The sequence below is a fragment of the Monodelphis domestica genome, chromosome 3 (assembly GCF_027887165.1).
Source record: "Monodelphis domestica isolate mMonDom1 chromosome 3, mMonDom1.pri, whole genome shotgun sequence".
In the NCBI taxonomy this organism is placed as follows: Eukaryota; Metazoa; Chordata; class Mammalia; order Didelphimorphia; family Didelphidae; genus Monodelphis; species Monodelphis domestica.
The window spans coordinates 1,369,889-1,421,721 of record NC_077229.1 but is presented as its reverse complement, the minus strand read 5'-3'; the positions used below and the strand labels follow the sequence as shown (position 1 = coordinate 1,421,721).

Below are 51,833 nucleotides of genomic sequence, written 5' to 3'. Positions count from 1 at the left end.
CCTTATATTCATGGAGGAAGGAAAAGAAAGTCCCAAACGGAAAGCAAAACAGAGAAGGAACTCAGAGGTTGTAGGAAGCAGCTCAAAGTCATTGCGGGTCCCAAGATGAGGTGGGAGAGACGATTGCTAAGCGTGGAATCAGGCGGGCCCGAGCCAGCACGTGGCAAATCAGGGCACAGTTGAGGGAGCACAGCCAGCGCTATGTGGAGAGAGTTACACGGGCTGAACTTTTCGCCTACGTGCTGGATGTCAATGACGTACGAGATGGGCACGGTGCGTTTGGTTTGCCTCATTGAACCTAGACAGTTTCCTACGGGCTGGTCAATCAGTGTGTCAGTGTGTGGCCATCCAGCCCAGATCCCCGAGAATGCTTCCCTCGGGGGCTCCTGCTTGGAACGTCCAGTTAGAGCAAAGGAGGAGGAGAGGGAGGGCTTGAAGGTTCTCTGAGGAGCGAGCTACGCGCCTGGCTTTAGCTGCACTAGGGCGACCCCAGAGTCTAGGCACGCAGAGGGCTCTTGGAGGCTTTCTAGAGCTTTGCTACATGGAGACCTCAGGCTGCCCTCACGTCTACATCTCATAGAGATGCAAGGAGAGTTTCAGACATGGAGATATCCAGTAGCGGTCCCATTTGGGATCCCCCCAAATCATGTGCCTGGCCAATAGCCTCACAGCGAAATTACCTTGGCCAAGCTCTCTTTGGAAAAATGTGTGTGCACGTGCGTGTGTGTGTGTGTGTGTGTGTGCACGTGCGTGTAAGTGTGTGTGCGCGCGTGTGCTTGCACGTGTGTGCATGTGTGCGTGTGTGTGCCTGTGCACGTGTGTGCGTGTGTGCATATGTGTGCATGTGTGTGCGTGTGTATGTGTGCCTGTGCACGTGTGTGCGTGCATGTGTGTGCGTGCATGTGTGTGCATGTGTGCATCTGTGTGTGCGTGTGTGTGTGTGTGCACTTAATTTCTACATAGTTTTCACATTAAATGTCCTCGCTCTTCGGATTTGAGGCTGCAGTGCTAAGACTCTAGGCTCTTCTTGGACTTCCTGGAGCTCTTCACACCCTGAACAGAGCCAAGACAGCTTCAGACCTCTCTGATGCCTCAAGACAGGGAGAGAAGAGACGGGCAGGCAGACCCAGAGCCAGGAGAGAGTCCTCCACTCTAGCTGAGAGGAAATGCGGTGGATGGAAAAGGACTATCAGCAGCAGGAGCCACGGATCAGCCAGCCAAAGGCTCCCTTCCCGCCCGCCCCTCCACACAGATTGGGGATGCTGGGCCCTCTGGGAGGCCCGGGCCGTGCGGGCCACTTACTTGTAATCCCTGCAGCTCTCTCCAGGTTTCCCCCCAAAGAGTGCTGCCCCTGTGGCGTCACTCACTGCCACTGAGTACACGGGGAGAAAAGCCCCCACCACAAGGTCCCCGGGTGTGACGAGGCTGGGGCTGATGTGGGGGAAGCCCAGTGGCTTCTCTGGCCCGTCCTTAGAGGCCGGGAGCTTCAGGAGCAGAGACAGGAGCAGGACGGCAAAGGACAGAGAAATCTTTCTCTGAATTGGAAGCAACATCTCCCTGAGCATGTAGGTCAAGCTCCAGACCAGGGCGGACCCAGGGGTGGCCAGAGGAGAGCAACAGGCAGTATTGAGCCTTGGTGTGCTGAGAAGAGTCCTGGGATGCGGGGTCCATTCAAGCTTTCCCTCCAGCCCTGAGGAAACACAAATAGAGCCAGCTGTGCCGCGTCAAGGACAAGGACAGCAATATAAGGCCAAGGGGCGATTAGGGGGCTTTCTGGACCCCTTACGCCGCGTTCTGTGTGTCTGTGACCGCGTGGTTAGTCGCTGCCAAATGTGTCCTCAGAGACATGCAGGCCCAGGAGGAGCTCTGGGGACTCTCCTGCCTCAAGCAGCCCCAGCTGGTCCCTCCGTCCAAGGCAAAAACACAAGAGAAAAACATGTTTGGGAATGTCTGTCCCTGGTCTCGACGGGGACAAGAACCCTCTTGGAGGTGTTTGTGTGTCTCTGGGTGACGCAGGGACGGCACAATCGTGCTGTTGCATCAGGCAGAGTTTGATGTGAACAAGCGAGATAGAAAACTTGTAGAAGGGAGGCGAAGTGAGAGTCTAAAGGACTCCTGGCAGGTCCTTGGACGTCCTTCGCTGAATCCACACGTCCAGGCTCTCACTAGGTTGCTAATCCCACAATCCCAGACTCAGGGAACCAGAAAGGCCGTCAGAAACTACCTTGTCCAGTTGGTGCCTCAATGGGACCATCCCCCATGATTCCGAGGTTCACCGAGCACCATAACCTCGTGCCCTGCCACACTGACGTGCTCTGCGAACGCCTAATCTCTCCAAAAGCCTAGAATCATGTAGTTTAGATTCAGAAGAGACCTCAAAAGTAAGTTAATGCAGCACGTGATTTTATGCTTTAGAAAGCTAAATTACAGGATTCGGCTACGGTCAACTAATACGTAGTTTAATTCACTAATAAAACTGGCTAGCATTTACACAGTGCCTCGAGGTTCTCAAGGCACTTTACAGACGTTGTTTTATGTGTGTGTTGAGCTTTATTCTCACAGCAATCCTGGGAGATGCCATAATTATTATCATTTGCCGATGAGCAAAGAAGCAAGAGAGGAGACCAGTGCTTTGCCTACAGTCTCATACTACGTGTGTGAAAAGGGATTAGAACTCAGGCCTTCCTGACCCCGAACATTACGTTTTCTACTATATCGTTGTTGCTTTTAGAGGAAATCGTGAGCATATTTCACTTCTCAAAATAGTTCCTCTTTGGACCACATGCATTCTTGTCTCTGTGTAACGGGGGAGGGGGAAATCCTTTGTTTAAAGCATGCAAGTTATCACTGGCTTATCAGAAAGGGAAATCTATCAGAAGAAACCGTCCCGGACGGGGGGCAATGACTTCGGGGACCTTGAAAGTCCGGCGGACCAGAACCAGGGCTAAAGCTAAAGCAAAGACTAAGCCTGCACGTAGAAGTCGGCAGCAAGAAGCAGGATGGCCTAGGGGGAAATCCAAGTCACTGCCCAGTGTCAACTTTGTCAGATACAGACCCACCAAAAGGCTTAGAAAGAGCACGGCTTCAAGTCATAGAATCTAACAGAAGATTACGATTCAGGTTCCAGAAATGCAAGCAAGCGAGTTGGGCAGCTCAGCCAGATGCTTCATGTCTGTGGATCTTTGGTACCATCTTTATGATGGGACTCAGAAGACTGGAAAGCACCAGAAGAAACGAAATGAGGACTATTTTATTTTATTTTTTTAAACCCTGACCTTCTATCTTGGAGTCAATACTGTGAATTGGCTTCAAGGCAGAAGAGTGGTTAGGGCTAGGCAATGGGGGTCAAGTGACTTGCCCAGGATCACACAGCTAGGAAGTGGCTGAGGCCAGATTTGAACCCAGGACCTCCTGTCTCTACGACTGGCTCTTAATCCACTGAGCTACCCAGCTGCCCCCTGGAGGATTATTTTAGAGAGAAGACATCATTGATCACTGATGTCAGTGAGATAAACCTCTTAGACCAGAGACAAAGGCCAGAATTGTATGAAAAGAAAGGACAAAATTGAAACAACTCAACTCGCTGTTGTTCTCGTCAGTCTTAGAAGGAGAATGATCCTTGGCCTGAAAAGATTGTGTAGTATAAGAAGAAAACAGCCCTTTGGAATCTGATATTTCATATGTACTCAAAGGGTTCCATAAGTCATGTAACAAAAAGCTGGAGGATGAGCCCTTTTCTCAGGTTTTCACAGCCTCTCAGACATCTCCAGAATAAGAATAATGGTCAAGAGGCAGAGCAATGTCAGCTGCCCTCAGGACTAAGACTAGGAAAAGTAAGAGGCACAAAGCAGAAAAAGGATCAAGAAATCGGGCTGATCCTGCCTCCCTAACATGCTTACTCAGCACCCCCTCCTTACCATTTCACATGTGGATATTGTAGGATCTAAAAGGGCTTGGCCAGAGTCTGGAGAAAAAGAGGGAAAGGGGGCAGGACAGGTGGCTGTGCTTTCAACAGAACTTAACTCCACTTTGCAACCTTCTCTTTCTCTGTTGCCTCTGAGATCCAAATTCCATAGCCTAGAAAGTTGCTGAGGTTTGGACAGCAGCTTGGGGCACATTGTTCTGCTACATCAGAGAACTGAGGAACCCCCCCCCCCCAAAAAAAAACAGGAAATGGGAATATGGATGGGTTTGTGGTTATGCCAAACCTGAGAGAACGTAACCACGTTTACCTGAGGCCAGTTCTGACTTCCCAGAAGTCATTGGGATTTCAATCTAGGCAGATAAAATTTAGACTTTCCATTAGAATAGGAAGGTTGAGACCCAGACCTCCATCACCCCATAGTGAAGTTATCTTAAAAAGGGGAAGTCAGAAAATGAACTGAGGAAAATAAGAGAAAATGGTTTAAATTGTCCAAGATGTCAGGAGGTTGAAAATTCAATTAAAGAATGTGAGAGCGTGCAGATTGGCAGAGATCATATTAATAGTAGAAGGAAAAATGGCCTAGATATGTCATGAGTATAGATATCAATTGATAAGAATTTAAAAGCAATGAGAAATTAGTTAACAAGCGATCAGGTCCGGGATACTGTGGATTGATCTGAGAATGTGACAGCTGCACGATGGTGTTGAACTATTTGGTCTAAAGGAGGGAATTGTCTACATTTCTTCAAAGGACACAGAGGTTGAGGCCAGTCCAAATGGTGCAAATTTTTTGATTGCCTAATATACAAAATTTGGATTCTGAATTCATTTTGCCTTTTAGAATCTTGGGATTTTTTTTCAGATGATTAAAATGGTGTCAAGATCCTGGAAAGCAACATTTGCAAAAGTTGCCCAAAAAATTAGAGAAATCCATCACATTGCCCATATAAATATTTTGGTCACCAAAACATGAATGAAAGTTTTATCAATTTATTACAAAAAATGAATACATTTATTTCTTCAAACTTATAATTAAAGACTTCAGTTCATTGGTTCAAAAGATAGATTGAAAAAAGCTGAGGCTCTCTGGCATCTTGAAAACTGGAAAACAATATGTCAGAAACTAGGTACAGACCAATTCCTCACATCATATACCAAGATGAGGTCAAAATAAGTGCATGATTTAAACACAAACAATGGTTAAAATTAGAGAAGCCTGGGATATTTAAGGTATCAGATTTAGAGATGGGGGGGGGGGATTTATAACCAGAGAAAATTTGGAGAGAAATATCAGAGGTAAACTGGATAATTTTTATGAAATTAATTTTAAAACGTTTTGCATAAACAAAACCAATGCAGCCAAGATCATAAGGAAAGTAGAAAACTGGGGCAAAAGATGACAGGATTTCTCTGATAAAGGCCTCATTTCTAAAATGTAATGGAGTCAAATTTATAAAAATATGAATCATTCCCCAGTTGATAAATAGTCAAAAGATATGAATAGTGTAGGAATGAAATAAGAAATACATTGATTAGGTTTGATATGATAAAGGAATTTTGGAAAGATGTCTCTCAAACTGCAGAGTGACTGAGGTAAGAGTTCTGTGCATGAGCTTGGAACTTTGAAGGAGGGAGCAGGAAGAGTTCTGGGAGCAGTTAGTTGGTCTTTAACTTCTGAGAAGACCAACCAATTCAGGGTTTGCTCTCTGGATCCAGCTCTGCTTTGATAGGAAAGAAAGGGAACTCTGAAACCATCTTGAGGGTTTTCCACTTTCCTAACTATGGAAATACATCAGGAAGAAGACCTGCTGGTTTGAGAACTGTTGTGAGAGGAGAAAGACCAAAGAGTTAAGGCATCCAGTTATTACTAATCCTTATTCTTTAATATATACTATAAATAAATAAATTTTTATAGAAAAATAACTCTCCAAGTTAGTTTGTGTGCACTGAGCCCCATGGGGAAGGTTCCCAATTTGAACCTATTAATTCATAATATAAATTTAATAGAAAATCCTAATGAATATAGATTAAGAGAAATTAATGAAGAGTATAATCTAAATAATAATAATGAAATTGTAAATGGGAACAATGATACTAAGATGGAGAATTTAAGGACCAATGAGAGTAATATAAAAGCTGATGATACAAAATCCTGGAAATGTCATTTAATTCATGCAGATGTAAGCTTGGATGGACAGGAAATGACTGAGCTTTGTACTGAGGTTACTGTGTTTGTACCCATTCTTGAAACCTTCCAACCTCCAAATACCACTGAACCCTATGTTTCTGTAACTATAGGGGATCAGATATATGATCTTTTGATGGATACTGGAGCCAGTAAATCAGTTTTGCAAAGTCTTCCTAAAGATTGTAAAGCTGTTGGTACTATGGAAGTGATTGGAACTACTGGAAAACCAGAGAGAGTAGCAAAATTACAACTTAAAAAGATAACTTTATGTCCTTTATTTTTGGAACATGCATTTATTTGTATGCCAGAATGTCCAGTGAACCTTCTTGGAAGGGATTTACTTTGTAAATTATGGGCAACGATTCAATGTACTGACACTGGGGATATATCATTACAACTCCCAGAAGAATCTCGGAAAGCTTTTCCATTGATGTTCTTAGATTCAGTCAGTAAAGAGAATGAGTTGGATTCCATCTATCTCATTCTTGAGGATATACCAGAAGATTTATGGTCAAACTCTTCCACAGATGTAGTAGTAGTAGTGGTAGTCTCTCAGTGACCAAGAATGACTATTGTCTTTGTGCAGTTTCATCTACGGTGTACCCTCATGTGGCTTTGGAGTCCAAAGACTGAGGCACAAAGTTTGTGGCACATGGGGCATGGAGCTCCAGTTGTTACGGGAGGTGCGGGTGTGGCCTGGTGTTGGCGTTCACACGCAGCGGCAAGATGTTGACATTGCTCATCTTCAAAGGTGGTGGCGGCATGGTTAATGTGGGTTCACCAGCTGCTTCTGTCAGAGGCAGCAAGTTCTAGTTGCTTTGGTGTGATGCCAGCCCATTTCAAGTTTGACTTTAGCTGATCCTTGAATCTTTTCTTTGGTCGGCCTTGTTTCCTGAATCCAGCTGACAGTTCACCATAGAATACCTGTCTTAGTATTCGCTGTGGGTCCATGTGGATGACGTGTCCAGACCATCGTAGCTGGGTTTTGAGGACCAGGACTTCGATGCTGGTGGAGTTGGCTCTGTGGAGGACTTCCTGATTGGTGATTCGGTCCTGCCATCAGATCCTCATGATTGAACAGAGAGAGCATTGGTGGAATTGCTCCAACTGCTTCATGTGCTTCCAGTACAGTGTGCATGTCTCACAACCGTACAGGAGCGAGCTGAGGACCACTGCGTTGTACACTCTGAGCTTCGTCGCAGTTCTTACACCTCTGGGTTGGAGGACTTTGCAGCGCAGCTGCCCAAGGGCCTGGCTGGCCTTTTGGATCCCGGCATTAATCTCGTGGTCTAGGGGCCCGTCGTTGGCAATGGTGCTGCCCAGGTACTTGAAAATGTTGATGTTAGAAAGCTGCATGCCTTTGATTGTAATGCACAGCTGGTTCATTGGCCTCCCTGGTGCAGGTTGGAACAGCACCTCTGTTTTGCTGAGGCTGATAGTCAGACCAAACAGTTTTGTTGTGGTGGAGAACCTGTCCAAAATGGTTTGAAGATGATTTTCTTGGTGGGCCATGAAAGCACAGTCATCTGCAAAGAGAGCTTCCAGGATGAGTCTCTCTGTTGTCTTTGTTTTTGCAGTCAGGCAGCAAAGGTCGAATAGTGAGCCATCCAGTCGGTATTTGATGTAGATGCCCAGGTCTAGATCCATCACAGCATGTTGTAATACTTGGGTGAAAAATAGGTTGAAGAGTACCGGAGCGAGGACACAGCCTTGTTTCATGCCATTGGAGATGATGAAGCGATCGGAAGTCTCTCCACAGATGTAAGCCCATTGAAATCAACTACTCCAGTAATGCTGTGGGGTGGGCCAGCCTCCCACAGGGAATAGGGCCTTGGGGGTGGGACAGTGTTGGCAGAATGATGGATGGGACATAGCTTTCACATTCAACCTGCAGCACAGTTTTCACAGGAGAAACTGTTCCACTTTGGCTGAGGCCTGGCTTTATTTTATACCTTCATGATCACACATCTACTTGGTACACAGTTTCATTCTCAACATACATGTTTCCATGGAACCTAACAACACACAGGAAGCCTAGGGGGATAGATAACAAAACATTGTTGCTAAGTGCAGGATCAGAGGGTAGAATCAACATGACCCATATATAGGTTAGGGAATTTAAAGCACAGATTTTCCAGAAGTTTTTATGCCTAGAAAAGAGGGTCCTATCTAAGTGGGTATATAAGAATCCTTAGGTTTAATTTAGTAAGTGGGATCTCCTGGTAATATCCTGGGGGGAAAGAGTGGGGCATCTGTATTAACCCTGCAAGCATGTGGCTCTCATCTATTTTTTCTGGGGCTACATAAGAATATTAACCATAGCAATTCCAATAATAAAGTAGTATTAATAAGAAAAGTCACTTAGGGAGGTTTCAGTGGGTGTTTCCATCCTTCCTGGGGGCTGTTTTGTGGTCCCTGGTTTCCACATAGACCATGTCAAACAGTGTGATCTTTGATGGCTCCTGGCACAGTAACAGTGAGAACCAAGGAAGGACCAGTTCCTTGTGTTCCTCAATATGCTTTGAGTAAAGAAGCTGTAGAAGATATAAGACCTATAATTGAGTCCCTAATTCAACAAGGGATCATAATACCATGCTTCTCAGAATATAATATGCCTAAACTTCCAATAAAAAAAGCCAAAGCTAGATCAAGATGGCAAAATCACCTATAGATTCATCCAGGATCTGAGAGCTGTAAACAATCATGTAATAAAGACACATTCTATAGTACCAAGCCCAGCTGCTATAATCTCACCCATCCCAGGTCAAGCAAGATATTTCACCACGGTAGATTTCTGTTCAGCATTTTTCTTGATTTCAATTCATGAGGATTCTCAAAAGATCTTTGCTTTTAAATAGGAGAAAACACAGTGGACTTGGACATGTCTTCCACAGGGATTCTGTGATTGCCTGAGTCAATTCTCACAAATTTTGAACTGAGACCTTAAAACAATAACATGCAAGGAAAGTAAAATAGTACATTTTGTTGATGATATCCTCCTAGCATCTCCATCTGCTAAAGCATGTTTAAGGGACAGCAATATTCTTTTGATTGAATTATATAAACGTGGACATAAAATCTCCAAGGCAAAACTTGCCTCACCTGTAATATCTTGACTTTATGTTATCAGAGGGTTCCAGAAGCATCACTCAGAAAAGAATAGGTGATATCCAGAAACTGAGTGCACCAAAGACTAAGAAGCAACTCAGAGCTGTTCTTGGAACAACTGGTTTCTGTAGGCAATGGGTATAGGGAAATTACTAAATGTTTAACAGATCTAACCAGTAATACAGAACCAGGAACTCTGAAACTCAAACCTGAACATCTGCAAGCCTTACATAAGCTTAAGGAAGTGATTTTATCTGCACCAGCTCTTGGAATCTCAGACTATACTAAACCTTTTCAATTATCTGTGAATGAGACCAAAGGAATTGCACCTTACACATGCCAATGGTGGCTCAAGCTTGGCTTAGGACAGCCCAGAGAGAGCAGTTAGTTGTTTCTGATTTGTCATTAGCTAGCACATGCCCGTGTAGTGTAGGTGTGCACATTCTTGGGTGCTAGACCAAGCAAGATGGAGGAAATTTAAAAATCACACAATGCCAAGCTAAGGAGGCCTGGTCCTGATTTATTATGCAACTGGCATGCATTGTAACCTGAGGAGCTTAAACCTTTGACGCACTTGGGAGCCTGAATCTTTGTTTCCTCAGTCATTTCAGATTTTACCCACCACAAATGCAAGAATCCTTTAAAACATTAAAGGAATTATTTAGAATTAGTTTCCAATGTTGGGATTAAATTATTTAGTCAAAATGTGGTAGCTTTTTTAATTAATTGGGGAATTTGGACAGACCCTTCAGTCTGTTGTGTTCATATCAATCTCAACTATTGATGGTTTCCCTTAATTTCTTTTTTAAGCCCTTATCCTCTTAGTATCAATTCTAAATAAAAGACTGGCAAGGGTTAGGCAATTGGGGTTAAGTGACTTGACTAGTATCACATCCTAAAAAGTGTCTAAGACCTGATTTGAACCCAGGTCATAGAAAAGCCTGTATTTTCTTAGGCATTCACCATGAATACCTCCCTTCTGTTCTCACTAGTTTACAAGCAAAATACCTTACTGCCTCTTTTCTTTTAACCAACAGCCAAACCCCCTTCCTCTCCTGACAAGAACAACTTCATATTACCTTTTCTCTTTGATATCAAATTTTTAACTTTAGATACCTGGTAGCAGCCAAAAAAGCATGCTTTCACAGGCTAAATGGATTAATAATAATAACAATAGGTAATATAGAATTATAGAACTAAACAGAAAATTATGATTTGTGAACTTTATATTACTCCACCCTACTTAGTCTACAGGAATGTCTACACCCATACTTAAGAATTAAGTATTTAGGAGGATGGCCTATGACAGACATGTGCTAGCAAATGACAAATCAGAAATAACTGACAGACCCCTGGGCTGTCCTAAGTCAAGCTTAAGCTACCATTGGTACATGTGAGATGCAGGAAAGTGATGTAAAACCGTCTATATATTTCAGGGCACTTCCTCTCTCCGGCCTCTTTGGCGGCAAAGAGGTCACTGACTGGCAGCATGCTGAGTATTTCAGTATCTTGGCATGGCGGCAGCTATTGTCCAGTTTGGAGGTGAGTTTTCCTTGATACTATACTGGGAGACACTGAGTAGGCTAATTCAGGTGAGACATCTTAACTGAGCTCTCTTGGAGTTTAGGCTGATTCCTTTTTCCTTTACCTTCCAAACACTATCCTCTTAAAAAGCCACTAATTTTCTTCATGGATTTTGTGGCAGAGGACTTGGAACTCCCCCTGGCACAGGCCAGGCAGGAGAAATTGTATACCCTCCTTCTCTCTTTTCTCCTTAATTTCTTTCCTCTATATTAATTAAAATCACCATAAATTTCTAACTGACTTGGGTATTTTATTTGGGATATTCCCTGTTGACCAAAATTAATTTAGATTAGGTTGCAACCCTAAAATTATCTTTACAGATTCAAGTTCCAGAAATTAAAGAAGCCAAATTTGGGGAGATAAATTAGATGCTTCATGTCTATGTATCATTGATACTACTTTCAGGATCAGAATCAGAGGAAGAATGAAAAGCACCAAAAGAAATGAAATGGATGATTATTTTATAGAGAAGATATATTGATAATTGATGTCAGTTAAATAAACTATTTAGACCAGAGATGAAGGTCAAAATTATATAAAAATAAAGAACAAAATTAAAACAACTCAACTCGTTTTGTTCTCTTCAGTCTTACAAAGAGAATGATCCTTGACCTCAAAATATTTTATAGTATAGAAAGAAAATAACAGTTTGGAATTTGATATTTAATATGTACTGAAAAGATTCCATAAGTCATGTAATAAAAAGCTGGAACATGAGTCATTTTCTTAGGTTTTCACAGGCTCTCAGACATCTCCAGAATAAGAATAATGTTCAAGAGATAGAGCAATGTGAGCTGCCCCATTGGATAAGAGTAGGAAAAATATAATGAGGCACCAAAGCAGAAAAAGGATAAAGAAGTAGGGCTAATCCGTCCTCCCTAACATGCTTACTCAGCACCCTCTCCTTACCATTTCACATGTGGATATTCTAAGATGCAAAGAAGCTTGGCCAGAGTCTGGAGAAAAAGAGGGAAAGGGGGCAGGACAGGTGGCTGTGCTTTCAACAGAATTAACTTCACATTGCAACTCTCTCTTTCTCTGTTGCCTCTGAGATCCAAATTCCATAGCCTAGAAAGTTGCTGACATTTGGACAGCAATTTGGGGGCACATTGTTCTGTTAGATCAGAGAACTGAGGAATCTAGAAAACAGGAAATGGGAATATGGATGGGTTTGTGGTTATGCCAAACCTCAGAGAAAGTGACCACCTTTACCTGAGGCCAGTTCTGACTTCCCAGAAATCATTGGAATTTCGATCTAGGCAGATAAAATTTAAATTTTACATTGTAATAGTAAGGTTGAGATCCAGACCTCCATGGACCCTCCATCCAAGAGGTAAGTAGGGAGTTTGGGGAAAGTGTCCAGATCCCAGGAGGCCTCAGATAGCCCCAGAGCAGGTCCTAGTGAGGGTAGAGTAGGTTTAAGCCATGATAGACCCCTTTCTGGGAACTGGGGCCTTGCAGCGACTGAACCTGGCTCTTGTGTCTTTGTTTAAGTCCTGGATGTGTTGTGGCCAAATTCTTAGTCTGAGTCTCCTGGTCTTAAATTTATGGTTGGACTGAATATTTAATTGTTTGCCAGGGATTTAATTTCGAAATCCCAAAAATGAATTTACTAGTCAGATGGAATTTATGGTCATTCATTTACAATGTAGGGAACATATTAAGGAAGAGAAAAGGAGAAGAAAGGAGAGAGAGAGAGAGAGAGAGAGAGAGAGAGAGAGAGAGAGAGAGAGAGAGAGAGAGAGAGAGAGAGAGAGAGAGAGAGAGAGAGCTCCAGCTTCCTCTGAACCAGATAGTGATTCTAAGGCCCCAACCAGGGGAAAGAGTCTCAAGACAATGGGCCCTTTCCTGGAGGCTGATGCCTCCAGAAAGGCCAAGGAAAGGAAGTCAGCCTTTACACTCATCCCCTGTCAGTTCTATCAGCAGATTCTGTATCAGCCTCAATTCCATCAGGCTCCACTCCAAGTGTGTCTCTTTATTAGCTCTTCCATGTCACATCTCAGGAACCAGTCATAGTTCCTTAATTTTTCTGGCACTGCTTAGGGGGGAAGTGCCTGTGGAATAAACTTCCTGTCTCTGAGGGTGTGAACTTCCTTATAGTCAATGCTAAAGGATCTTCAAGTTACTGACTGATTCCATTAAAAGGGAGGGGAATTCCAAGTCCTTGGTTGATTGTAAAAACAAATGGAGTGTTAATTCCCTTTTCACAATATGTTATGAGAGAAGTCCCTTCACCTAGCAGTCTTCCAATAGTATTTCTCCACCTTAATCAATAAATGTTAACTATCAACATCATGCTTAAAATGAGGCTGCCAATATTGAACACAAGACTTCAGATGTGGGAATCTCTCCCTCTTATTCACAGATTCTGATCCTCAAATTAATGTTGCCCCAAGGTTCCTTTAGCTTTCATGTCTCTGACTTCATGTTTCTGTACCATATTGATCCCAAAGATCATTTGAACATCCCAGAACAATTTCTTAGATATTTTAACCTGGATGTCCAGTAGACATTTTTAAAATCAATATATCCAATACATAACTCATGATCTTCTCCATAAACTCTGACATTCTTACCTTCCATATTACTGAAGATGGCAACATCATCCACCCAGTCCCTCAGGCTTGGAACCATGATTTTCACCACTTTTCAGTCCAATTCCTATATATTCAATACATGATTTCACATTTGCAACATCTCTAACATTTCTCACTCTCTTCTCTAAGTGCCACTATAATGGATGAAATCTGAGATTACTGTGGGGTGGGCCAGCCTCCCACAGGGGATGGGGTCTTGGAGGTGGGACAGTGTTGGCAGAATGATGGATGGGACACACCTTTCGCATTCAACCTGCAGCACAGGTTTCACAGAATAAACTGCTCCACCTTGACTGAGGCCTGGCTTTATTTTATACCTTCATGATCACACATCTACTTGGTACACAGTTTCATTCTCAACATACATGTTTCCATGGAACCTAACAACACACAGGAAGCCTAGGGGGATAGATAACAAAACATTGTTGCTAAGTGCAGGATCAGAGGGTAGAATCAACATGACCCATATATAGGTTAGGGAATTTAAAGCACAGATTTTCCAGAAGTTTTTATGCCTAGAAAAGAGGGTCCTATCTAAGTGGGTATATAAGAATCCTTAGGTTTAATTTTGTAAGTGGGCTCTCCTGGTAATATCCTTGGGGGACAGAGTGGGACATCTGTATTAACCCTACAAACATGTTCCTCTCATCTATTTTTCCTGGGGCTAAGTAAGAATAATAATCATGGCAATTCCAATAAGGTGATGTTAATTATGAAAGTCACTTAGTGGGGTTTCAGTGGGTGTTTCCATCTTTCCTGGGGACCGCTTTGCAGTCCCTGGTTTCCACGTGGACCATGTCAAACAGCGTGGTCTTTGATGGCTTCCGGCATGAGATAACCAAGGAAAGAAAAGCTCAAGCTTCCAAGTACATATATTTATTAAGCAATTCATGCTGACTGCTTACCAAATTGGAACCAGAGCTAATAAGTTTGGCACCAGACACATGGAGTGAAAGATTCTTACTCAGTAGAAGAAAGCATAACAGGATAGTAATCAGAATTCAAGAATAGGTAAACTGATATCTAATTGTAGAAAAGATAATGTATTTTTCAACTTGGCAGGGGGAAGAGGGAGTTTATATCAAATTGAGAGAGAACAATTGGGTTTCAAGGATTTTCTGTTCCCAGAATTTGGAGGTGTCAATTAATTATACCCACCTGAATTTAGAAAACAATAGATAAATTATATAATTTATCTTTCCATGAGTGATTTGTAAAAAAAAATGGGGGGTGGGGGTGGTAGAGGATAATACACATGGCAGGAAAAGATTCTCAATTAGATTGATTCTCTCAATTCTTAAACCACACCAACTCCATTTTTAATTTAACCTTCACTCTATTTCTTTACCAGCATCCTGCTGCAGGACCTCATACATGGACTCTTGGAATTGCCTACTGGTGATACTGCCTGACTTCAGTCTCTCTACACTCTAATCTACTCTCCTTTAAGAAACTAAAGCAAATTTCCTAAAACACAAATGTAAACATGGCATCCCTTTTACTCAACAAACTCATGTGGCTCACTATTACCCCCAGGATCAAATAAAAGTTTCTTTGTCATTCAAAGCCCTTCATAACTAAGCCTCTTCCTCCCTGTTCAGTTTTCTTACACCTTTGTGCCTCAGAACATACACTGATCCAGTGACACTGGCTTCTTCCCTGTTCTTTGAACACAACTCCAGGCATTTTCTCTGTGCTCTATATCTAGAATTCTCTCCCATCTCATCACCACCTACACTTTCTTTAAGCATGTCTATGTTCCTTTCTATACCCATTTCCCTTTTTCAATCATAATAATCTATTAGGTAAGATTTTCATTATTTTAATTACATGATATGGCTTTATTTTTATAAATTCACCTAGAATTGTATCAGTTTTTATTTTTGTTCTGTCCTGTCAATATATAGTTGTGCCAATGGCTTTAGGCTTCAGAATGACACATCAGTAATGACTCATTTAATTTCTAAGAAGTTCCAGTCACCCTGTGAGTACATGTGTGTGTGTGTGTGTGTGTGTGTGTGTGTGTGTGTGTGCTATTTAGTGCTCCTAATTCCTTACCCAGAGACTAAATGGTGTCACTTGTAGCTCTTGGATGTCCTTTCTTGTGCATTGCCTGTGAGGTTGTCCTCAGGACAAAGGACTGCAAAAGAACTTGGGAACTTACAAAATGGTGCACACCTTGCTTATTTCTAGGTAATTTCCATTTGCTTATGGAATCCATTAGGCTTCTCTCAGTTGCAATTCATGATGGAGATGAATGCAAAGAGTTAAACATCCTTTGGCAGATATAAAGAGAATCCAGGAAATTCTACCCAATTCTCCAAAGTGTAAGAGTTTAATTTTAGATTTTTTATTAAATTTGAGAGTTATACAGTGATATTGTGGTCACCAACTTAAAAATATTATAGCTTAAGTCAAAATTATTTTTAGCAGCTTTAATTTACAAAGAGGTGGAAAGAGTGAAAATGTTAATTGAATGTAATATAAGAACGAGGTAGAGAATTGTCTAGCCGAACAGCCTAAGTACTGTTCTGGTGTCAGGCTCAGCCCTGGAAGGACCTCCCCAAGACCAATCTCCACGTGGATTTCCCTGTAATCCTCAGCCAGAAGTCCTGGTGGTGTCTGCAGCCAGAGTTCCACCAGTGCAGCATCCTCTAAACACACTCCAAATGCAAGGAAGGGAATGAATCTCCAGAACCAATATTTCCAGAAGCCAGGAAAGGAACGAATCTGCAGCAGGCTGGTCTTTTCTTTTATGCTTCTTTTCCCAAATCACTTCCTGTCACTCCTCCTTCTTCACAGAAATCAGTGGCAATCTTTCAATTTGCCTAGCAGTGCCCAAGGGGTGGGCAGTTGCCTTTAGTAAGTCACTGTGAACTCTCATACTTAATGGTAAGTAGGGGTACTTTAAGTTCTTGATTTGATTAGCTCAAATATACAAGGGGAGAGTTAATCCTATCTTCACAGAAGAAATGTCTGTGGGGGCAGAGTGTCAAATGGTTAGAATGTTTGAAGGCCTGGACCTAGTCCAACTGGCATTATCTAGGACTTCATTTAAAAGTGATTTTAAAATATCTCTCCTCTCCTTCTCCCTCTCCATCTTGGCCCAGAGTAACTGGATTGTTTGAAGTTGTTGCTCATTTGGAGGAGGGAGATGCAACATTATGGAGTTAAATAGCCTTTGATTGAAGTGACTGAAACAAGATAATGAATGGACACCATATATGTGGAGAGGCCTAGGATGCAAAATGAACCGAGTTTAGCCCTTGGAGGCAGACCCCAGTTTGAATATTGCCTCAGACTCCTAATAAGCTGTGTGACCACAGGGAAGTCACTTAACTTCTCTGTGTCCCAGTTTCCTCATCTGTGAAATGGAGAAATAATAGAATATACTTCGCAAGGTTGTCATGATGAATGAACACACACACACACACACACACACACACACACACACACATATATATATATATATAGAGAGAGAGAGAGACAGAGAGTGAGAGAGAGAGAGGTAGGTAGGTAGGTAGATAGTGCTTTGCGAAATGTAAAGCACTATAGAAATGCTCACTACTAGTAGGTTTAGTAGGACTTATTGCTGGGTGGGTGCTGACCACGTGGAGGAATCAAGGAGGAAATGTGGGGTGCCATTACCCCCACTCCCCTCCTACTATCTCCATTTCTGGGAAGAGCAATTGGATTGGGTTCACAGTTTTACTGCTTCCTGGAGAGGCCAGCCTCAAGTCTCACATCCCCAAACCCCTTGGGCTCTCATCCTGGGCACCCTGGCTTCTCCAGGAGCCCTTTCATGCTGCGAGCACCCTCCTGTCAAGCCATTCCCTGAGTTTGACATGCCTTCTCCCCTTACCATGCCTTTTCTTGGGGAGGCTCCACATGTCTTGCCCTCACTCTGCATCTTGATAAATCCCTGGTTTCCTCCTTAGCTTTGAGGCTGCCTCTGCTCTGGCATTTTCAGGATCCTGCAGTGTCCAGCAGGCTTTCTCCTTCAATCTCTGCCCCCAGAGTACACTCTCTCCACAAAGCTCTTAGGATCTGCCCAATGGGGCAAAGCTTTCCTTTCCTTTACCTTCATAGCCCTCTGGCTTAGCCCTCAGGATTCAACATAGCAGAGGCTTATATTCGAAATAATGATGTGGAGGGCTTTGAGGCTTGCCAAGCATTTTAAACACATCTGATTTGTTACTTTTAATGGCCCTGTGAGCTCTCAGCCCTCCTCCATCCCATTTTATCAATAAGGGATCTAAGGCTCTGAGAGCTTCCCTCCATAGGGTAACACAGCTGCTAAGTGTCCAAGACAGGATTTGAACCCAGATCACTCTGACTTTGAAGCCCAGGGCTCCTTCCACTACTGCACTGCCTCTGGTATATAAATTTTTCCTTCTCAAGGAGTCTGAGGACAGTCCTGGTTCTGCATAGAAGCCTTGATAGAAAAACCTCTGGCCCATGACATGGGAGCCATCTGGTGTTCTCACACCATAGGACAGACCTTCCACTGAAAATCTTGAAATTTCTCAGACTTGTGAATGTTAAAAATTTCCGGAACAAATTCCCTACTGGAAACATTCCCCATTTTGATGTGAGAACTCACCAGGATCAGAAATGGAAGGACCTCTACTCCACCCGTACTTAAGACTACTTTAGGGGAAAAAACTCCTTGCTAAACAATGAAAGTACTTGGACCCATGCTTGTGATGAGGCAGGGAGTTCTTTGAGCCATGCCTGTTTTTAGAATTGATACAATGGGGTGCTAGGTACCTATAAAGGTCGGGCAGGTTTTCTCTTGATGGGATTAGTTGACTCAGCTGTGTTTTCTCTGGTTCAGACTTACTGAGGGGATTAGTCGACACAGCAGTGTCTTCTCTGGTTCAGACTTATTGAGGGGACTGGTCGACTTAGCTGAAATTCAGATGGGCTGTGTTTTAGAAAACATCTACGGTGATTGGTAGATGGAAGAACTTAGGGGAGGTGACATAGGAAAAAAAACCCTTATATAAGAAAAGGAATCTCTTGAGCAATAGATCCTTGGATCCTTGGAGATAGATCCTTGTGGAGGAGGCTTTGGAGAAGCTTTTGGAGGCTTTGAAGGAGATTCTTTTGGAGATCGCTTGAGAAGGAGTCCCTTGGGAGGCTGACTGGCTGGAACTCCCTCTGGGGAGACTCTGCTCCCCAGACATCCTTGCTTAAGCCAAATCTTGTGGTGAGTGATAACTGACTGGTTTCTCTCTTAAGGCTTAGGCCTGGGTTGGCCAGGCCTGCCATGGGCCGACCTATTCTTTTCTCATTAATTCCTTTTCTCTCTCCTTCTCCTTTTCTTTAATTCCTCATTGTATTATTAATTAAATTCTCTATAAAACCCAGTTGACTTGGGCATATTCATAATTTGGGAATATATTCCCTGGCGACCACCTTATATTTGATTTAAAAACCAAGACACTGTAGTGAAACATATTTTCTGTGGTCAAATTTACTCACCCTCTCTTATATCTATCACAATTTATATCTTCCACCATTTTAACTCTTACAGTTTAAGTCTTCCACTATTTTATTCACTACAGTTTGGAACCCCAACTCTTTTAACTGCCACAGTTTATGGCAAGACAACTATTTTAAATATAACAATTTAAGCCATATACTCTTTTAAATGTTACGCCACTCTGATAGGGCAGGGATCAAAAGAGAGTACAGGTCAGCCTCTCCAGAGGACTAGGCTAGCTGTTTCGATTGATAGTCAATTGGTGGTCATTCTTGAAGAACTCTTGAAGAAGCCTTTGATGGCTTCTAGATGGTGGAAGATTTGGGAGATAACCACTCAGGGGTGCCAACCCTAAGCCAGTGAACCAGGGCTGCTCTCCAGAGCTTGGATGGTAGCCAGAAATGTGGAGGTCTTCATTCCTTGGAGGTGCCAAACACTGGGAATTTCTTTGGAGAGTCATCATTGCCCTGTGTAAAGGGTGAATATTATGGTTGAGACTGAAAAAAATCTATATTTAAATGGTCGCCAAGGGAAATCCCAAATAATAAAATACCCAAGTCAGCTGCCAAATTTTTATGGTGTTTTAATTATAACAGGAGGAAGAAAAAATTAGAGGGGAAGAGTCAGAGAGAGAGAGACAGAGAGACAGAGAGAGAGAGAGGGAGGGAGAGGGAAAGAGAGAGGGAGGGAGAGAAGGAAAGAGGGAGAGAAGGAAAGAAGTTTGACTCAGAACCACTCTGGCTCAGGCTGAGCCAAAACTGGCATTAAGGCCTTAGAGAGTCAAGGCAGGGAAAGGGGTCAGTCCTTATCACTCACGTGACCAGTCTGAAGGACAACAGTCTGCAGGGCTCCTCCAACCTCAGGATCCAGGATCCAACTGACTCTAGCTGGTAAAAAACGGGGGTATTGGCCACATGGGCGGAGGGGAGAGACAAGATGGAAAGGAGAATTGGTAATTTTCCCTTAGGCTAAGCCTCCACATGGATAGGGGTATTGACCACGTGGGTAGATCATAGGAGGAGAGAGAGAAAAGGAAGAGGAGAAGAAACTTTTCCAAACAGGAACTTAAAAGCAATGGGCTATTTAAAATGATACCTTTTGACTGTTCTAGTGATTTCATTGATTTCACCTGTGTGCCAGAAGATTCAGCCCAAAGATTCAACTTTAACTTTGAAGTTGCAAATGGGTAGCTCAGCGAACTGAGAGTGAGGCCTAAAGATATTCAGTCCTGGGTTAAAATCTGGCCTCAGATACTCCCCAGCTGTGGGGCCCTGGATGGGTCCCTTAACCCCCATTGCTTACCCCTTATCAATTTGCCTTCTGACAATAGACATTTAAATGGATAAGAACCCAAGGAACTTTAAAGACTAGAGTCTATATTTTGAGGCATTTCAGACTCCAATGGTTATAGAAATCTCTATAGTCTATTGCATTTTCCTGATTGTTTTGTTTAAGATATAACTTTGTGATTTTAAGTTCATATATTACTGGATTCAATATTATGCTGTTATACTGTTCATTTAATATACTGAGTTTTAAAATTCTGTTGCTTTTTGAAAGCATTGAAAAGCATTTGAAAGATATTGAAAAAATATCATTGTAATTAAGTCCATATATGAAAAAACATTTCTATTTTTGCCTTTGTAAATTGTCACATAGAGGATAGATGGACTTCAGAACTGGTTACAATTGCTATAAAACCTTTGGAAAATTTACTGTGCTAAATATCTCAACTGATTTTAAGGGTTTTTAAAATAGGATTTTTGGATTTTTTTTTAACAACCTCTGGTCATTTTTGCCTGCCCCTACCATGAGGTAAGGCCAATTTTAGCTGAAGTGAAATACAATTATAACCCCCAACCTTCCTACATTTCTAAATATGTGAATGGAAGTTGGGACAGTTAATCTCAGGGCATTTGTATACCTAAAAAGCCTCCAAAAAAGGAGCACCCCTTATTTATATTCTTCAGCTCATTACTTTACTTCCCCCAGAATGATATTTCTTGATTATGTTCTAAACCCAAAATGAATTTTACTTTGTTTAAAAATATGTTTATACACCAAGGTTGAAAGATTGCTACGTTTGTAAAAAATTGTGACAAATATCCATCAATTCATAGGCTTTTAAAAAATGCCATACAGCAACTTATGTGAAATATGATTATGTGTGTGTTTGCTATTGTAATTAATTGGGCTATTGAGAATTTTGGGAATATTGATAACTACATATTTGTAATACTGTTCTTTAACAATGAAAAATGTTACCTTGTTCAATTCATTTGCTTATACTCACAGTGGAGCATGGCCAGATGAAGAGGAAATGGATCTCATTTTTGGTGAGAAAGCCTTGCATTCTATATTTTCTTAGCTGACACAGCCTGTCAATGATTATAAGCTACATTTTTGAATTTTTAAAACTCTTTTATTATATTTTTCTTGCATGTGCAATATACTATTTCAATTTTTTATTTTTCTCTCCTTTTTATATTTAAAGCACATGTCACCAGCATTAAGGTTTTCTTTAACTTTTTTATTTTTTCAGAACTCCAAGTTTAAAATACATTTGTCAATACATGCCCAAAAAGCTAGAGACTATAAAAATGATGCCACTAATTATTTAAAATAAATTATGGGACTTTGCTTAATGATTCTGTCTGATTCCAGGACAAGATATACACACAAGAGCCATTGCAAAGGGCCAAAGAAAACTCAATCCAGGATGGATTGGTGCACCTCTAGGCCAATACAAAGGTCTTGAACCTGGTGTGAAGACTCGAGGTTACTATGTTTAACATGTTGTTATGACATAGGCTTTCCTTGTGTCCACACTCACTCTGAAAATACTCACAGACGAGTATCCCCAAACTTGGCTCCCATAATCTGGTCCTCTTTTCTGCCTCTCATAGTGTGGTACCTTTCTGTAGTCCTGGCTATTGACTGGGTAAATGCATCATTGCTTTGATCATTTTGATTGGGCCCTGATTCAAGGACCTGTTATAGATTTATTTTTCTTTTTACTTAGAATTTTTACACATAAGACTTTGATAGTCTATATTTTCTTCCAGAAATTTTTCTTTTTTATTTGGATTTTTCTGACGTCTTTTTCATTTCTCTTACCAATTGATTCATATACCTCATATCTCAGCCATGCATCCCTAAGTGATCCTGTATTTTTCAATCACCCTCTTAACAGGGGAATGTAAAAAATATCATTATTTAAATTGCAAAGTTTAAATTCCTTTTGAGAAGAATTTTAGGTAAAGAAAGATGATACCCCTATGAACTGTTGGAGAAGCCACCATGAAGATGCCTCCAGATCACAAGCTGCACAAAAATGAACTCTGGGTGTGGTTGATTGAACATTTATTTGTGGGTATACTTTCATGCCAGAAAGGGGACTGCCCCCTATCTGGCTTTTTGTCAATGCGTCCAGCACTTATTGGTTTTGTTCTTCTCCTCATCCTCAAATAATTGTAATCTTTAAGTTGATTATGTTTTCATGATCCTTTTTGGGGAAACCGTTCCCAATAAGAATCAAATGGAGAAATGTAAAAATGGACTTGAATCCAGGACTTCAATCCCCAGAAATCCTTGCTCCATTTCCCCAAAATGCTTTGTAATCTCACTGAATTCTCACCTGGGCTGTGATTGAGAAGGGGTATTTAACCTGATTGGAAAGGCTTTTGCGATCTTTTTTCTTTTCCTGTTTCTGCTTGCAAGCAGACACGGCTCTTTTCATGATGTAGGTGAGGTTGTCTAGGCCAGAGGCCTAGACACGTGTTTTTCTTATTCTGTATTTTCTTTGATCCTTAACCTTTAATAAACTTCTAAAAATATAATACTCCTTGCAGAGAGAAACTAATTTCTACCTGCCTCAGTTTCCCTAAATTTTAATCTTTATAGTTGGAAGGTCTGCAAAGCAGACCCCAGAATGAGGGCCCCCTGATGATCCTCCTCTGTGACTTCTCTCCCCAAATTTTCCCCACTAATGAACTTGTTATGATTATTATTCTCTCTCCAATACAGGAGAAATAACATGAGAGCAACTACTTAGAGGATCAATAAATATAGACCCTACTTTAGGCCCCCTAGGTTAGTACCCCCAAAAGATTGCAATTACAGAATTAAAGTCCACAGATTACTGCCCACGGCCCCTCCTTTCTCAAGCACAAGACACGCTCCAAGGCCCTACAACGAACAAAAAAATCCAAGGCAAAAGCTTGAATACTATAATGAATCTTTTCCTACAGTCGCCACACTCGAATGAATTTGTTGGAACAGAAGCGGCATTGCTGGGCTCTTCAAAGTAGCCCAAGAATTGTCAATGGAGGAGAACTCCAACACGGGTCTGCCTCAAGTCCTCACACCCGGATACGAAGATGTTGGGCTGTTCGTCTCGCGAGCAAGTAGGACGGATAGCGAAAGCTGACCCAAAGCGCAGGGATCTCTCAGCAGGTCAAGGGGTAACCTACAGACGGCTTTATTCACACGAATCATCTCTGTCGCAGAGTGATGTAGAAACCTAGTCAATGATCCCAGAAGTCTTTGTCGAAGTAGCGTCACAAGAGTGCCGTGTAGGTGACTCGGTAACGCCAGTCAGACTGTAGAATGCCACCTACGTAGATTGACTGCGAGCCCAAAAACCTGTATCATAAATAAGCCACGGTACTACGGCAGAGCACTGTGTGTGGTCCCTGCCTACGCGGGTGCACGGTGTGTCTCATCTCCTTGTTCCGGCCATGACGTCACATCCGGGCAGAGGGATCTCGCGTCCCCAGAGGGGCTGCTGCCCGGACCCGACAGCTTCTCTTTACATCTGCCAAAGGACGTGTGACGTCCTTGTGTTCATCTCCGTCACGAATTGCAACGGAGGGAACCCTAACAGGTACCGTAAGCAAATGGAAACTACCCAGAAATGGGCAAGGCGGGCACCTTCCTGTGAAGCTCCAAGTTCCTCTGCAGTCCTTTGCCCTGAGGACAGCCTCGCAGGCGATGCACAAGAAAGGACATCCGAGGGCTACAAGCCACGCTGCATGTGGGATCCAGGGTCGCCAAAGCCCTCCCCAGAGGAGGCGGGAAAGATGTTCTGGTGACGTGCTGTGGAGAGGAGTCGGGATGACGGCGAGGTAGCTTAGGGCAGGGACGCTAGGGCAGATCCTCTGTTGGATGGGGCTCTCCGCACAAGGACTCTGCTGTGCGTGGGTGAGAGCGTTCCCATGAGCCCCTACCACTGAGGGAAGTGGCAACCGTACAGAGGAGAGGGTGTAGGAGGTTGGGACTGGAGGAGGGGAGAGATGAGATCTTGTAAGGTTCGCAGGACTGGAAGGGGAGAGAAGAGCTGTGTCCATCCAGGAAGAGGCATCCTGTCCACACAATCCCGTCCACTTCTGGAAGAGCACACGTGCCCCCTATAGGTAAGTCGAGGCCCAACATTTGGGGGGGGGTTCTGGGGTCCTGGAAGGGTCATGCCATTTCCTGACCCTCTTGGCAATGAATGGAAAAGGGGGATGGGATGGAGGATGGGAAGTCAGGAGCGTCATGGAGTCTGGTCTTTTCAAAGAACTAAGAAGCCCCTGCTTCGTGATTCCTTTCTTCCCCACATCCTGAGACCGGTTGGACCCCAGGCTTCACTGAGGACAAGGCAGCCTCTGCCTGTGGAAGTTGATGACCGTGCCAGGAGCAAAGAGGTGAGGCTGAGGGCAGCTCTAAGCCGCGGAGGAGCTGGGGCTTGGGCGGTCAATGGGAGAGTCTGGGCAGGAGGAGGGGGAAGGGCACGAGCCCTTCCAGGAGAACCAACTAATGGCGGCATTTCTTTCCCTTTGATCCATGAAGGTGATCGGCCTTCCCCGACAAATGCAGGCCCGCCGGCATTCTTGTAAGCCTCATCCGTGAGCCTCCCGATCTGTCGGGGCTCATTTTGGCCGGGACGATCAAAAAGGGGCCCTTCGACCCGGAGCAGAGGGCAGGCCCTTGAGTTGTGAGTGTGTAATGGACCATTTCCCGGGAGCCCGCTGACTTCCTGTCACACTGACTTCCTGTCACACGTACTTCCTGTTGACTGGGCAGACTACTGAGTGAGCGTCCTTCCTGCCTCTCTGGCCTACAGCAAGCTTGGTGGCTGTGGGGAGCTGAGCTCCGGGATTTTAATCTGCCGGATATGGTAGCCCCTCCCTCTGCTCCTTTACTTTCATGACCTCCTAAAAGACAATGATTTATTGTTGAGACTTCATTTTTCAGGAGACAATGGGCGCTCTCCCTCGTCTCTGGATAGCTTACATTATTCTAAGTTCTCCCCCTGCAGGACCCTGGACAAGTCACTTTACTCTGCTTGCCTCAGTTTCCTCCTCTGTCCTATGGGCTGCAGGAGGAGAGGGCAAAGCCGCCCAGCCTCTGCCCAGAAAGCCCCAAATGGGGGAGAGGCAGCCAGGCCTGAGCAGCCTGAGCCCAGCAGCCCTGCAGACAGACACACAGACACCCCCAGACTGTCCTCTGTCCATCAGGGCTCAGAGCCTGGGCTCAGTGGCTGCTGCTGTTGCCTTCTGTGGCCTCCCAAAGGGCAGGAGGGGGTTCCTGAGCCTCCCCCAGGCCTCTGGAGGGTCTTTGGGCCTTGTGGGCTGGGGGAGGTGCTGAGGGAGACCCTCCTCAGCCCACCCAGAGGCCCAGGAGACCCCAAGGAAGCGGCTTTGCTTCCGCCCAGACCTTCTCTGGACCAGCTTCCCCACAGCCCCGGGCTCAGGCTCTTAATGTCTGGATTACACAGTGGGGAAACTGAGGCAAAGGCTGGGGAGGGCTTTGGCCAGGCTCCCCCCCCACATTGGGCAGTGTCTGAGGCCATGTTTGAGCCCAGATCTTGGGGCTTCCAGGCAGGGGGGCAGCCCCAAGTCACTGGACTCCTCCACCTGGGGATGGGGTTGGCCCCTCCTTTGGGGGATCGCTGGCGTCCCCACAAAACAGAAGGAGCAGCAGGATGTTCAGGGAGAGCCCTGGAGGAGGGGAAGCTGGGAGGGGGGGCCTGGGCCTGGGGGTCAGCGGCTGCCTTCTGCCTCAGTTTCCTCCTCTGTCAGAAAGGGGATCCTAGAGCCACCTCCCCAGGCCCTGAAGAGCCTGGACTGATCAGTCAGTCAGTCAATCAATAGACTCTTATTAGGCACCTGCTGTATGTCAGGCCGCATCCTGAGGCAGCTCCCTGTCTAAGGAAGAAGCAGCGGGCGGGGCAGGAAGGGGAAATGGGGGGAGGGGAGAAGACTGCCGCCCCCCGGGGTGGGGAACAATTCCTAATTACCCCTCCCCCACCAGGCCTCTACCCCCAGGGGCCCAGGCGGGAGGACTCCATTTCCCAGAATGCCTGTGTCAGACATGCAAGTCTGGGCCGTCCGCTGTGCAGGACTCCATTTCCCAGAATGCCGTTTCCCTGATTCCGCCCCGGCCCCGGCTCCTCCCCTCGGTGGTGGTCTCCGGGCATGCTGGGAGTCTCCTCTGGGCCTCCTCAGCTCCCGGAAGCTGCACAGCTACGCTTCTGGGACCTTTGCTGGGTAAGAGGGGGAGGGGAGGGGTCCGTGGCCCAGGGAGGGGCGGCCCGGGCTCCCTGCTGTGTCGCTGAGACTTTCTGCTCCCTCGCTCCTGCGGGGGCGGGAAGACCCGGGTGGACCTTCTGGATTACTGAGCTTGTGCGCATGTGCAGCCAGAGAGGCGGGGCAGGAGCGCGGGGGGGGGGGGGGGGTGTGTGTAAATGCTGGCGGTGGTGCAGGGGCTGCCTCAGTGTCTGTTCCCCACTTTAAAGGACCCCGGAAAAGGGACAAACACGGAAGTGCCGGGCTCAGGCCGGGGCGGCTCCGTCTGGACCCCGAGCCACAGCGGGGCTTTGCCCTCCCCCAGGAGAGAGAAGGGGCTGCCAGCCCGGGAGCCGGGAGGCAGCTGGGGAGGGGCGCAGTCACAGGATGGGGGAGGGGCTGGTCCTGCCCTTCCCCCCAGGGGAACGTCCAGGGGAGAAGAAGCCCACGTGAACCCTGTCAGGGGGCAGCAGGGGGGGTGCCCGTGCCCACATGCCAGGGGAGGAGCCCCGATCTCGGGCACGGAGGAAATGCCAGCTCGCTCTCCCCGCCCCCACCTGGTGCCCCGCCCACCTTCCGTCTCCTCCCAGCAGCCTCCCTCCCTCCACCCTGTGCATCCTTGAATGGGATGAAGCCAAAGATGGTGGCAGAGGGGGCGGGGCTTCCTTCTGGCCAGTCCGAGGCCCTTCCCAGCTTGAGGCAGCCTGTTCACCTCTTTGGGGGGGAAGGGTCTCCCCTGAGGCCAGGGAAGGCCTGGGAGCCCCTCTGAGCCCTCCTCTCTTTTCCCCCAGGCACACACAGAAGAAGTCTCCCCCCTCGGGGCTGCCACCCCCCGAAGCACCCCAGGGTGGCCCCTCAGAGAGCCCGCAGCCAGAGGAATGGCCCCCGGGACCCCGAGGCCCCCCTTCCAGGTGAGTGCAGCCCCTCCCCCAGCCAGGCTGGGATCCCCCAGAACTCCGAGCTGGGTCTGTGCCAGGCCTCCAGGGGCGCCATCACTGCTTGTGCTCAGGGGGAGCTCCAGGGGCCGCCCTGGCTGCATCCACCATGTTCTGGGCTTTCCTGGCCTCATGAGTTTAGTCAAAGAATTGTTTTTGGAAAATTTCATTTAATTAATGATTTAGAACATTTCCCTGGTTACAAGAATCATGTTCTTCCCCTCCCCCGCCCTTCCCGTAGCCAACAGGCAGTTCCTCTGTGTATTACGTGTGTCCTTGATCAGAACCCGTTTCCATGTTGTTGGTGTTTGCACCAGGGTGATCATTCAGAGTCTCCATCCCCAGTCATAACCCCCTTGACCCATGTAGTCAAGCAGGTGTTTTTCTTTGTGTTTCTGCTCCCACAGTTCTTCCTCTGGATGTGGATACTTTCTTTCTCATAGATCCCTCCAATTTGTTCAGGGTCACTGCATTGCCACTAATGGAGAAGTCAGTTACATTTGATTATGCTACAATGTATCTGTCTCTGTGTACAATGTTCTCCTGGTCCTGCTCCTTTCACTCTGCATCATTTCCTGGAGGTCTTTCCAGTTCACATGGAATCCCTCCAGTAGTAAACAACAATTTTTAACCCTTAAATATCTCTTAGCCAAAACCACATTTTTTAATGAAGACTGCTTTATTGTTTGGTTTAAGATCTGGTACTGTTAGGCCACCATCCTTGACATTACTTTTCCTTAGTTACCTTGATATTCTTGATCTCTTGTTCTTCAGGTGAACTTTGTTATAATTTTTTCTAATTCTATAAGAAAGTTGTTTGGGAGTTTGATAGGTGTGGCGCTGAATAAGGAGATTAATTGGGGTAGGGTTGTCATTTTTATTATACTAGGTTGTCCTACCTGTTTTTCTTTCCTTTAGATTTGGAGGATGGCAAGTGACCACATTAAATATCAGTCAATAAATTATTTCAAATGAAGAAAATCTGCTTTTTGAGAATTCCAGTCATTACACGTGACTTTCTTTTGAATTAACTCAAATCGCCAAAATGTATTGTAAAAGAATGAACAACCCTCCTTTTCCTCCTCATATTCTTTCTGTGTAACTAAAGATAAAATGATCGGATATATTCCACTAACAAATAGCATTGATCATGATTCAAAGACAGAATGTTTAGGCTACAGCATGCTATACCCAGTGGTTCCCCAAACTCTCAGTTTAACACAAAACTGCTTCTTCACTAGGCTAGAATCAAGAATCCTGTTTATGCTTTCATCTAGATAAGCCTTTTAGGCAATTAAGAAGAGGATTCTTTTTTCTTTTTTTTCTCCTCATTGATCTCTGGTATAATAGTGACTAGAAAGGGGAGGAACCACTGAACAGCTGTTTGGGGATTTGATTCTATGTTGCACCTCCTGCCTTTCCCCCATTATGCTGAGCTTTTACTAATGGAGTCCGTCAGCCCAGACAAGAGGGTAAGTCAGATAGATATTCCCTGAGATCTTCTCTCCTGTATATCTTTTGGGGATTTGACCAAGGAAATCTTTTCAGGGCTAAACTCTTAAGTTCTCCCAAGGGAAAAGCAAGAGTCTTTATCCCAAAATTGGTTTAGTTGTGCACTGAGATGTTCACTCAGTTCAAGCAAAAGATTTGAGATTGGTATGTCTTCCACCCAGCTCCACTCAGAGTGCCGAATAAGAAGAAGAAGTTGGTGGGTCTATTTCTCTGACTGCTTTTGAACCTGGATGGAATTCCATCCCACCCCCGAGGTCTTGTGGAGTTCCATTTGCTCCCCTTCTGAGGCATCTCTTCACACTTCATATCTCTCTGCTCCTGGTCATTTCCTTGATTGCACTGGTCATATTTTCCCCTTAGAATGCACAGTCCATGCTGCCTTCTCAGAAACTTCAGGAAGTGTTCTTACCAGATCAACTCTGACTCGAGTGATGAGGAGGAATTTCAGATCACCTTGTCTCTTACTCCTCCCCAGAATCATATACTTCACTCAGAGAGCACTTCCCAATTGCCTGATGCCACAGGGAAAAGCACTTCAGACTAAGACACTTCTTCCAGTTTGACTCTCCACAAAAAGATTCTCACCTCAGACACAAAATGCCTTTGTTCGTATTCCATTGGGCTCTGAATGACTGGACTCCAGTGCTGGCTCTGACATGCTTCAGAGTTAGGAGTTTGGTGTAAATCCTTTCAGTTTCCTCCAGTCAGTGGATGAGGGGTGAACTAGATAAAATCTGAAGGTTCAGCTCTAAATCTTGTGACTTTTGCTATTTTAGGGGTTAATAACCTTCAAGGATGTGGCTGTGGACTTCACCCAGGAGGAGTGGTGCCTCTTGGACCATTCTCAGAAGGAGCTGTACCTGGAGGTGATGCTGGAGAATGTGCAGAATGTACTCTCTGTGGGTAAGGACCATTTCCTGTGTGAACTCTGAATCTGCCATTAAGGAAACATCTTTATTCTAATCAAATGTATGCGATTTTGAGTCTTTATTAATGATTAAAAAAGCAAAAGTGTGGAGCTCTGCCCAGGCTTCCCCTCCTTTCTGTTTTTCATTAGAAAAGTAATTGAATTATGTGATAGGAACCTGGGATGTTCCTCTTTTGCAACTGAAATTGTTTCTCCTCTGTTTCAGATAGCTTCAGGTGAAAGTTTAAACCATTGTTACAGATTTACATTCCTGAAGCCACTCTGAGAAGTCATCTAGTCCAGCCTCTAATTAGATCTGAAATTTGTGTTTAAATTCTTTGTTTATACCCAGGCAGCTGTTCCTTGAAGATGGGCATGGAAGGAAACCCTGTAGCTGCCAAGGCAGCCCCTTCCCTGTCGGGGCTGGGGCTGGTCTTTTGAAAGGATTTCTTGTGCTTACGTATTAATGGGGGAGGTGAAGCCAAGAAGGCAGCATAGCAGAAGGCAATGCTGGAACCACCCTGAGATCTCAAGGCAACCTTCAAGTGTGCTTTTGTAAAGATTAAAATTTAGGGGAGACTGAGGCAGGTAGAAATTAGTTTCTCTCTGCAAGGAGTATTACTTTTTTAGAGGTTTATTTAAGATTGAGAACCTAAGAATATACAAGTAAGAAAAGCACGTGTCTAGGCCAGAGAGAGGCCTAGACACAACCACTGACATCTTGCCTGCTAGGTGGAGAGCCGCGTGTGCTCCGAAGCGGAAGTAAAAAGAGCCAGAGCCTATTCACAACCAGGTTTAAATATCCCATCTCGCTCTCGGTCTAGGTGAGAATTCAGTGAGATTAGAGGGCATTCTGGGGAAGTGGAGCAAGGATTTCTGGGGTTAGAGTCCTGGATTCGAGTCTATTTTTATACTTTGAAATGCCTAGAGTCATAAAACAAACATGTAAGAGTGAGGTGGCTCTCCTGAGGAAAACAACTTGAAAGTTAGGGAGAAAGTCTAAGAGGCAGAAAGGGATGAGGGGGGAACTGGAAGTAAAATTGTGGGCAGAGGAGTGCAGACAATCCACCCCCCCCACACCCACTCCACCACCTGTTACTCTACATTACGAACCTGGGCAGAAGCCAACCTCCAGAACCAGGACCTTTTAATCCTACATTATTAACGCATCCCATGGCCACCTGGTGGAATACAAAGGCTTGGCACAAACCTGTAGTGAGTGAACTAAGTGAATTACTTCACCTATATAGATGTTAGTTGATCAAGGGCTGTTCTCTGTTGTTTTCAGACTGTAGCCTGGCCTAGTAGGCCTCAGACCGGATTCAGTGATATAATGCAGTCTGACTGCTATCTTTATAAATAAAATGGTTTATTTGAGTGTTTTCACACAGGGAAAGAAGGAGGGCCAAAGGAAGATTCCCTAATCTCTAAATCTCTAGTTCTCTTCCCACCAAGCCTAAAAGACTCTTGTGGATCTATTTTTCTGATTTTGAGGCTACTTACTGCTGTACTGACTATCTATTAACCCAAGAATCCCAATCTGGCTTTCCTGGCTATTGGCCTCTCCAGATATTGTAGGTAGACAAAATATGGTTTAGGTTGCTTTGATAGGGGGAAGGTGAATGGCAGGGTCACCCTCAAGGGTCCAGCCAAGTGGCTGCAGCTTTCCTTGATGACAGACAGATATTCTTTTCTCAGGTTGGCTCCTTCTCAGTAAATCAGATAACAAATGAGAATGTGGACTCAGGAACATGGTCAGTGGGACCAGATAGAACTCCAATGAATAAATCTCTATACAGAGACCAAATAGCTGTTGAGAGAACTCTCAGGTCTAGGGTCAAATGGCTTCCAACTGAAAGACCATTATTTTCCCCTGGCAGGAAGTGACTTCTCCAAGCTCCCTGAGGGACAGGAAACAAAAGGTTTCCTGCAGCAATCTGTTCCCCTTTATGTATATTCTTGACACTCCTTGGGGACTTTTGCCATGTGTTTGGTGCCTGAGACACTCTGGATTGCAAAGCCAAGCCTCTGACTTTTGCAAACCTTCTCCCTCCTTCTCTACTATTCTTATTTGAGGCACCAAATTGATTCAGCCAGTTCAAGGCTGTGATGAAGCCCAGAACCGCTGAACAAAGTAGCTCCCAGCTTTCTGATTCCTGCAAGCCATCAGCAGTCCCTGGAAGAGACTAAATCAGCAGCGTTCAGAGCCCCCAGCCCACAGGCCATGATACCACCTTGGAAGTAATGAAACTTGCCAAAAACCAGAACTAAAGCTGAGTACAGCCGGAAGGAAAAATTGAAATTTAAGCAAATTTCCCCCTACCCTGAGAACAGACGTAGATGTCAAAGTGGGGAAAAAAAATTGGGAAAATGAACAAACAGCAAAAGAAACATCTAAACATAGAAAATGTCTATAGAGTCAGAGAAAAGCAAGGCACAGACTCGGGTAGGGATTGGAATACAAACGATTCCACATTCAAAATTTCAAATAATAATGGGAATTGGTCTTGGATTCTTGAAGAGTTAAAAAATGAATTCAAAAGTGAAACGGGAGACGTGGAGGAAAAATGGGGAAAAGAAATGAAAGTAATGCAGAAAGAAAATAAGACCTAAAAAAGCCAAATTGGTCAAGTGGCAAAAGAAACAGAATAATCCAATGAAGAAAAAGAATTTTCCAAAAAGGAGAGTTGACTAAGTGGGAAAAGTGGGTAAAAAAATCTGATGTAGAAAAGAGTTCGAGGAAAATTAAAATGGCCCAAATGGAAAAGGAAGATCAAAGGCCATGGGAGAAAACCTTTTTTGTTTTTTAATTATAAATGGGCATATAGATACTAAGGACTTCATGAGACATCCAGAAAACATAAAACAAAATAAAAAAAGAATTTAAAAAGAGGAGAAAACATGTATCTGATTGAAAATAACAGGTGCCTTGGAAAATGAATCCAGGAAAGACCATATGAGATGTATTAGAGTAAAAAAAAAAAGCCTGGATGTCATATTACACAGAATTATCAAAGAAAAATTTTTTTTATTTAGTCAATTTAGAACATTATTCCTTTGTTACAATAATCACATTATTTCCCTCCCTCCCCTTCATCCACCCTTCCCATAGCCGACATGCAATTTCACTGGATATTACATGTGTCCTTGATCAGAACCTATTTCTATGTTGTTGGTATTTGCATTAGGATGTTCCTTCAGAGTCTACATCCCCAATCATATCCCCTTGACCCATTCAAGCAGTTGTTTTTCTTCTGGGTTTCTACTCCCACAGTTTTTCCTCTGAAGGTGGATTAGTTTTTTCTCATAAATTGCTCCAAGCTGTTTGGATCACTGCATTGCCACTAATGGAGAAGTCCATTACATTCGATTGTACCACAGTGTATCGGTCTCTGTACAATGTTCTCCTGGTTCTGCTCCTTTTGCTCAATTCTGGAGGTTGTTCCAGTTCCCATGGAATTCCTCCACTTTATTATTCCGTTGAGCATAATAGTATTCCATCACCAACATATACCACAATTTGTTCAGCCATTCCCCAATGGAAGGGCATCCCCTCATTTTCCAATTTTTTGCCACCACAAAGAGCGCAGCTATGAATATTGTACATATGATGTCTTTGGGGTACAAACCCAGCAGTGCTATGGCCAGGTCAAAGGGCAGACAGTCTTCTATCGCCCTTTGGGCATAGTTCCAAATTGCCCTCCAGAATGGTTGGATCCATTCACAACTCCACCAGCAATGCATTGATGTCCCAGCTTTGCCACATCCCCTCCAGCATTCATTACTTTCCTTTGCTGTCATGTTGGCCAATCTGCTAGGTGTGAGGTGAAACCTCAGAGTTAGTTTGATTTGCATCTCTGATTATAAGAGATATAGAACACTTTTTCATGTGCTTATTAATAGTTTTGATTTCTTTAGCTGAAAATTACCTATTCATGTCCCTTGTCCATCTATCAATTGGAGAATGGTTTGATTTTTTTCTTCAATTTGTTTAGTTCTTTATAAATTTGTGTAATTAGACCTTTATCAGAGGTTTTTGTTCTGAAGATTGTTTCCCTATTTGTTGCTTCCCTTTAATTTTGGATGCATTCTTTTTGTACAAAACCTTTCTAATTTGATGTAATCAAAATTATTGATTTTACATTTTGTGATTTTTTTTCTAGCTCTTGCTTTGTTTTAAAGTCTTTTTACTTTATAGTTTCCTTCTTCATGTTCAAGTCATTCACCCAATCTGAGTTTATCGTGGTGTAGAGAGAGAATGAGACATTGATCCAAACCTAATCTCTCCCACTGTCTTCCAATTTTCCCAGCAGTTTGTATCAAATAGTGGATTTTGGTCCCCAAAGCTGGGATCTTTGGGCTTATCATAGACTGTCTTGCTGAGGTCATTTATCCCAAGTTTATTCCACTGATCCTCCTTTCTGTCTTTTAGCCAGTACCAAATTGTTTTAATGACCAGTGCTTTATAGTATAGTTTGAGATCTGGGACTGCAAGTCCTCCTTCCTTCGAATTTTTTTCTCATGGTTTCCTTATATATTCTTGATCTTTTGTTCCAAATGAAATTTGTTAAGTTTTTTTCTAATTCCGTGAAGAAGTTTTTTGGTAGTTTAATGGGTATGGCACCAAGTAAGTACATTAATTTTGGTAGGATTCTCATTTTTATTATGTTAGCTCCTCCTACCCATGAACAGTCAATGTTTCTCCAATTGTTTAGATCTAGTTTTAATTGTGTGGAGAGTGTTTTGTAGTTGTGTTCATATAGTTCCTGTGTTTGTCTCGGCAGATAGATTCCTAAGTATTTTATATTGTCGGGTGATTTTAAATGGAATTTCTCTTTCTAATTCTTGCTGCTGAAATGGGTTGGAGATATATAGAAATGCTGATGACTTATGTGGATTTTTTTTATCCTGCAACTTTGCTAAAGTTGTTGATTATTTCCACTAGCTTTTTGGTTGATTATCTAGGATTCTTTAAGTAGACCATCATATCATCCGCAAAGAGTGATAGCTTGGTCTCCTCATAGCCTATTTTAATACCTTCAATTTCTTTTTCTTCTCTAATCACTACATCTAGTGTTTCTAGTACAATGTTAAATAATAGAGGTGATAATGGACATCCTTGTTTCACTCCTGATCTTATTGGGAAGGCTTCTAGTTTATCCCCATTGCAGATGATATTTGCTGATGGTTTTAGATATATACTGTTTATTATTTTTAGGAAAGGACCTTCTATTCCTATACTTTATAGTGTTTTCAATAGGAATGAGTGTTGTATTTTGTCAAAGGCTTTTTCTTCATCTATTGAGATAATCATGTGATTTTTGTTGATTTGATTGTTAATATGGTCAGTTATGTTATGTGGATGGTTTTCCTAATATTGAACCATCCTTGCATTCCAGGTACGAATCCTACCTGGTCATAGTGAATAACCCTTGTGATGACTTGCTGGAGTCTTTTTGCTAGTATCCTATTTAAGATTTTTACATCTATATTCATTAAGGAGATTGGTCTATAGTTTTCTTTCTCTGTTTTTGACCTGCCTGGCTTTGGGATCAGTACCATGGTTGTGTTGTAAAATGAATTTGGTAGAACTCCTTCTTTGCTTATTCTGTCAAGTAGTTTGTATAATATCAAGATTAGTTGTTCTTTGAATGTTTAATAGAATTCATTTGTGAATCCATCGGACCTGGGGATTTTTTCTTAGGGAGTTCTTTGAAGGCATGTTGAATTTCTTTTTCTGATATGGGGTTGTTTAAGTAATCTATTTCTTCCTCTGTTAGTCTAGGCAATTTATATTTTTGTCAATATTCATCCATATCACCTAGAGTGCCATATTTGTTGCCATATAGTTGGGCATATAATTTTTAATGATTGCCTTAATTTCCTCTTCATTAGAGGTGAGGTCTCCCTTTTCATCTTGGATACTGTTAATTTGGTTTTCTTCTTTCCTTTTTTTAATTAGATTGACCAGTAATTTGTCTATTTCATTTGTTTTTTCAAAGTACTAGCTTCTAGTCTCATTTATTAAATCAATAGTTTTTTGGCTTTCAATTTTATTAATTTCTCCTTTGATTTTTAGGATCTCTAATTTAGTGTTCATCTGAGGATTTTTAATTTGTTCACTTTCTAGTTTTTTTATTTGGATGCCCAATTCATTGACCTTTGCCCTCTCTAGTTTATTAATGTATGAACTCAAGGATATAAATTTCCCCCTGAGTACTGCTTTGGCTGCATCCCATAGGTTTTGAAAGGATGTCTCATCATTGTCATTTTCTTCAATGAAATTATTCATTGTTTTTATGATATGTTCTTTGACGAACTAGTTTTGGAAAATCATATTGTTGAATTTCCAATTAATTTGTGATTTACCTTTCTATGCACCCTTAATGATTATTATTTTCTTTGCATTGTGATCTGAGAAGGTTGCATTTATTATTTCTGGTCTTTTGCACTTGTTTGCAATGTTTTTATGCTCTAATACATGATCAGTTTTTGTGAATGTACCATGTGCTGCTGAAAAGAAGGTATATTTCCTTTTGTCCGTATTTTCCGGAATATCATATTCCATGCCTTTCTTTTTTTCAGTATAGATGCAGCCAGATCCTATGTTATCCTCACTGTGGTTCCGTGGTATCTGAATGATTTCTTGGCAGTTTGTAATATTTTTCCTTGGTTTGATAGTTCTTGAATTTGGCAATAATATTCCTGGGTGTTGTCAGTTGGGGATTAAGTACAGGAGGTGATCTGTGGATTCTTTCAATTTCCACTTTTCCCTACAGTTCTAGAATATCGGGGCAGTTTTCTTGGATAATTTCCTGTTGTATGACGTCCATGCTTTTTCTTTTGTCATGTACTTCTGGTAGACCAATGATTCTTAAGTTGTCTCTCCTGGAATAATTTTATAAATCTTCTGTTTTTTGAATGAGATGCTTAATATTTTCCTCAATTTTTTCATTCTTTTGGTTTTGCCTTGTGAAGTCACTTGATTCTAGTGGTATTCTGGTTCTTAAAGACTGGATTTCATCCCTGGCTCTTTGGTCATCCTTTTCCTTCTGGTCTGATTTTCTTTGGAGGTCATATTTCATTCTCTTTACCTCATCTCCTTTGCCTCATTTTTCATCTTCTTTACTTCATTTCTCATCTCCTTTGCCTCATCTTTCATCCTCTTTACCTCATCTTTCATCTCCTTTGCCTCATTTTTAATCTTTTTTTTTGTCTCATTTATCTCATTTCAAGACACTATTTTCTGTTTCCAGATGACTTATCTTAGTTTTTAAGTTCTTTTCCCAATTGTCTTTAGGCTTTCTTAATTGTTTTGAATTGTATTTTGAGTTCTTCTAAAGCCTGTATACAATTCACTGGAATTTCTGTTTTATTGCTTGATGTTCCCTCCATCTCTGTTCTGTTTGTTCTTTGTTCATTGCCTGTGTATAGAAGCTGTTGATTGTAATTTCTTTTTTCTTTTTCTGCTGTTTCCTCATATTTACCCCCTTACTTCCTGCAGTAGTCTGTGATCTTGCTCCTCTCAATTTTTTTTTTTTTTGGTTTGGGGTTTTCTGTCAGTCTCCCCTCTTGGAGCTTTGTCAGGAAATCTCTCAGTACAGTCCATGGGGAGGGGTGTTGGAGTTTGAGCTTCCCTGGATGAAAGTACAGCAGTCTGTGGGGGGAGGGGTGTTGGAGCTTGAGGTTCCCTGACCTCTGAAGACTTTTGATGGGATTATGTCTAGCTGGGTTGGACTGGATATGCCCTGAGGCCAAAACCTACTGGACAGCTGCAGCAATATGGAGGGTCTGTGACCAGGCTGCCCATTCTGCTCGCTCTCTCCAGCTCCTTCCTCACTGCCTATGTTCGACACTCTGCGCCTGGCACAGCCCTGCCCGCCAGGTACTCCCTCCAGACCAGCTCCTTTGCCCAGAGGTTCCCACTGCCCTGGAGACTTAGTGCTCTAGGTTGGTAGAGAGGGGTCCTGGGACCATCCTTCTCCTTTCCCTTAAACCTGAGTATTCTAGAATTCTGGCTTTTGGGGGCTGAACCTTTTGAGTTGAGTACAGCAGGAGGGTTCCTTGTCTCTGTCTTGTTGTTAGGTTTGATTTTCAGTCCCCTAGGAGCATTTGGTTTGTAATTGGTAAGGAAGGGTTTTCAGAGGTCTGAACTTTTGCTGCCTCTTTGCTGCCATCTTGACTCCACCTCTGCCTTCATATTCTTGAATCAGCTTAAAAGAGAAATGGAAAGAATCCACAGATCACCTCCTGTAATAAATCCCCAAATGACAACTCATAGGAATATTATAGATGCTAAGGAGAAATAACTTAGCTAAGCCACTAAGAAACAATTCGAATATCATGCAGCCCCAGTGTTGATTATACAGAATCTGGGAGTTTCTGGATCAAAATGGCTTATAATATGATATTCTGGAAGAAAAGGAAACTAATTTTACAACCATGAATTAGCCACCGATCAAGACTGAGTATATACATTCAGGGAGGAAAATGGTTATTTAATAAAAGGGATATCCAAGCATTCCTGATGAAAAGAACAGACCAAAACAAAACAGCTGATGGCCCAATTCAAAATTCAGGAGAAGCATAGAAGGGTAATAAAGAGAATATTTGTAGGACTCAAGAAGGTCCTATTGTTTATATGCCTAGTGGAGCAATGATATTTGTAACTCTTAAAATTGCTCTCCATATCATAGTATCACAATAATTATTTGAAATATATTTAGAGGGTGTGGTACTAAAATGTTTAGGAAGATAAGCCAAAAAAAAATGAAGGAGTAAAAAAGAGGATACCACTGAGAGAAAAAGAAGAGAAGGAACATGGGGTAAATTTGATCAAATAAAGAGGCATAACAAGAAAAACTATTACAGTGGAGAGGATGATGAGAATAGTGCCATAACTTATTCTCATAGGGAATAATAGCCAGACTCATTGGGGTATTGAAATTTATCTTATTCTATAGAGGAATAGAAGTTGAATAGAAAAGGGCGTGGAGAGAGGGGAATAATATCAGGGAGGTAGAATAGTGTAGTTAAGAGGCCCTATAGAGAAGGAAGAGAAGAATAAGCATGGAGGTAATGAGGGGAAATAGAGGAAGTGATTAAAAGGGAAGCATATGGACAGATAGTGAAAGGAGAAATATAGGATTAAAAAGATGAAAACAAGATGAAGAGAAAGACAAAGATGGTAATCATAATTGTGATTTGTAAAGATTAAAATTTAGGAATATGGGGAGACTGCGGCAGGTAGAAATTAGTTTCTCTCTGCAAGGAGTATTATATTTTTTTAGAGGTTTATTAAGGATTAAGGATTAAAGAATATACAAGTAAGAAACATGTGCCTAGGCCAGAGGCCTAGACAAAATAACCTCATATCACGGAAGAGACGCGTCTGCTCCAAAAAGGAAGTCCAAAAAAAAGACCCAAAAACCTTTGCCACCAGCTTAAATCCTTCCTCGATCTTGGCCCACCTCAGAATTCCCGTGAGATTACAAAGCATTTTGGGGAAGTGGAGCAAAGGCTTGTGGGGATTGTAGTCCCGTATTCGAGTCTATTTTTTACATTCCACCATTTGATCGTTTGCAAAAAAATTAATTTTTTTTCCAAAGGATCATGAAAATATAATCAATTTAAAGATTACAATAATTTGATGATAAGAGAAAAAAAACCCCAATAATTGCTGAACGCATTGACAAAAAGCCAGTTAGGGGGCAGTCCCCTTTGGCATGAAAGTACAGATACAAATAAATGTTCAATCAACCACACCCAAAGTTCAATTTTGTGCAACTTGTGGTCTGGAGGCTTCTTCATGGTGGCTTCTCCAACAGTTCAGTTCTGGATTCAGAGAGGTAGCATTTTCTTTACCTAAAATTCTTCTCAAAAGGAATTTAAACTTTGCAATTTAAATAATGATATTTTTTTACATTCCCCTGTTAAGAGGGTGATTTAAAAAAAAAAAAGGATCACTTAGGGATGCATGGCTGAGGTATGAGGTATATGAATCAATTGGCAAGAGATATTAAAAAGATATCAGAAAAATCCAAATAAAAAAGAAAAAATTTCTGGATGAAAATATAGACTATCAAAGTCTTATGTGTAAAAATTCCAAGTAAAAAGAAAAATAAATCTATAACAGGTCCTTCTATCAGGGCCCAATCAAAATGATCTAAGCAATGATGCATTTACCCAGTCAGTAGCCAGGACTACAGAAAGTTGCCACACTATGAGAGGCAGAAAAGGGGACCAGATTATAGGAGCCAAGGTTTGGGGGATACTCGTCTGTGAGTATTTTCAGAGTGAGTGTGGACACAAGGAAAGCCTATGTCTTAACACATGTTAAACACAGTAACCTCGAGTCTTCACACTAGGTTCAAGACCTTTGTATTGGCCTAGAAGTGCATCAATCCATCCTGGATTGGGTTTTCTTTGGCCCTGTGCAATGGCTCTTGTGTGTATATCTTGTCCTGGAATCAGACAGAATCATTAAGCAAAGTCCCATAACTTTTAAATAATTAGTGGCATCGTTTTTATAGTCACAAGCTTTGTAGGGCATGTATTAGCAAATGTATTTCAAACTTGTAGCACTGAAAAGTCAAAAAGTTAAAGAAAATTTTAATGCTGGTGACATGTGCTTCAAATATAAAAAGGAGAGAAAAAATAATTTTAAAACCTGAAAAAGAATATTGCACCTGCAAAAAAATATAATAATAAAAGAGCTTTAAAAAATTCAAAAATGTAGCTTATAATCATTGACACTGTGTCAGCTAAGAAAATATAAAATGCAAGGCTTTCTCACCAAAAATGAGATCCATTTCCTCTTTGTATCTGGCCATGATCACTGTGAGTAGAAGGCAAATGAATTGAACAGTAGTACAAATATGTAGTATCAATATCCCCAAAATTCTCAATAGCCCAATTAATTACAATAGCAAACAAACACACTTTCATATTTCACATAAGTTGCTGTATGACATTTTTAAAACCTATGAATTGATGGACATTTGTCACAATTTTTACAAATATAGCAATCTTTCAACCTTGGTATTTAAACATATTTTTAAACAAAGTAAAACTCATCTTGGGCTAAGAACATAATCAAGAAATCTAGATATCATTCTGGTGCAGGTAAACTAGTGAGCTGAAGAGTATAAATAAAGGGTTGCTCCTTTTTCTTGGAGGCTTATAGGGATACAAATGCCCTGAGATTAACTGCCCAACTTCCATTCACATATTTAGAAATGCGGGATGGTTGGGGGTTATAAAATGTATTTTAATTCAGCTGCTATTGGCCTTACCTCGTGGTAGGGGCAGGCAAAAATAACCAGATTGTTTAAAAAAAAAATTCCAAAAATCATATTTAAAAAATCCTTAAAATCAAATCATTTGAGGTATTTAGCACATTAAAATTTCCAAAGGTTGTTAATACAATTATAACCAGTTCTGAAGTCCATCTATCCTTGGCAAAATAGAAAAAAGCTGTTTTTTCATATATGGGCTTATTCACAATAATATTTGTTCAATAGTTATAGGGGAAAAACAACAGAATTTTAAAAACTAAGTACATTCAAAATAAATTCAATCAACCTTCAGTTCAAGCAGAATAATATTGAATCCAGTAATATATGAACTTAAAATCACAAAGTTAAACCATAGCAAAAAATGCAATAGAATACAGAGATTTTTATAAACCATTGGAGTCTGAAATGCCTTAGAATATAGCCTTTAGTCTCTTCAAAGTTCCTTGGGTTCTTATCCATTTAAATGTCTATTGTCAGAAGGCAGAGTGGTAAGGGCTAGGCAATGGGGTTCAAAGAACCCATCCAGGGCCCCACAGCTGGGAAGTATCTGAGGCCAGATTTTAACCCAGGAACGAATGTCTTTAGGCCTGGCCATCAGTTCGCTGGGCCACCCAGCTGCCCCTTCAAAGTTAAAGTTGAATCTTTGGGCTGAGTCTGTTCCCTGACAGGCAGGTGAAGTCAATGAAATTACCAGAACAGTCAAAAGGTATCCTTTTAAACAGCCCATTGCTTAAACGTGTGTTTGAAAAGTCTTGTTTCTTCTCCTCTCCCTTTTCTCTCTCCCCTGCTCTGATACCTCCTCCTGCCCCAGTCCACATGGAGCCCAGGCCACCCACGTGGAGTCAACACACACCCCCCACCCCCGTTTTGTTACCCACCAAGGATCTGGGTTTGTTGGGCAGGCAGGTCATCAGGTGATTACAATCTTGGTTGAATCAGGTAGGCCAGGTGAGCGAGAGAAAGTCCACTGGGCCGGGGCCAGAGCCAGAGCGCAGACAAGCAGGGCCTAGCGGAGGAGGTGGGGCTGAGAGAAGCAGCTGTCTGAAGCTGATGGTGGTGGCAAGCAGGCAGGAGCTGATCAACAGCTTTGGGAGGGTAAAAAAAAAAAGACAAGCAGGGACAGGAGCTTGGGCACCAGGTGAGAGGCTGTAGAAGCAGGAGCAGGAGAGGGCCGCAGGCAGGAGCTGATCAAGATAGTTTTCTAAAGAGCATCTTGGAGAAATTTGGCTTTAAAAAAATCATTATCTAGGCTAAAAATTTTGAGAAGTTCTCATCCAATCTAGTGGTCGCCATCTGTAAAGATTAAAATTTAGGAATATGGGGAGACTGAGGCAGGTAGAAATTAGTTTCTCTCTGCAAGGAGTATTATATTTTTTTAGAGGTTTATTAAGGATTAAGGATTAAAGAATATACAAGTAAGAAACATGTGCCTAGGCCAGAGGCTTAGACAAAATAACAATGGAAGCAGAATCCGGTGGATTAAAAACCTGTATCCTGTGATATGTTGTTTATAAGAAACACATTTGACATATACAAGTAGATATACAGAGAGTAAAGGTAAGGTGATTGTTATATCCCTAACAATAAGGTAATAAAATTTTATAAATAAGTATAAAACTACTCACAGCCCCTAAGTGTAGCAAGTTTATTCTAATTCCACCTTCATTCTTCCCTCATATCCCAGGCCAGATGATAGAAATGGAAAGGAAGATAATAAGCATTTCAAAATATCAGCTCTATTTCCTCTCTACTGGATAATCATTAATTTCACAACATCCCTCTGAATTTGATATTCCTATTGTCTTCAATTCATAATTGAGGCAATTGAGGTAAAGAGAAATTAAATAACTTGTGTAGGGGTACCCAATTACCATGTCTCTGAATCTGGAATAAATTTGCTTTTCTGACTTCAAGTTCTGATCTCTTAACTCTTCTCTAGTAGATGCCTTTAATTTCTAGGTAATGGAGGTTGTGTACTGTGCCTATCCTATTACAAGAGGTAAATCAAGATGAACTTTTCTGACTGCAAATAGTTTCCGTTATCTCTGCCCTCCTGCAAATGTGCCAACAGCGAATACAACATTAGCCTTTCTGAAGGTCATATTGCATTCCCCCTTTCCTTTAATAAAACCATCTCTTGTTTTTCTCTCCTGATCTCTTCTTTCTATCTCATGCCCAGGGCTTCCAGTTCCTAGAGAAAATTTGATATACTGTTTTCAACCAGGGAAAACACCATGGCTGTTAGAGCAAAAGGGTCCAAGGATCTCCCACTCAGGTGAGTCAAGTGAAAACAGGTATATGAGGGCTGTTATCCCAAAAGATTTTCATCTGTTGTAGTGAACGGAATGTTAGACATGGGGCTGGGAGACCAGTGCTGATGAATCATGCTGTTCATTTCCTGAGAGATGGATAATAGTCTCAGTATAAGCCTTGTGACTTAATTTGTGGTTGATCATAAAATAAAGTGAATAGTTAGTATGTCTGTACTAAATGGCATAATATCTTTGCATGTGTAGAGAAAATAAGACTATTTCTATTCCACATTCAAAATACTGCATGGGAGTTAAAAAGAGTGACATTCTTTTTCTACTTAGCGTATAAAGTTTACCAAGAATGACCATATGATAGTGTATCCAATATGATGAAAACAGAATGTCTGGAAGGTTAACTGAGATTCACAAAATTATACGAATATTGGACAAGTGACTTTTTAGGAAAGATAGGGTAACAGAGAAAGACTGTGCAATACTATGGACAAAGTATGTTCAGGCAATGGGTTTGAGTGGTTTTCTGGTTCCAAGGAAGTTGTTCAGGTCATTCCTCAATCTTTTACTCATGACATGAGTATGATGATGATGAATGTGATGATGCAAAGTATGATAAAAATCTCTGGGCTCACTGTGTGACAGGTCCCTGGTGATGTTTCATTGTTATTGTATGGCCAAGTCTTTCTAAAATCATCCATCTTGCAGATATGGCCAAATGGCACATCCAAAGACTGTTTCTGCTTGTTTTAAGTTTGAAAACTTTTTGCCTGGGGAAAGAGGAAAAAAAATCAGTTTACTTTCTGCCATGAGAGGAAATATATTTCTGTGTGTGTATGTGTTTTCCTTTCTTCTTTGTTGATATCATTATTTGTTTTCTTCAGAGGCTGAGACCAATTTTGAAATGAAGTTGTCTACAAAGCTGAGCCTTTTTGAGGATGGATCTGGCCCCCAAAGATGCATGAATGAGGATCCCTGTGGCTTCATTTTGAGAGAAATCTGTGACTCTGATATCATGGTTAAAAAACATGCAAAGACTGACTCTGAATTTGAGGATACTGCAGAGAAATTCAGCCAGTATTCAGTCCTAAATCAGTATGTGAAATTGACCTCAGAAAATTACTTTTGTCAGGATAACAAACATTGGAAAGCATTTCCAGAAGAAGTAGGACTTGTTCTGTCAGCTGAGAAACCTCCTGAAATGCCCATGAATCAAGATAACCTACGTGGAATGGCCTTTGGCTGGATTTCAGACCTTTTTAGACATCAAAAACATGAAAATATTGAGATGTTTTTTGCGAGTGATAATGGTGACAGGTCTTTCACTCAGAATTCTGAGCTTGCAGAACATCAGGGCATCCACACTGGAGAGAAACCTTATGAATGTAAACATTGTGGAAAGGCTTTTACTTGGAAGGGTGCTCTCAATGCACATCAGAGGATCCACACTGGAGAGAAACCATATAAATGTAAACAATGTGGAAATACTTTTACCTGGAAGAGCGCTCTTATTGCACATCAGAGCATTCACACTGGAGAGAAACCTTTTGAATGTAAATACTGTGGAAAGGCTTTCACACAGAGGGGCCATCTTACTGCACATCAGAGAATCCACACTGGAGAGAAACCTTATGAATGTAAACTCTGTGGAAAAGTTTTCACATATAGATGCTCTCTCACCACACATCAGAGAATCCACACTGGAGAGAAACCTTATGAATGTAAACTCTGTGGAAAGGTTTTCACACATAGGTGCTCTCTCACTATACATCAGAGCATCCACACTGGAGAGAAACCTTATGAATGTAAAGACTGTGGAAAGGTTTTTACCTGGAAGTTCTCTCTCACTACACATCAGAGGATCCACACTGGAGAGAAACCTTATGAATGTAAACTCTGTGGAAAGGCTTTCAGAAATAGGAGCCATCTTGCTACACATCAGAGAATCCACACTGGAGAGAAACCATACGAATGTAAACAGTGTGGAAAGGCTTTCACAGAGAAGTGTTCTCTCACTACACATCAAAGAATCCACACTGGAGAGAAGCCTTTTGAATGTAAACAATGTGGAAAGGCTTTCAAAGAAATGGGTAATCTTGCTGCACATCAGAAAACCCACACTGGAGTGAAACCTTATGAATGTAAACACTGTGGAAAGGCTTTTACCCGGAAGGTCTCTTTCAGTACACATCAGAGGATCCATACTGGAGAGAAACCTTTTGAATGTAAACACTGTGGAAAGGCTTTTACCTGGAAGAGCTGTCTCACTGCACATCAGAGCATTCACACTGGAGAGAAACCTTTTGAATGTAAACAATGTGGAAAGACTTTCACACGGAAGGACCATCTTGCTAAACATCAGAGAATCCACTCTGGAGAGAAACCTTATGAATGTAAAGACTGTGGAAAGACTTTCACACAGAGGGACTATCTTGCTACACACCAGAGAATTCACACTGGAGAAAAACCTTATGAATGTAAACAGTGTGGAAAGGCTTTCACACGGAAGGGTTATCTTGCTGCCCATGAGATTATCCACACTGGAGAGAAACCTTATAAATGTAAACACTGTGGAAAGGCTTTTACCTGGAAGGGCTATCTCACTGCACATCAGAGCATCCACACTGGAATGAAAGCTTTTGAATATAAACACTCTTGAAAGGCTTTTACCTGGAAGGTCTCTCTCACTGCACATCAGAGCATTCTTACTGGAGAGAAATCTTTTGAATGTAAATATTGTGGAAAGGCTTTCACACAGAAGGGCAATCTTGGTGAACATCAGATAATCCACACTGGAGAGAAAGCTTATGAATATAAATAGTATGGAAAGGCTTTCAGAAAGAGGAGACATCTTGCTGCACATCAGATAATCCATGCTGGAGAGAAACCTTATGAATGTAAACAGTGTGAAAAGGCTTTCACAATGTATAATTGAAAATCTGTTATCCTAAAAAAGAAAGAACTATATGTCCCAGGAGCCCACTGACTTCCTGTTATTATATACTTCCTGTAGACAGAGGCTAAATGGAGTGGGTATTGAGGTGGTGAGTGGGGATTTTTTAAATGGGTAACCACCCATGGACATGTAGTTTTTATTTTGTATCCTCTTTATTCTTTGGTTTTTAATGATCATTTAATAAACTTCATAAAGTGTATTTTAATGATTAAGATATAATTTACAATTTTACAGTTGGTGACCGGAAGGGATGAAAAAAAACCCTCAATTTTTCTTAAGATAGCCTAGATAATTTTTTCAAGCCATATTTCTCCTGCCAAGAATTTTTGCCCACCCCACTGTGACCACGAAAATGTGGGTTCCATGATATTAAATTGCTAAAACTGTAAAAATAATTTTAGTGTCTTGATTTTATATAAAAAAATAAGTGGTCGCCATGGGAAAAATTCCCAAATATGAAATACCTAAGTCAGCTGGGTTTTTGTGGAGATTTTAATTAATACGAATGGAAGAATTAAGGAAAGGGAGAGAGACAGAGTAAGAGGAAATAGTAGGAAAAGACCTAGGCCATGGCCTAAGCCTTAAGAGAGACTAGTCAGTCTTTAATCACCACAAGGTCGTTCCAAGCAAAACTCCAGTGTTCAGAGAGACCGTCCAATTTGGCTTTCAGAGCTGAACTCCTCAGAGGCCTCAAGCTCCTTCCTTTTAAAGAAAATTTTCTCGTGTCACCTCCCTTAAATTTTCACATCTACCAATCACAGTAGACGTTTTTCCTAGGACTGCCCATTCTTAGTTTTCACCACTCTTTAGTTCTCACCTTCTCTGGGTAGATTATATCTTCTGAGTACTTTACACCTCTTTGCTAAGCTTGCCCTTTGTAAGTTGCTTGACCTTTCAGTGATTAATTTGATACTTCATAGGTACTTAGCACCCTTTTGTATTAGATCTAAAAATAGACCTAGCTTAAGGTTTTGGCCTCACTATAAGCATGGGTTGGGGACTTTTTCTCATTGTTCCATCAGGAGTTTACAACTTTATCTTCCCCTAAAGTATACCTAAGTATGGGTGGAGTAATGTTCCCACATACATTCCTGACCAAGTACCTTCATTGTTTAAAATGGGGAATAGCCTTAACCAAATGTTCCAAGGTAGAGTCTCAGAAATTTTAAGATTCACACCACCCACCCTCGTAAACTGTGAGAGAGCTCAAACTCTCTTTGGAACTGCTCCTTTTTTCTTTTCCTACTTCTTGCCTGGTTGCTTGCCTTTCCTACTGGCCAGGCTGTTTTTAGCTGGGGGCTTTTGGCGGAGAAGAGATAAGCCTCTTCTGATTCTGCTCACTCCTGCTGCTAAATCCCAGTGGCTTGCTTCTATTCTTGCTCCATCTTCTGCCTCCTGGGTTGTTCCAGCCATCCACTCCCGACCTTGAACCAGATCGCTCACCCAGCCCTAGCCCCTGGCCTCGCAGAAATCCTCCTCCTGATCTCTGGCTCTTAAATCTCTGCTCTTAAAATCAGCCTCCGACCGGACCCCAATCCTTACCACTGCTGCTGATTGCTGCCACCGACAAGCTAGGAGTCAGGGCAGATGGTAAAAAAACGGGAGTGTTCTTACCTTAGGCAACAATTAGCCTCCACATAGCGGGGATCCTGGGGAGAGGGATGGGGAGAAGGAAGAGACGCTTCCAAACAGGAAGCTGATTACAACCATGGCGTATTATATGAAAGAGTAGTGTATTACCTGTTTCAAACAGCTTCCAACTTTAGGATGTTCTTTTCTTTCTACCACTGATCCTTTCAATTATCTTGCCTGAGATTCAGGGGAGAAATTCATCCCCCTACAACCCTTTGCCATTTGGGCCTGTCCAGTCTCTCAGATTCATCCAGTTTGAGATTCCTCAACCCCACGTTCTCCCTCAATATGGGAAATCCCTCAGTTCTGACAAAAGGAATCTGAATGGATAGAGAAAGGAATTTTAAAGAGACTGGAGGTGAAGATTTTTAGCCTTTTCAGACTCCATTGTTTTTATGGAAGTCTCTGTATTTTATTGTATTTTGCTGATTCTTTTGTTTAAGATTTATTTTTGTTAAGTTCATATGTTAATGTGTTCAATACTATTCTGTTACACTGAATCAGTTTAATCTATTGTGTTTTAACTATTATATTCTGTTACCTTTCCCCTATGACTACTGAACAAAATATTATAAAGTATTGTAAAAGTCTATAAACAGCCTTTTTTTTCTGTTTTCCATTTTGCATTTGTTAATTGTCACATAGATGATGGATGGACTCAACCTGGCCAACAACCTTTAGAGAATTTAATAAGCTAAGAATTTAATTGTAATGTTAAGGGGTCTTCAGAAATAATTTTAGATAACTAGTGATTTCTGAATGGATGACCTTTCCTATTTATATTTATATTATAAAGAATGTATTATAGGTAGGGGACCAAAGAGCTGTTCCTACCAAGGTGTTTCTATGAAGCAGGAAGCTGAAAAAAGAGCTCATGCAAAACTCTTCAGTTTAATTTACTTTCACCAGAACAATCTAGATTTCTTGATGATGTTCTAGATCCTAATATATTTTACTGTGTTTAACAATATATTTGCCAAGTTGAAAGATTTGTTACATCTGTAAAAATTGTGACAAACATCCATCATTTCATAGAGTTTTTTTTATATCATACAACAACTTATATGAAATATTATAGTGGTTTTTTTTGCTATTGTGAATTTTGGGGACTTTGGTGCTTCTTTCAATGTGTATTATCTACTGTATTATTTATTTGGATTTTTAAAAATGTTTTTGATTTCTCTTGCCAATTGATTTATATACCTCATAACTCAGCCATGAATCCCTAAGTGATCCCTGTGTTTTTCAATCACCCTCTTCAGGGGGGTATGCATAATTACTATTATTTTAAGTTGCAAAGTTTAAATTCTTTTTGAGAGTAATTTTAGGTTAAGGAACATGCTACCTCTCAGAATCCAGAAAATGAATTCTTTGGAGAAGGCACCATGAAGATGCCTCCACAGACCACATGCTGCACCAGAAGATCCAGAGTGAATTTTGGGATGTGGTGATTTGAACTGTGGGGTTGAATGCATTTGTTTTGTATGTATATGCTTATGCTGACAGAGACTGCCTCCTAACTGGCTTTTTGTCAATGCGCCTAGCAATTATTGATTTTGTTCTCTTTTCCTCTTATCCTCAAATTATTGTAATTTCAAAGATGGTATGTTTAAAAGACCCATCAGAGAGACTAATCTTCCTTGGCTCTCAGGGGAGAATGTATAATTGAAAATCTGTTACCCTAAAAAAAAAAAAGAACTAAATATCCCAAGAGTCCACTGACTTCCTGTCATTATATACTTCCTGTTGACAGAGCATAAAGGGAGTGGGTGTTGAGGCTCCTCCTTATTTTGGCATGATGAGCAATTAGCAGGGATGGTGGTGATTGGGGATTTAAAAAATGGCTAACCAGCCATGGGCACATGGCTTTTATTTTGTATCCTCTTTATTCCTTGATTTCTAATGATCATTTAATAAACCTCCTAAACTATAATGTTTCCATTATTTGAGATATAATTTTAATTTTTTACAATAAGGAGAGATTCTTGTTAAACATCAGAGAATCCACACTGGAGACAAACCTTACTTTATGGGATAAAATGGTGCATTCTCCAGCATACATTAATTAGTATTAGTAATCTTTGATTGTCAACATCCTATAGAAAATTAATGAAATGTAGGTACCCTTCAGAGGGGAGACAGTAATCACTCCTTTTGAAGAGTAGAGAAATCCCCCTCAGAAAGCAGCTTTATACACACAGACACACACACAAATATACAACTTCAATTCATTCCTAATGTGGCCACCCCTCCCTTTTCTCCCCCCCCCCCCTTTTTTATCATGTATTAATAAAATCAGCAGAATAATCAAAACCTAGGGAATCTGCAATCCACCACTGAGACTAATTGGATACAAGGCCTGGAGTTTAAGGATAGATTGCCCTGTTCACAAGATCCAAAGGCCGTGAACTTGTGGCCTGATGTGCAGGGTCTACTAGGGCCCAAGTGCATGGTTTGGGTGTATGGTTGCTGGGTAACCCTTTGGCTTTCATCCTTCCATCCTGCTCTCCATAAGGGGGAGGATCAGCCTTGCTAGGCCCCAAGTACAACTGCATCTGTAGTGTGATCTCAGGTTCACAATCAGAGATGGGATATGGTGGGTCACTGAGCTTTGTCCAACAGGACCCAGAGCATGGCTGGAAGATGAGGGAATCTTGGCTCCCTCCTACAAGTCCTCCAGATTTGAGCATTTGTGGCCTTATTGTGGTGCTATGGGGTCTGGCAAAGCTCAGTTTGGTGACATAGGATGATGGTGACAGAGTGGTGACCCTGCCTTATCCAGAGACCAGCTGACCAGGACATGTCCTTGGTTCTGTGAGAGGGGCAATGGGTCACTTCAATCTGATGATCAGGCAATAGTGATCCCACTGGGGAAATTATTGGACCATATCAGGCAAGCCAGCCAGAGGCTGAAGGAGCCCAGGTTGTGGTGGGGGGCCTGTGGCCAGCTTTGCTTGTTTGCCACTGTTCTGGATAGGGCTGAGCAATGGCTGGTGTCATCCTGGGGAATTGTGATGTTATCTCAAAAGGATGTGACTATGGCCCTATATTTGATCCTGGAAATCCTGAAGAGTCAGTGGCAAGAAGACTGTCCCAATTTAGAAGTAGAAGGATAAAGGTCAGCCATGACCTGGGGTAGTCGCCATGGTCTGGACTTTAGGTGTGTGGTAGAGGCATGGAGAGAGAGAACTTGTAAGCGAAGATGCAAGAACTATGGCTGGGGATCTGCTTGTCAATCAAGGAGTTTCCAAAACAGAATGTTCCCAGGAGTTGACAGTTGAGCTGACCAGGGGGAGGGGACTTGACTAGGAGTCACTCTCTCTGGAGGTTGGATGCTGGCTGAAAGACCCTTGTAGGGCTAACTTGGTTTTGGGTTCTCTGATCAAGGGGAAATCTCTGTTCTCTCTGAGATTTGACTGATCAAGAGTTGGAGGAAAGCCAGGCTGAAGGAGAGACTTTGAACTTTGTTTCTCTCTGGGGTTGAAACTGAGAAAAGGAGACAAGTCAGATTGACAGATTTTAGACTTTGTTTTCTCTCTTGGGAAGTTGTCTCAGACTGAAAGACCCTTGGAGGGCGGGAGGGAGGGGGCTTCAGAGTTTAAGCTAAGAGACCTTGCTGATTTTGTGAAGAAGAAAGAAGATTTAAAAGCTGTTGTCCTCCATCTCTCTAATTGTCTTAGAGTCACAGTTTGTGACTGGACTACTTTCTCAAAACCCTCAATTCTCCCTCATTTTAGATTAGGGGCATCCTCATCCCTCTTACCTCAGTATCCCATCCTGTTATCACAATAAACCCCTTATCTGAGAAAAGAAACTAGAGTATTTTATAGTCCACTCAGGAGGGAGGAAGCCAAAGGTTTCCAGAAAAGGGTGGTTAAGGGAGGGAGTGA

General features: G+C 42.2%; 1 protein-coding gene and 1 non-coding gene across 2 annotated transcripts; both read left to right on the top strand.

Moving 5' to 3' along the window:
• The first annotated feature begins 26,315 nt into the window (after window positions 1–26,315).
• LOC103104217 (zinc finger protein 260-like) lies at window positions 26,316–49,876 on the top strand. Its single transcript, XM_016432484.2, has 5 exons — window positions 26,316–26,422; window positions 27,232–27,351; window positions 29,664–29,790; window positions 43,271–43,366; window positions 44,240–49,876. The coding sequence occupies exons 1-5, from the start codon at window positions 26,351–26,353 to the stop codon at window positions 46,012–46,014; spliced, it is 2,190 nt and encodes a 729-aa protein (XP_016287970.2). The 5' UTR covers window positions 26,316–26,350; the 3' UTR covers window positions 46,015–49,876.
• An 836-nt stretch (window positions 49,877–50,712) lies between these two features.
• On the top strand, window positions 50,713–50,774 carry MIR12345 (microRNA mir-12345). Its single transcript, NR_162894.1, has one exon. It is a non-coding gene; the product is annotated as a microRNA mir-12345 (primary transcript).
• Window positions 50,775–51,833: the final 1,059 nt, after the last annotated feature.

Coding starts and splice junctions, on each gene's coding strand:
- LOC103104217 (XM_016432484.2), top strand. CDS start 26,351: ATGCTGGGAGTCTCCTCTGGGCCTCCTCAGCTCCCGGAAGCTGCACAG. Junction 26,423..27,231: donor GCTTCTGGGACCTTTGCTGG/GTAAGAGGGGGA, acceptor CTTTTCCCCCAG/GCACACACAGAAGAAGTCTC. Junction 27,352..29,663: donor CCCCGAGGCCCCCCTTCCAG/GTGAGTGCAGCC, acceptor TTGCTATTTTAG/GGGTTAATAACCTTCAAGGA.